This window comes from Ursus americanus, chromosome 12 (assembly GCF_024610735.1).
Source record: "Ursus americanus isolate L20-20 chromosome 12, mUrsAme1.1.p, whole genome shotgun sequence".
Lineage (NCBI taxonomy): Eukaryota > Metazoa > Chordata > Mammalia > Carnivora > Ursidae > Ursus > Ursus americanus.
The window spans coordinates 5,221,431-5,278,870 of NC_142138.1; the positions used below are offsets into that span (position 1 = coordinate 5,221,431).

Sequence of the window (57,440 nt, forward strand, 5' to 3'; positions counted from 1 at the left end):
GAACATGGAGGGAAATCTGAGCTGAGGAGTGCCCCGAGTCCCATGCCAAGAGACTATAAAGAGGGAGGTAATTAAATGGCGCCCATAGCTGCGCCAGGCCCAGGCGCGCAACGTCAGGGAGGCGGACTTGGGCTTCATTAGGGAGGGGCTTTCTAACTGAGCCGCCCCAGGAGGTGTGGCAAGTCTCCGACTCAGGTGAGTCCTGTGGCACAGGCTGCTGGGTAGGGGACATCTACCTCCAGGGCTCCAGCCTCTGACAGGAGCTGGACTACACAATTCTCTAAGTCCCTTCAAACTGGAGATGATGGGATTCGGGGAAGCCAACAGAAACAACTGTCACAGAGCCGGGGGACTGAGCTGGGCCTTGAAGGATAAGTAGGTGTTCGGTCCGGTCCGGGGGAAGTGGGAAGGGGACTTGTAGGTAGGGGAGCAGTGGGAGTGAAACTCCAGAGAAGTGACTGGGCTGGGTCTGTTCAAGAGTCTGGTCTGGTCAGAGGGCAAGGTGCGTGAAGGATAGGGAGGACCGTGAGGCTGGAAAGAGATGCTGGGCTGCATGTTGGGGAGCTCCTACAGGGCCTGATGCCCAGGAAACACTTACTAACACATGTTGAAGGAAGGTAACTAAACAAAAGAGAGCTTGTAAGAGCCAAGGATGGAGGCGCTGATCACTTAGTTCCCTTGAGCAGGTTTTCTCTGGCAACTTGGTTAGAGGAGTCTTGAAGGCGGGGTGCCTGGGTAGCTCAGTTGGTTAAGTGTCTGCTTTGGCTCAGGTCATGATCTCCCCACTGAGCAGGGAGCCTACTTCTCCCTCTGCCTACCACTCCCCCCCTCCTTGTGCTCCTTCTCTCTCTCTTTCTCAAATAAATAAAAATCTTAAAAAAAAAAAAAAAAAAAAAGGTCTTGAAGGCAAGGCTGCCCAAAACTGTGTGCTCCCTGCCCTACTTCTTGCTGGAGACAGGTATCCCATTAACTGTTTCTTGAAGCCCAGAAACACGTATGGACCCCAGAGACACCTGGGGGCCTTTCCTGGGGGCTTCTGTGCGGGTTCACCATAAGAGGTGGATGGCAGACAATTCAGTGGGTGGGTCAGTCCCTGGCAGTAGAGACACATTAGGCCTATGACACACCATTGGATAGAGTCCCTTCCTTCCATTAACCCAAGACTTCACAAGCATAACCTCTAGAATGTTTAATGTTCAGAACCCAGTGACCTCACCTTTAGGGAACAATGGGACTAAGCATTCCAGTGCCTTCTATTGGCTGGGCAGATGGGTAGGTGAGCTCCCTCTCCCCAAGAGCCATCGGCTGGGTACCAAGGCTCGACCTTATGGATTCCCAGCAGGAGGACCTGAGCCTCCCTGGTGGTAAATGCCCTTCCAGTCCCTGCCTCTTGCCTTGTGCCATTAGTGTGGGGCAGACACCCCGGGAAGACCTTTTACATGGATGGGGTGGTGGCTGCCTGCACGGAGGAGTGCTAAGCAGTTAGGATATACTGTCCTCTAGAAAACTAGGGATTGAGGGCCCAGATCATGTTTCTTTGCTGAACCAGAGGGGGGTACAATGAATACCCAAGGACCATCACAGCTGAATGGGTACGGGGTATGGTGGGGTGGGATGGGACACTGGTGTCCCCGTCACCTCTAAACTTATTCCTTGCTGGGCTTTGCCTTTAGCAAGGCTTCTCAATCAGATGGATTGGATGGGTCCAGGGCTGGGAACAACAGGTTTGACCAAGTCTGGGCAGGTCATGCCCCCTCTAGACCTAGCTTCCTGATGTGTAAAGGGCTAATGGTGGTCCTCTTAAGCTCCCTGGAAATCTAGCATTGACTGAATAAGAGAATGATGAGGCAAGTCAATGAGGAAGGAAGGGAGAATGGAAAGATGGGATAATTGATGAATGGGTTAGGGAGAGGAATGCAAAATAGCTCAGGCCCCAAGACAGAGCTATCAGCCAGCTTGCCTCTTTTTCTTTCTTGCCTTAGTGTGGGTCTCTCTGTACTTCGGATTCCTGGGGCTGTGTTCTGTGGTAACTGGCGGCTGCATTCTCTTTCTGCACTGGAGGAAGAACTTGCGGCGGGAAGAGCGTGCCCAGGAGTGGGTGGAGGTGATGAGAGCCGCCACATTCACCTACAGCCCGCTGTTGTACTGGATTAACAAGCGTCGGCATTATGGCATGAACACAGCCATCAACACGGGCCCTCCCCCTACTGTCACCAACACCGAGACTGAGGTCCAGAATGCAGATCCCCTGTGGGAGTTGGACATCTCCGAGGGCAGGAGCTCTGCTGCCCAAGACAGCAGCCCCAAGGCGGATGCCCCTGCCGCGCTACGACCTCTGCCACAGCCCCTACCTTCCCCAATGCTGCGGGCCCACACCAGCTCCCCAGTCCCGGTTCCCGTCTTTCAGGAGGTGCCCTTTGCCCCTTCCCTGTGCAACCTGCCCCCAATGCTGAACCACTCAGTCTCCTACCCTTTGGACACCTGTCCTGAAAGGAACGTCCACTTCCATTCCCTCCCCACTATGGCCCATGGAGACCACTGCTTCAGTGCTAAGCCTTTTGCTTCAGAATTATAGCCTCCTCTCACGGAGGGTAGGAGCTGGAGGTATCAGGGGCAGAGCAGGAAAATAGAGCTAATCCCTGGGAGGTGGTATTGACACAAAGGCCAGGGCCCACCTGGATGTCACATTATGAAAGACTGAAAAAAAAGCCCAAGGCTCCCTTGTGTCTCATTTGTCATTAGGAGGGCAATGTCCTTCCCGTTTGATGGGGGCACTTTGCAAAAAAGAGTTGAAGGTCATAAATGGGAACCAGAGGGTGTGGGGAGACACCGAATCAGTAAACATGAACTCAACATCTCTCTATTCGGTATTTAAGACCAAAAAGGCATGCCAGACTGTGGGCCAGGTATCCAGTGGCACTGCTGTTCTGTGGGACATTAAGCACAGCTGCCACAAGAGTGAGAGCCACTGGGGGTGCATGAGCCATGGCAATTCACAGTGGCCGTGTCACACGCAAAACAAGTCATCATGAGATCCACGAGCCACACTGCATCGCATTCTTCCTTAACATTGATGATGTGCTGAGTTCTTTTATGGTTGTCTCTACGTTGTGTCCAATACAAGGAAACTGCCAAATGGACCTCACAATCCTCCACTTATAAATGAAGAGACGGGTTCCAAGGGCATATCGTTTTTACGTTGCAGAGCTAGGTCTTAAATTTACATCTGCCTGGCATCAAAGTTCTTGGTCTTCTCAGCATACGCCATGGTGTTGTCCCTTCCCTAATGATAAGTCTTGTTAGAAAACACTTGGCAAATGATTGTGTGTGTGTGTGTGTGTGTGTGTGCCCGTGCGTGAATGTCTGCAAGGCGTAACTGGTCCATGGATTGGCTTAGGAGGAATGCTGGTCATTGAACCCTCTAAAATTACACACAAAATGTATTTAAAAAAAAAATCTTTATCAAAGGGATCCATGGACCTTCAAAAAATTAATATCCACTATATGAGGATATTTTTGTGCATTTTGGAAACGATCCTAAAAGAAGAGACAAAGAGAATACTGGCTATTTGGTCCCACTTTAAAGATAAGAAAGCCCAGGGGCACCTGGGTGGCACAGTTTGTTAAGTGTCTGCCTTCAGCTCAGGTCATGATCCCGGAGTCCTGGGATTGAGCCCTGAGTCCCTGCTGGGCAGGGAGCCTGCTTCTCCCTCTCCCTCTGCTTGTGCTCTCCTCTCTCAAATAAATCTTAAAAAAAAAAAAAAAAAAAAGATAAAGCCCAGGTGCACCCCAGGATATAAAATTTCCCCTTCACTCTGGGAATGAGGAAATCATCTGACCATATTTGTAAATGAGCTAAGCTTTATGTAGTCTTCCCTGAAGGGAAAGGCCACACAGCTCATGTATGTTTGCTTATGTGTGTGTAATGTATGTGTAATCCCAGAACCCTAGCATACATACAGCGTTAATTTTTCTCTTTTTTGTGTGTGTGAAAAAGCCCCAGCCCCTATACAACCTTTCTCTTGGAATGGGTTTCACCCCCCCCCAACCCCCTGTACAAAAAGGCAGTGGAACATTCCTTGTCAAAATGCTCTTCCACTGAATCTTAAAAAAAACTCCAAGAGCCAAAAAAACCCCCAACCAACCAACCAACCAAACCAAAAAAAAAAAAACAAAAAAAAAACAAAAAACAAACCCAAAACACCAGTGGAGACCCAAGGGGAGCTTGGCTAATACAGAAAGGGACTCCCTCTCCCCCTCCCCCACCCCCTCCAACCCTGCAGATGCCCAAGCAGCAGCCTTCACTTCTTCAGGCTCCATGCTGCAGTTCTTAAGGCAGATTCGTCACCATCTGTTAGTTCTTGCTTTCAAAAGGAGAAAGGAGTCTATAAAAATAGGGATCAAAGCAGATTTTTGTTTTCTTAGTAATTGAAGGTATGGTGGGGGAGAGGGGGACCTTTAGTCACAGACACAGTGGGAGAAAAAGGAAATGTTTTATTTAGATAAATTAAAATAGCCGTATTACTGATATGAAATAAGCAAAGCTCAAGTCATAAAGACCTTGAATTCACTCTCCAAACAGAACCAAAACTGCTCATACGTTACCAAAATAGCTCCACTAAAGCAAAGTAGATTTACATTTCTTAATATGAGAAAACAACAAGGTAGGTTAGGTTCGTATAACAAACAATACACACTATAAAGTCTCAGGAATACCCAAATGTGTTCTGGTTTGGATATGTAAGAAGGGACCACATGTAGCTGGTGTGGGTAAGTAAGCCAATGAGGTGTGTAGCAAACAAAAGCTATCACTAAAAACAACTCAACAGCAGGCCATTATGAGTATGAGCCCATTACAGTCAAAGTCTTCAACTGTGACCGGCAAGACCAGCAGTGGGAGGTGGGGGCAACAGAGTTACGTCCAGCAAAGCCACGTAAAGTGAGGAAACACCACTGGCCGGAGTAGCAGCCAGCAGCAGGTGAAGGGTGTCCTGTCCTAAGTGCCAGGTCCCTCTCTGCCCTTAAGAGGACCCTACCCTTTTCCCTAAGCCAGGTTCTCTATTCCTTTGACTCATCTCTTCCTAGGACACCTTTTTGGTCCTCTGATTTCTAGGGAGGCTCTCGAAGTAAACATTACCCCAGATAGTATAGGCAAAAGAAAAAAAGGGCCGAGAAGCATTGCTTTGGGTCACTTAGGAAAGCAGCAGTAGGAGCTGCCAGGGTGAAAAGGTAAAAGTATTTGAAACAAACACCAAAACCCAATCTTCCTCTCTGAGCTGAGCTATGAGGCAAGGGAGGCTTGAGTACAGCTCAGAAGTCACAGGTTGGGGAAGTTAAGACAACATCCAAATAAAAGCCCCAAATTAACACTGAAGAATAAGCTCATCAAACTCTTAAGCCAATGAATCTCCTCAACCTGGAACCAGAGTTCCAGATGCCCTCGTTCAGGAGCTAGGGCAGCGACATGGAGAGGGTATACACAGTCTGAGAGCGTGGCCGGAACACGTCTGCCAAATGGGACAGGAAGTGGTACAATGCAGCTGGCTTCGGGATGATGCAAGCCAGACGAGCTCGAGGTGGGACGAACAGGTGAGAAACTGAAAAACAAAACTGACTTCTCTAGGTGTAGCTATCCGATACAAAAGAAAAGTACAGACAAAAAAGAGTTAAGGGGTCCTCAGAGTATCTGCCCATGAATAAGAATTTGAAACTAAAATGGACAAGCTACATTACCCTCAAGTGTATTTCATATAAATCAGTTCTCAAAAAAATACCTTCCAAGTACAGACATACTATTTATGGTACAATATATACAAATATAGCAGTATAATTCAATTTATTGCTAGAATTTTATTTGGTTGTTACAAAATCTGTAAGGGTATATATATTTAAAAAGGGGGGGGGGAATGCATGGAAGGCAGCCAGAAGAAAAAGAGTTGTCTTCGAGTTACCTAAAGTGCCAGGCTAATTTTATGCTATATTTTAACCTTTTCAAGAAGGAGAAAATAGCTCAGATAGGCAAAAAAATGTTTTTGTTTTTGTTTTTTTTTAAGAGAGAGAGAGAAGCACAAGCCCTAATGAGGTAAGCAGACGCATTCATGGGAAAAGACTTCATCTTGCTTTAACTAAATGTTAATACTTTCAGAAAAAAAAATCAAAGTTAGCCAACACTAATCTGAACACCACATAAAGAAAAAAACAGCCCTTAAATGTTTAAAGGTGCTCGATGGCATCCCTGGGTAACAGGGTAACTTGGACGAAGTTAAAATGGAAGCGAGCTCTACTAAAGAAGTCTGTGCCATGAAAGTTCTAGTTTCTCCCTGACTTGGCCTACAGAACAGTTAAGTTTCACAGAGTGCTTCCTTTTGTGGTGCCCAAAGCCTGCCTCTAAGACCAGCACAGCACACACACAGGTGACACAGAGATGTGATTCCTTCCAGTCTGGGGACCTTTCGGACCAGGCCTACGAAGTATTTGAAGGGAAGAGTATCGCACTTGCTTGTTCCAAGATTTGAAACAACTTGCTACCATCACGTGATCCCCCTGCTCCAGGCTTGCTCGATTGTTCGGCCTCCTCTGGACAGGATGCCTCTAGCTACTCCTGAGCTGGAGCTACTCCTGAGCTAGACAACCATTAAGGCGATCTGATGACTTCACGCGCTGCATTTTACAACCCCTTTGGCTTCAGCCCACAGAGGGACATACTAGGTTCTTCTTGGTAAGCCTCCAGGTAAAATCTCAAGGAGTTTCCTGGGTCACAATGAGGGGCAAAGCTACCCCCTACAGCCCCTCCTGGGTAGCCAGGCAGAGACAGTGAGCTGAGGACCACAGGCCTGCCATTCAGAATGGAGCCTGCCCAGAAGTGGCAGCCAGCTACAGTTCTAAGAGAGGCTTGAGTTGCGGGGGTGGGGGGAGATAATCTAGCTCACTCAGCAGGGAAAATGTAGCTCCCCACTGCATAACTGTTTATGCTCATAAACCCTTCAAGTAGGATAAAAAGTGAGAAAAACCCCCAAGACTTTTCTGGTTCACAGGTTGGGATCGGCTGAGGGGACAGGAACAAAGAACCAGCATCTTACTTTCCTGAGTCTGGAGGCAGCACTGTGCTTACAGGGTCCCCGGAGGCAGCACTGTCCTTACAGGGTCACCTCCTCAAATCTATTCCTCTAGCCTCCAGGCCAAACCCCACAGCAGCACCTGAAGGAGGCGCCTTAAGGAGACATGGACGTAGTTCCAGCTGTTACCACATTAGCGATTTTTAATAACAAGCCATTTGTTCACAGCCCCTTTCAAACCATTCTTCTGACTTCGCGCAAAATATGCACAATTCTTTCATTTTAAATATTTACAAACAGAAAAGGTCTAGCTTTTAAAAGAAAGACATTTTCTGAGTCTGTATAAAGTGCAGCTAATTTAAGGCAAATTTATGTGAAATATAAAAGGTGGCTTATTCTCTCTATATACACATTTTCCAGTTTTAAAAGATAAGGTCTCCTTCCCTGAAAAAAAAAAAAAAAAAAGGAAAGAGAAAAAAAAGGGCTTGGCTTTTTTTCTGGCAATTTTGAAATTAAGATCTTATTGGTTTTAGGAAATCATAGATTTCTGAATAGCATATAGGTAAAATGGCCTTCTTTTTTAAAAAAATAACTTTTCTTTATAGCTTTTTCAAACAAGTTAAAAGGTGGCAATGTGTCTGCTACAGTAGTTTGGAGGACTGGAGGATCGATGGGTAAGTAAAAGGGTTGTTTGTGTTAGGTGAGTAGATATTAGGTAGTCCTGGGCATATACCCATTTCTAAAATATGCCCGATGAGCTAGACACCTAAAGCTACCCTTAGCTCCAGGAAAGAATATCTTCCATCGCCATCAGAATCAAATGCTCTCAGAGTCTCTAATTCTGGCACAGCAGAACCTAAGGAGTTCCAGATTTCCTGGTAGGTCAGCTTCCCATCCATGTCCTGGCCAGTCTTGTGGAATAAATCCTGAAGATCTGTTAGAAAGGAATTACAAAAAAAAAATGTGTATGTCTATACATGTAGCTAACTTTACTTAAGAGTTTAAAAAGTAGCCTCAGCTGAATGCAAAGCACTAAAAGCTAGTTTGCAGACTTTGTTTCCAAAAGGTAAGGCTTAGTATCTCAATAAATCAGAAAGATGAACTCTTAGGAAAAAAAAAAAAAAAGACGAATTCTTTAAGAATGAGAGGAACATTGGCACTATCCTTCCAAAATAGAAGCAGTGACAGATAATCACAGGAAAAATGAATGGGCTGGCATTCTCTCTGTCCAAGGCTCTTTCCTTTTAGATTTGCCAGATTCTGTTCTTATGCTGAACAGGTAAAAAGGACTGCAGATGCCTTAAGAGCTAATGATAGGAGCTGAGCCCATAAAACAGACAATGGCATACTGTTAGCCAAACAGAGTTACCATACGACCCGGCAATTCCCTTGTACTCAAAAGAAATGAAAACATATCCCCACACCAACACTTGTACATGAATGTTCACAACTGCATTATTCCTAAAACAATCCGAATGTCCATCAACTGATGAATAGATAAAATGTAGTATACCCATATAATGGAATGAAATACCGCTCCATGCTACAACACGGATGGACCCCGAAAACATTATGCTAAATGAAAGCAGCATGGATATTGAGGCCATGGATCCTATGATTCCATTCATATGAAATACCCAGAATAGGCAAATCTAAAGATTTTGGCTGAAAGATTAGTGGTTGCCAGGGGCTAGGGGGTGGGGGAATAGGGAGTGACTATTTCATGGGTACAGGATTTCTTTCCGGGATGATAAAAAAATGTTCAGGAATTTGATGGTGGTGATGGTTGTACAAGGTGTGAATATACCAAAAACCAGTGAATTATACATTTTAAAAGGTGAATATTATGGTATGTGAATTATAGCTCAATTAAAAAAAAAAGAAGCAGAGGACTACAGATCTCTTCAAAGTGACAGATACAGTATATATAAGGCACCCGGCACCTGTGCTCTCTTTCTCTCTCCCAGCTGAGACAGAGAGAGTAGTATCATCAGTCTATCTGTAGCTTCTTCTCTATTTCTAAGATATTGTTTGAGCCAACAGAATTGGACAGTTTCTATCAACAGTCTCTTCTGTATTTTCTCAAAGGCCCCATAATAAACACTTAGGAGGGCCAATTACTTACATAATATTTTAAAAGGACTCGACTGTGTCCCCAAAGAATGACTTAATAGGTTTAGTCTCTAATACCAGAAGACAGTCATGAAGCTTCTGTTTCTTTAGAAGTCTTCCTAAATCCTTTCCTTCCCTTCATTTAGTCAACCCCACACCTAGATTCCATAGGCCTTCTGCTGTCTGGTACTTAGGAAGAATGGAAATGGCCTGAAGGAAGGGGAAGTGGTTGCAGTACAAGGTCACTCAAGGAGTTTTGAGCTTTTGAAGAAAGTCCTACTTTCAGTCCTGAGACCCATCCAGCGAAGCCGCTAGAGAATCTCAAAAGCCAGAAAAAAGCAAGTGGGGCGCTTGTTCTCAATGCCTGCCACCAAGTGGCTAGCTGGGAAATGTCTTGTGTGTGTATATGGGGCATGAGCATATAAAATTGGTAGTAGCATTCAAATAAAAATCTTATTGCTGCTTCGGGTCATTTCAAAAGTGTAGTCATCCAAAGTATGTAAGGCCTATGTTAGAGGCTGAAGTACAAATGTTAAGTTGGCTATTTCTTAATCTGCTTTAGAACAGTCTTTCCTCCATTCATTCTCATCAATTCTTGATGTAATAAATGACAAGTGGGAGAAAGCACTTGTATTGCCAATAACCAATTTAACACTCTCCTGTCTCCCTAGAAAACAGAAAGAAAAAAACCTGGGGATAAGGGGAAAAAGTAATTGCATTTATATGGCAATATAAATGTAAGTCTTCTATGCTTTAAGCATTAATTATAGGCTGTAGATAACTCACTCACTTAACAAATACTCACCTGTACCAGGCACTATGCTCGGGGCTGTGAGTAAAGTTAATTTTCTATCCTCCCAGGAAATTACAACAGAGTGACATGTGCGAAACAGGGGCAAACATAAAATATTTTAAGAGCGCATACACAGGAAAGCACCTAATCCAGTCCTAGGAGGCGAGATAATGTTCCCTGGTGGAATGATATCGAAGTTAAGGTGGAGAGCCAGGCGAAGGTAAGTGGGTGGGAATAGGAGAGTTTACAGGCAGTTAGCGAATGCAAGATCAGGGGACTCTAAACATCACAATGAAGGATAGCATGTACTAGGAAGCAAGGCAAACATGTTTCACTGTGAATCGTATCCATCCTACTGTTTATCTTGCTGATTTTCAGCCAAAGGACCCCTCACTTTTGGAAGGCCTTAGCAAATAGGGTCAACTTCCATTTTGTTAATCTCACAGTATTGTGGTTGCTTGTTCGCCTTCTCCACTGAACTGTCACATCCTTGAGGAAAGTGAGCTGGTATCTTACACTGTACTTTTACTGCTTAGCACTGGGTCTAATCAGGCACTGACTGAATGAATGAAGGCTCTGTGGTGCATTGGGTAAGAGTGCAAACTTTGGTGTCAGACTGCCTCGGTGTAGATTCTGCCTCAGTCCATTCATTATTTGCTGTGTGGACTTAGGCAGTTTCCTTATCGAGAAAATGGGTATAACACATGAATATTTGTTCCCAGGGTTGCTAACAGGATTATATGATGTAATGCATAGCATATCAAGTATCTGGCTCACAGGAAATGCTCAATGTTAGATAGGATCCTTTTTCTTGTAAGTTAAAAAAATCATAAAGTTTTAGCTTTGAACATTTTCCCTACTGCTCCATGGTATAAAAATTTACCTTTGATGCTAGAAATTCCTGGTAGGACAATAGGTCTTAGCTGCGCAGCTTTCTCAATATGATCTCCAAGAGACTGTGGAAATTTTGGTAATGCTGACGGCTTTGATGTGAAACTCTGTACTTGCTCTGTAACAAACACATGCGGTTGTAGTATTATCAAATCTGATACCAAATTAAACCAGTACTGAAGGTCGGTTTTTAGGGCAACTGCTTATGTACTTAAGAGAAACAGTTGAGAATTAAGTAGCACAGTGACTTCATGAAGTTAAAGGCATGGACTGAGATTTGTGGTGTGGGCAAGTGAAGATCAATCAGTATCACGTAACATTAAGGTTTAAGAGGTGGGAAGCCCCTGAGAAGCTCTTACAGTGCAAGTTAGCATAATACAGGTTTAGATGCTGAGAGTTTAAGCTGCATTGGCTATCTGCTATCCTAGGAGCCATACTATAAGCCTGATCTGGGGTATGTGCCACCAGATCAGCCGGTGCCGGAAGAGGGCTTTCCTATGTTTATGCAGCATGATGTTAGGACAAGGCCTCCCATTGTAGTCTGTCCTCCATCCAAAAGAGAGTAAGAGAGGTTGTAATGCTTTCCCCCAAATGAAAAAATATTTGCAGGGAGTAGGGGTCAAAGCCAACCCAGTCCAGTGCTTTGGTTACATCCTTGAGGCATCTGCTAATATTGATTAGTATGTCCCTACCTAGAGCCAAGGGCCTTTCTAACTCAATGATCCTATCATTATTTGTTAATGGTTTTTCAGAAGGACTAATATTTATTTTTAAGTAAATTTTACGCACTTAATGAAAAGACTCCGTGAACAACATTTAGGGCTGGTTTAATATACACTATGACAGCTACATTTTTGCCTATAATTGGATGCAGACAGCATGGAGAAGTCTATTTCAAGCTAAACATTACCCATTCTTTCCTTAATAGACTGGAATACAAATCATGTACAAAATGGGCTTTTTCTAAATGAAACCAAAGTGTATCAGTTCATCTCGATGCACTCAGGCATCATTCCCTCAGTTTGATTGGTCCTGCTGGAGCACCTTTCCCCACTCCCTGTGTGGGAGGCAAGCTGCCCAAGCCTGCGTGAAATATTCAGAACCCAGCCCTGAGTATCTCACCGTTGTTAGCGGTGTCTGGCGGCCTGTTGCTCTCAGGTTGGTTTGTGAGAGCGCTGATCAGCTGCAGTTTCTCTCTTAGCTTGGATACTTGAGAATCCGAACTCTCTTCTTTCTGCTCAAAACAAAGATCACAGAAGGCTTAAGGTGGAATAAGACCTTATCTGATTCTTCATTATATTTCCAGAGCCTATTGAGCACGTAGTGCTTGACTTCTAGTAGGTTCCCTATTAAAAGTAATGAAAGAATGAATCAACAAATACTAGAGATACCTTTGTGCTCAGAGTTGATAAGGGCCTAGCAGGATTTGAGGCTAGACCATTAAGGGAACATTATGCGACAGATGACCTGATTCACTGTGAACGTTTGGCTGATGGGGGAAGGCATGCATGTGTCAGCAGTAAAGGAAATGTACCCTTGCTCAGGTGCCCATGCAACACCCATTTCCTAAATGAGTAGATATTATTTTCTAGGAACTATTTCACACCGAATAATTTTCCTGATATCTTACTTCACCTTGTGACTAGACAAATTTAGGGAGAGTGTTACGCTCTTAGCACCTTTAAAAAAAAAAAAAAAAAGAAAAAAAAAGCAACCAACTCTCGTTTTTCCTTCTCTCCCCCCCATGGTGAGGATTCAACTGGTGGTGGGAACTGTTGGGAACACACAGAAGGAACTGCAAAATACCTAATTCATTTACTTATATCGTTTTAAAAAGTTTCTTCTTTATGTCCTTTCTCATTCCCAGGATGATCCAAGTGGCATATAAAAAATACATTTAATTGCTTAAAAAAAAAAGAGAGAGAGAGAGAAGTCTGGTTTCTATGAGGCTTAGGCTTTTCTAACTGCTTAGCCTAGTGTGAAAGGTCCTGAACCTATGTTCAGTTAGAGCACCAACTTCTTACATGTTTCTTTTATTCAATTACTTCTCTCTGATCTTTATTTCTACTCTCATAGTTACCATATAGAAGATCACTCTTGGTTTATTAAGGAGCTAATATATGGACACAGGTGACTAAAGCTCAGTACTAAATACTTGAATTTATGAAGAAATCAGGGAAAATTATACCTGGTTAGGATGCTTAGATGAGGGCTTAGGATAAAGGGACCAACACACTGGGATGACAGTTTAAAACACAAAGGGTCTGAAAACAAAACCAGGAGATTTAGGCAAAAAATGTGCACGAGCTGCATTTGATTCTGAGGTTTACTGTTAAAATCTGGACTGCTGCTGAAACCACTGTGACTCTCCAGCAGTAACCACCTGTTACTTTTTGTGTCAGCATTTACATCTGGATCTTCGGTTTCTCTTGTCATTCCCCAGGTGGGCTATTTTTATTTTTATTTTTGCAGAAGCAGTTAGAAAAGTCAACAAAAGCCTAGCTCAAAAGCATTAAAATCTTAATATATCTAGGGGCGCCTGGGTGGCGCAGTCGTTAAGCATCTGCTTTCGGCTCAGGGCGTGATCCCGGCATTCTGGGATGAGCCCTGCGTCAGGCTCCTCCACTGAGAGCCTGCTTCTTCCTCTCCCACTCCCCCTGCTTGTGTTCCCTCTCTCGCTGGCTGTCTCTCTGTCAAATAAATAAAATCTTAAAAAAAAAATATTAATATATCTAGACTATATGAAACAGTTAAGGAAGAACGAATATAGATAGAGAGTATTACATTGAAAACTGCCTGTACTATGGTTCATTTCCAAGTGCAATTCCTCTGAACCCCATATCCCTGAGCTCCTCATACACAATGGACATCTCAGATGGTATTTTAGCCACTCAGCCACAATCTTCCTGGCTTTTACTTTATCTTAGCCCAGATCTTATAATATTAATACTGTAATCACAGAGAATGTTGCAAATAAACTTTCTTTCCTGGGATATCAAAGCATATCACAGATTGTCTTACTGTGAAATATGTCAGGGAAGAACTTAAAAAAACAGGGGAAGGGACAAGGTTAAAGGAACGGGCTGGGGCTTAAATGGACTATGTATGTACTGAGACTGAAATCTAAAAATAAATGCTGATTAGACACCAGTTTTCGATGATCTCTGCCTCTGTTCTCTGTCATGAGCACAGATAACTTACTGTCGTAGCTTAAAAGTCGCTTCCTGGGACGCCTGGGTGGCTCAGTCGGTTAAGCGTCTGCCTTTGGCTCAGGCCATGATCCCAGGGTCCTGGGATACAGTCCCACATCAGGTTCCTTGCTCAGCAGGGAGTCTGTTTCTCCCTCCCCCTACTTGTGCGAACACGCGCATGCTCTCTCTCAGACAACAAAAAATCTTGAAAGAAATTCATTTCCTTAGGGAAGCTTTCCTGATCTCTGCTAACATCCTCATCACACCCTATATTTTTCCTTTGCAGCACTTATCACACTCGTGCTTAATGATCTATTCAATTATGTATTAATGATTTTCTGACTTTCAGCTCTACCAGAATAAGGGTCACATGTCTGTCCTGCTCACTGTGGTCACCCCAACTCCTCGCAAAGGGCCCGGCACAGGGTAGATGCCTGATAAAGTACTCCCTTGTTCACTAACACACTAATTTACTAATCACTTTGTCTTGAAGTTGCAGCAAATGGAGACCAAAGTGCTCCATTTAAGAAAGAAATAGTAGCTCAAAAGCACAAAGATGCTGTTGTGTTTTGTTTGTTTTTAAGTAATCTCTACCCTCAACGTGGGGCATGGACTCACAACCCTGAGATCGAGCACTGCACGCTCTACCGACTGAGCCACCAAGGTGCCCTTCAAAAGCACAAAGACGCTGATGGTTTATTTTTACCTCAAAATAAGCCCCCCTTATTTACCTTTATGCTTTGGGTCTTTAATGTATCTGTTCTGTTGGTCACTTGATGCAAGGACTCTCTTTTCAGAGTGGCGGCTCTATCATTCATCTTAAAGTGTAAATACAAGATTAAAGGCAAACATTAAAACTTAAATGACATCTAACACTTTTAAAACAAATTGGTCAAACTTCTTTAAAGGTTCTCAGAGCACTTTCAACAGAAATACCATTAGGAGAACGAGAGGAGAGGGAGAAAGGTTGCTGAGATACAAAGCTGAAACTGGTGCCTCACAAACCTTAAAACTTCTGAAGTATAAACCGCAAGAGGACTTACACCCAGAAGCATGCTAGGTAGGATGGTGCTGGAAGACACAGCAGGATAGACAGTACTACTAACACTTTCCTCTTCTGGAGGAAAAGAAAGTGGAGAGGAGAGGGACAGTACGCGGAGTTTGCGGCAGAAAGTTTTCACTATTAGCCTTGAAAACCTTCAAGGCCTGCTACTCATCAAATCACCACAAATTCCTAACCCCTACTTAGCTGAGTTCAAAAGGGCTTTTTAAAATAAGGCTCCTTTAATCTTCAAAGCTTTGTAGTAAATTACACGCCCTTGTGAAGCAGGAGGGGGAACAGGTCTTCTGATTCGTCACCCTCCACGCCACGTCAAGCAAGCTGCCACGGCCCCACTGTGGCAGAGCTGGTTCACACCCCCATGTCCAGGCGCCCGAGTTCAACTTCATTTGTGGGCTTGCTTTGCGCTCTGCTGCTTACTTCAATTTACGGTACAATTTCCTGTTTTAGGTTTCCATTTCCTTACATAAGCCTGTGTCTTCACTGCATGAAATTTTTAAGGGTGGGGCTTGCAGCCATTAAAAAATAATCCCCATGGATTCCAGCACAATAGCTATACGAAGGGGATTAGAAAACACCCGTCTTATTGACAATAACATGAAAACCAGTAAACACACGGTCTGCCAGCATCAATGACTTAGGTCATCCAGTCTCCTCATGTAAAATGGGAGGATGGACTCAGTGATCTCTCAAGTTGGGGAGCTGGTCTGTTCTGGTATGTTTTAAACGGCTTTCCTGCGTTATATGCAAAAGGTTCACTCTAACATGCAGACCAAGCAGGATAAATCTGAAAGTCAAGTTCAGGCTTAAAGAAACGGGAAAAGATTCTTCAGTCGTTGTCACTGTCATTGCTCCCATCCTTACCAACTTAAAAAAAAGCAAGAAGACCTCCGTTGGAAATATGTGCCAGAGCTTCCCTACCAGAGGGGTCACTGGTAACATGACAGGAGGCTTGTCACTTCTGCCAAGGCCTTGTGTTGAGGCCCTGGCAAAAAACTGAACTCCTCTACACCTCCCCTTCTAGATCGGGGCTAACTCTGCCTGTGCCACTCACATCACAAAGCTAGTGTGAAGCATGGTACGAATGTGTAGCCTCTCAAATATGCCAGGGGACTGGATCTGAAAAGTCTGTGGAGTGTCATCCATGTACAGACAAAACACACTGCAACACAGAACATACCACAAAAGATCCAAAACGGCTTACCAGGCTGAGGGACAGGTTCGCTTGCTTTTCTACCTTGCTCACAGCAACCAGATCTGTTTCTATCAAGTTGACTCTCTGGGTGAGGTTACTGACTGTCTCATTCATCCCCTCGAGTTTAAGATCATTCTGTCTCTGGTACCCCACTAGGGCACTGTTCACCTCCTCTAAAGAGTTGCGAAGGTACAGGATATCCTGGAGTGGAAATAAATCAAATTGTGGAATCCAGCTAAAGACACACACTAGACGAGCAGGCCAGCAGCACTGAACAACCATTACTATGTCACGTTACTGAAGTAAACTCCTTCTCCTGGTTTAGACCATTGATTGTCTGTCTTGGCTTTGTCCCTCCACTCTAAATTGCTCCGAGTTCACTCCCTCTGGAATTGTTTGACCTCAGCTAGACAAGAGGGGAAAGGGGACTACCTACATGATTCACTCTCTGGTCCCAGAAAGCTGAGAGCTTGGGAATTGATTTCCCAATGTTTACCTCACCTGCTGGCGGGAAAGCTTGCTGGGTTATTAACTGAAACGCCTATTAACCTAATTTGTCAGAACAAAACTACCTTAGGAACAATACCAATTACTGAATTGGCTCATGTAGCAAAACCATAACAAGTAGTGCATTATTTAGTACAAGATTCAATTATTTTTATTGACATCTTCTAGTACTGATCGCTACTTAAAAAGGAATGATGACTATAGGTTTTAGAGGGCATTAAACTCAGGATAGGAATTCTTCTTAGTGAAGATTTCCTTTATTCTCTTTAATGTGATTCTGAACTCAATAGCCTTTCCCCTCCTCTTATCTCTAGAAAATCTGACTTCCAGGGATATGCTTTCCAACATTTTAGAAATGTTAACTTGCCCAGACTGCTATTTTTTCATGAACAGTTTCAGGATAATTTGGCTATTCTATGTCTTCCAAGATATGAAAAGGAATTTACTCCACTGATTGACATGCAGGGAAAAAAAGCAGAGTGCTAAAGAAGAGCCAGGATGGCATCTTGGATTCCTAAGATAGCAACACACATCGCTGTCTGCTCAGCTCTCAGGCAGGCAAATTTATGCATGGGATGAGGCACCACGACAAAGAGCCCAACTATTCAGGCGGCCCCCAGAGTCCACTGTGGGCATCGGGAGTTAAGCCAGAGACACAAAGTACCTGTTTCAAATTCTCACTGTGGGTTTTATTGTCAAATTCTGATGTAGCTGAAGGTGATGGAACGATCTGGTTGCTTCCGTTGGTCTCTTTCAAGAAGTGCCGATTCTGTTAAAAGAAATGGAGGTTAGAAGAGGCAACAACTAATTACCAGGTCTACTTAACCATCTGGATGGTTCTAGAACATTCTAGCTTCCCAGAGGGGGCATTCACAGATTAATCAACAATTATTTCCTAGGAGCCTACAGTGTGACCAGTCTTGTGCTAGGCCCGGAGGGCACCAGGTACTTTTGGGGATGCCAGTCTGAAGCCTGGACTGGACCTGCAGCACTCAGACACATCAGGAAACGGAGATCCTCCCAGTCTGTTTCTCGTCTCTGAATGGAATGAACTCCCAGAAACCAGTCCTCCTCTCCTCCATTACCTGTACTCCCAGAGAAACTACAGAATCACTATAACCTCCCAGGGGCCAACTCAGTCTGGACCCGGCTAGCGTCATCACCTCCCCAGGACTAAAGAGGTTTGTACACTCAAAGAGTAGCCAGTCATGTAACCACTAGCCTCAGGCATTGAATACAACAACCAGTTATGCACATTATTCATTTTTCAGTTTTAACAGCACATGCCAAGATTTATGTCTGAAGATTACCCTTCCCTTCCCATCCCCTCCCCACCGCTCAAGTCTCTCTTTGCAGAGACTGAAGTAGAACACGTTTATATACACTTTATCCCTCTAGTAGAAAAACTTTGCTTAATGGCTTAATCTTTCAGAGCTCATATCTATGACTTACTCAGTATAAAATGTGCCAGTGGGGAGGATTACCACTGGCAACCATGGAAGTTTAAAAGAAGCAGATTTAATTATAATAGAATGCAATTAGGGAAAATAAACAGTTTTCCCTGAAATTTGAAATCCTAGACATTTATCAACCCTACTTTTATAAGAAACAAAAGGCAACAATAAAGAAAAAAGAGAGGTAGGAGAAAAAAACCCCATGGTTCTCTAAAGCATGAATTTTTGACTTAGGAAACATGTACTTTGGAAAATATTTATTACTTTGAGAAAATGCTCATGATATTAACATAAGAGTAATGAAAGAACTGTTGAGTTTATTATTATGGATCCCACAGTTACGCAGCAGCATGGGTGGAACTGGAACCCAGAGTGTCTGAGCACTAGCTCAATGTCTGTTCCTCTGGGTCAGCCCCATTAAAGACCAGTGAGGAGTACTTGTTTTGGAGAATGAAAAATCCTTCCCTTCTAGAGCTCTAATATAGCCCTGGTCTCCTTGGTACAAACTGCCCAGCTTAAACTCAAAACTCCAAAGATGGAAAAGGGCATGTGTCTAGAAATTAGTGGAAAAGCTGGGGAACTTTTGTGTGCCTTGAACAGTCCTGATTTCATGTACATATAATTCATCTCCCCACCAAGACGGTGGAGGCTATGCCATCCTTTTCTTCTTTTGTAAATCCGGCATGGAGAAGACTACTCACTAGGTGATTGAGTAAGGCCTCTCAGTGACTGTAGACCACTTACACCCACACAACATGAAGAGACATTCGAAGACAATTCCTGAGCACTGCAGGGGTTTGCTCCTATCTCACTTATCTGCTGCTGCATAACAAATCATCCCCAAACTTTGTGGCTTAAAACAATTTATTATTTCCCATGATTCTGTGGGTTGACTGGGCTCAGTGGCGGTGGGGGTATTCTTCTGTTTCACATGGTGCAGGCTTAAGTCTTTCTCTCTCTCTCTCTCTCTCTCTCACACACACACACACACACACACACACGGCTGCATTCAAGTGGGAGTCTGGCTGGAGCCGGAACATCCCAGCTGGCCTTTCATTTCTAGAGTCTCTTTCACTTGGCCTCTCATCATTTCCTAGTCTAAGAGCTCTGTCCAAATTCCGGACCCACAGAACGTGAGAAGTAATAACGTGTTGTCTTAAGCCACTACGTTTACGGTGATTTGTTATGTAGCAATCAATACCTGTGACACTTCCCTTTCCTCCTTCTCCATTTTCCTTCCTACCCATTCCACCCCAGAATTGTATCTTACTGTTATTTCCTCCAGCATGTTTGCAAAAGACTCAGCTTTTACTTTTATCCTCCTTAACTGCGTGATTTATAGATTATATCTTTTAAAAAGGTACACAGTAAGTTCTGTTCAGATGAATGGGAAGATGGCATCACTCCTATTACAGAGAAGAGGGTAGGCAGAATGCTGACTTCCTGCAGGATTTGTAGGTTTCCTTACCATGTCACTCTGCAGTGACTCCATGGTCTTCTTGTGTTCATCCACAGTCTTCTGTATTGCCTCCACAGCAAGATGGACGCTGTTTAAAGTGTTGCCAATGGTAGCTACACTCTGAACAGAAACATGTTCTCAAGTCAGTGTCTTTTCCTTTTTAAAATTTCTAATAGTGTTACTGAGATGTAACTAATACACAATGAACCTCACATATTCAAAATGTATAGCTTGGTAAGTTTTGACATATACACCTGGGAAACCATTAGCATGATCGAGATAATGAACATCCATCACCCCAAGTTTCCTGAGACCCCTTTGTGATTCTTCCGCCCCCACCCCCGGCAGCCACTGATCCACTATATATCAGTCTGCATCTTTTAGAATTTTGTATAAATAGGACCAGTGACTATGTGGGGTTTTTTGGTTTTGTTTTTTTGGTATGGCTTCTTTCACTTGGCTTCACCTCTTAAGGTTTATCCATGCTGTAGTCACTTAGCTTATTGCTGAGAAGCATTCCATCGTATGGACACAACAGTGTAACTACTAACCTGTTGATGGACATTTAGGCTGTTTTCAGTATTTGACTGGTACAAAGAAAGCTGCTATCAACATTCACGTGCAAGTCTTTATGTGGGCGTACGTTTTCATTTCCTTTGCTGTATGCCTTTTCATCATAATGCCTAGGAGCTGAATGGCTGATCATATGGTAGATATATGCTTCACTTTTTAAAAAGCTGCCAAGATGTGCTCTAAAACGGTTTTACCATTTTACATGTCTACTGGCAGTGTAGGAGAATTTCAGTTCCTTCACGTCCTCATCAATGCTGCTACTCTCAGTCTTTTTCATTTTAGCCATTCTTTTGGGAGTGCAGTGGTCTATCACTGTGATTTTATTTTACATTAAACACTGACCTAATGAAGCTCAGTGTTTTAATTGTTTCAAGTCTCTGCAAACTGAATTTCATGTAGCTTATGCAGACACAATTAACAGGAAACTATACATGTTGATGTTCAAATACAGTTGACCCTCAACAACGCAGTTGTTCAATTTTGCAATCGAAAATCTACATGTAACTTCTGGGGCGCCTGGGTGGCGCAGTCGTTAAGCGTCTGCCTTCGGCTCAGGGCGTGATCCCGGCGTTATGGGATCGAGCCCCACATCAGGCTCTTCCGCTATGAGCCTGCTTCTTCCTCTCCCACTCCCCCCGCTTGTGTTCCCTCTCTCGCTGGCTGTCTCTATCTGTCAAATAAATAAATAAAATCTTTAAAAAAAAAAGGAAAAAAAAAAAAGAAAATCTACATGTAACTTCTAATTCCCCAAAAACTTAACTACTAATAGCCTGTTGACCAGAAGCCTATTGATAGCATAAACATTTAACACATATTTTGTATATTATAGGTATTATACACTATATTTTTACCATAAAGTAAGCTAATGTTAAGAAAATCATAAGAGAAAATACATTTACGGTATTGTACTGTATTTACAAAAAAAAAAAAAATCCACATAAGTGGACTACATAGTTCAAATCTATCATGTTCAAGGGTCACCCGTGTATATAATACAACAAATAATTTTCCCAATTTAAAGGACTTTTCCTAGAGAAAAACCAAATCATTTTCTTAAAAAACAAACAAGCAAACAAAAACTAGTTCATAAATCTGGGACTCACAGATAAGGGTCTCCCACAAACTGCCCTTACCAAGCCCTGTGGCAGGCAGCAGAAGGCCACAGTTAACACTGTAGACTGACACTGTGTCAGGAGCAAATGATGACTTTTGAATGAATGACAATGGGTATAACCATTTTTGGCTTTGGGAAACCCAGTGCTGGAGAGATGAAGACAAAATTCCATTTGGCAGCATTGTTCCTAAAGCATTTGCTTTAGAATCCCATCAGCAACTGCTAAGCTGAATGAGATGTGAGTCTTCATTATGCTTAAGGAGCCCAAGTGGACTGCAGACTTGGGAAATATGATTCAGAAACCATCATTTTAAAAAGGCCTGTCTTAAGGGAATATCCAAAAGAGTGTTACTATTTGGTGGGTGTTGGCCTCTTATTAAGATTACTGACAGTTTTAGGGGCGCCTGGGTGGCACAGCGGTTAGGCGTCTGCCTTTGGCTCAGGGCGTGATCCCAGCATTATGGGATCGAGCCCCACATCAGGCTCCTCCGCTATGAGCCTGCTTCTTCCTCTCCCACTCCCCCTGCTTGTGTTCCCTCTCTCGCTGGCTGTCTCTCTCTGTCGAATAAATAAAATCTTAAACAAAAAAAAAAGATTACTGACAGTTTTATAGTTTTATGTTCTTTGAGATTTTAATTTTTTTATTTGAGAGAGAGAGAGCAGGAGCAGGGGGAAGGGCAGAGGGAGAAGCAGGCTCCTCGCTAAGCAGGGAAGCCATGCAGGGCTCAATCCCGGGACCCTGGGATCATGATCTGAACTGAAGGCAGAAGCTTAACTGACTAAGCCACCCAGCTGCTCCAATTTTATAGCTTTATGGTAAATACATTAGTATTTTTTTTTTAAGATTTTATTTATTTGACAGAGAGAGACACAGCAAGAGAGGGAATACAAGCAGGGGGAGTGGGAGAAGGAGAAGCAGGACCCCCACCAAGCAGGGAGCCCGATGCGGGGCTCGATCCCAGGACCCTGGGATCATGACCTGAGCCAAAGGCAGATGTCTAATGACTGAGCCACCCAGGCGCCCCAATACATTAGTATTTTTAACCAAGGTTGTTTTTATTATATTGACAGCCAAGAACCCAAAAGACCAAGAGATGACATTTTCAAAATTTAAAAAAATCATGAGATACATTGAAGTCAAGTATTTGAGATGACCTTCCACTTCAAAATGGAGCCACTTGTATTAAAAGTACTATGTGACATTATAAGTGCATAGATTTCCAAAGAGAAAACACACTGGGTAGAAGTCTCTATGCGGGGGTGTTATCTTTGCAAGCTCTGTTATTACAGAAGCTACAGGCATTCAAAGACATCTACTGTTAGACAATCCTCCCTTGATGGATATGAGAGCCCATTAGGATGCAAGATAGTAAGCTCTTGTTTAAGATTTTTTTTTTTGTTGTTTTTTGTTTTTTAAGGAAGCAGCTGACAGAGCCATGTGAACTCTAGAGCAAAACCCTGAAACTAGCATTCTTACCAACAGCAAAGTGCCTGGCACAAACTGGAGGAAGCTCCACAAATGTTTACTGAATTAATTACTGCAATAAACCAACGTCATTTTCTAATGCAAGACTGCCAGAGTTGCTTCTGTATTAAAGACCACAGATGTATTGCATGGTGCACTGGGTGTTATACGCAAGTAATGAATCATGGAACTTTACATCAAAAACTAGGGATGTACTGTATGGTGACTAACATAATATAATAAAAAAATATTATTAAAAAAAAATAAAGACCACAGAGGCCTACCTTTTTTCCATTTGACCCTTGGGAAAAATGCCAAGAATCTCCCTCATCACAGTTCTCTCCCCACCTCCCCACCACCCTCCCCTTTTCAGTTGTAAGCAGATGACCACCTTGTTAAATAGCAAACTATGGAGACTGAGCACACACAGGTGGTATGGCTACAATATAGCAAGTTCTGTTTCTGCAAGTGGCATTCGACTTTTTCACTCCTTTGTGGAAACAATTTATATGTTTATAGAGCCTGGCATACAGTCAAATCAAACTTTCTGTACACTAACTTTGAAAAGTCAAAGATCTTAGATTTGACACCCATTTTTTAGGGTTCCCTGAAGCTCCAGAATCCCTCCTTCCACTTCCTGCTGCAGGGGCTGATGTTGCTTGTGTCCCAATTAGGTACCCTTTTCTCCTTCCTACCCCTATCCACTCTCCCCATCCAGCTTTACAGATTGCTGTATATTATTCATTGCTGCCTCCTGCTCTGGGCCCGAATCCTACGGATCAAGTAAACGGAAATTCCAAATTATTTTTTGCCTAGGCCCTAGAGTTTAGGGTATATAAGAGTGAATTGCTTAGAGGATATGCACCTTTACCTTTATAAAATAATAAATAATGTTTTCCAAAATGCTTTTTACCAATTTATACTCCCAGAAGGCCTTTGAAAGTTACCTTTGCTCCACATCCTTGCCAACACTTATCATATCCTAAACTTTGAAATTTTGCATTTTCCCCAATTATTATTATTATGTTTTTTAAAAACCTCCTTCTCAACCATGAAAAAAAAATAGCAATTCATAGCAACTCTCTTCTATAGTTGGTCTGCTTTCATGAAGACATTGTGAACGATGAATTGAGAATGCAAGCGATAAACAAACCCACGTATGTTAACCTCTAAGAATCCCGGAAGAGCAATCTCAGGATTCAGAGAGCCAAATAAAAAGGTGGAAATATATAAAAACCACAACTAAGCTCATCTGCTGCAAATTAAAGGCCCAACTAACCAAACCAAAACAGAGAGGTTCTGAACTGTTTAGAACACAGTGATACACTCTATTACTGCCCTCTTGGAGTAGCTGATTTCAAATGTCATGCTTTCAAAGAAAACTTGTTAGAAGCTACAGCAATAGGTTAATCTCAGTACCCACATGCAGCACTTACCTTCTGAAGTCCCTCTACGGTGGCAGGCAAACTAATTAAGTCTGCAGCTGACTTAACGTTGGCTTTGAGGTGGTTTACTGCAGAAGTCAACAGAGAAATCTGAAAGGAAGAGAGAACAATGAAAAGAGAATTTGGAGAAGTGAATGCTTCCTGCACAGACTCTACAGCTGATAATAATATCAAGGCACCCTTGGCTTTTATGTGTTTCTGTGATCCAGACATTATACTGTCAGCTCACAAGAGTAGAGGAACTACAATACCTGGGATAGAACTGAGCTCTGGAAGGCAACAGTAATACCTCTTCCTTCCCTGCCCCCATTTTTTAAAAATAAAGATTTATTTATTTGAGAGAGAGGGCGAGAGAGAGAAAGAGAGAGAGGGGGAGGGAGAGAGGGAGAGAGAAATCCAAGCAGATTCCATGCTGAGTGCGGAATCTGACGCAGGGCTTGATCTCAGGACCCTGAGATCACAATCTGAGCCGAAACCAAGAGTTGGATGCTTAACCAACTGTGCTACCCAGGCGCCCCTTTCCCTGCCCAATTTAAACACCAGTGCCAAAGAGCGAAAGGCAAGTATTATTCTTTACTCTACTCCTGGCAGCTACAAGATCCAAAACCTTAAGTTACCAAAAAGTTGCAATGATTACAACACAATCCCTCAACAATTGGACAGGGAGAAAGCTAATGATCAAGGACCCCTGAAAGATTTCATTTTGGTAAAAAATAACACCTTGGTTATTTACTGAACTTTTTGTTCCTGACCAAGTGGGAACATACATTATAAAGTAAAAGCCCATCATCACAAAATACAGTCTACAGGAACTTGTACAACACTTTAAACTACTTGGGGATTCAGTTTTGGTTTAACAACGTGATTAATATTTCAAACTCAATAGCTCAACCAAAGTACTACTCTGCACCTGAAGGGGCTCAATAAATACCCACTGACACGCTGACTGATGCAGTACATGTATTAAAATAGGAATTGAATAAAAATAAAATGTGTCTTCCCTTCTGCTATGTAGGGGTAGGATTCTAAATGGCTGGACTTCTCTCTTGAATGAGGACTGGGGGAACCTGTATAATACATAATTTCAGGCAGCAGAGATCATATTCTAACACCTTTGTAGTGTGGCTCAAAACATTCTTGAGAGATTCTTAGTTCCAAACTGCTTTCCTGCCCCAAATTCTAGGATGAGGACACAGATCTAACAATAGCAATTATATTCAGGATGGAGTCAGAGTAACCACTGAAGTTTCTGGGCATCTGTTATGTGCCTCACACTGTGGTAGGCAGCAGATGGATGGCAGACAAAGTAAACCTGATCCCTCCTTTCCTTCAGCCAATGCTGGGCGTCTCTGTGCTGGGCACTGCCGCAGGCACTATGGAGACAGTGGCAAACAAGACCACGAGGTGTTGCTCTCAAGGAGCTTACATCCTAGTACAAGGTGAAAGAAAAACAAAGAGGAAAAGTATCAGATAAAGTACTAGCAAAGAATTTCAACAGATTTCCTGGAGCAAGCCACAGCATGATCTGAACCAGGAAGTCTAGTAAGGAGTTCAGGAACTCAGGCCTTTTTCCCTCTTTCCTTTTAGGAGGGGTACGTTCAGGGGCTTCAGGCTGTTTTTCATTCATTCATTACTACAACGAGTGAGCCCTATTTCATACCAGTGGTGAACAATACGGATATCAGTGATCTGTGGTATTTACATTTTAGTGCAAGGAGACAGACAATTTTATATAAGAAAAACACTGGATGGTGAGGTGCACTATGAGAAAAGTAAAACAGGATGACCTGATGAGTGACCAGGTAGTTACTTTAGATTAGATGATCAGAGAAGGTGTCTATAAGGAGATCAAATTTGAACTGAGATCTTAATAACAAGAAGGACTTACTCAAAGACTGAATGAAGTACATTTCAGGGCAGAGGGAATTGCTAGGGCAAATGCTCCAGTGCAGGGAAGTGCAAATATGCCTGGCATATTTGAAGACTAGAAAGGCTTGGTGGCAGGAACACATAATGCAAGTGAGAAAGGGGGAGGAGGAGGGAGAGACGGAGAGAGGGAGGTAGTGGGGTAGAGGCAGGTAGGTAACATTAAAGAAATAATTAAGTACTAGATGTGATACCGAATAAAGTCAAAGAAAAGAACGTTTGTGTAGGCTGAAAGGGACAGGCTTCACTGAAGTGGGACTCAAATTAGACTCTGATGGAGAAGCTATATATAAAAATAAAGCAGGTTTTCTTTCTAGGTTAAATATGTGAGCGTGGCATTAGGAAACAGGTAGGGAACAACAGCACGAATAGGCCCAGGAATACTTTTTCTTCACGGCCTTTCTCAAAGTGACAAGATTTGTGTGATGACTTAAGGATTCTCTCTTTCACTAGACTGTAAGATCCATGACACCACAGACCATGTCTATTTCAGAATTTTCCATAATATGCCTGGCACACAGACAAGCATCAGTAAGTATTCACTGAACGAATGTGTGGCTGAGAAAGAACACTCTGTCCAGGAGGGACAGTGAGAAGACTAGTCCAAGCAGAGTAAAGGGTAGAGGCCAGGAAGGAGGAGAAAAGCCTTTCTCACCAGTAAAATGGCTGAAACAATAAAAACTATTTAACAACAATCATCTCATAAAGATGTATGAATGTTTTAAAATATGTCTACAAATTCTTTGATAGTCTTCCCTTCAACAGGTGGGACCTAATCCCCTTCCCTTGAATGTGGCCTGTCCCCAGTGGCTCACTTTCAGCCAATAAAGTGGAAATGACAATGAGCTTTGGAAACTAGGTTGTTAAAAGCACCAGGGCTGCTTCTTTGCTCCCTATTGGATCACTCACTCATGGAAGCCAGCTGCCGTGTTGTGAGAACACGCAAGCAGCCCTGTGGAGAAGCCCACGTTGAGAGAAACTAAGACCTGCGGCCAACAGCCATGTGAGTGAAGATCCTCCAGTCCCAGTGAATCCTTCAGATGATGCAGCCTTGGCCTAGATCTTAAAGGGAACCCGAGAAAGATCCTAGCCAGAACCACTCAGCTAAGCAGCTCCCAAATTTCTGACCCACAGAAACTGTGAGGCAATAAATGCTTGTTGTGTGAAGTCATTAAGTTTCGGGATGAATATAACACTAGTGACAGATGACTAATACAGGCCATGAGGATTAAATGAGATACACAACTAAAGCTCTTAGCACAGTACGTGGTACAAACAAAATACTAAATTAGTGTTAGCTCTTTAACAGTGAAATTTAATAAGCACTTAAACATGTCATTCTCCATAAATGCTCCAAAATATTCAGACTAATCTTCAACATTCCAACTTTATCCATTTAAAAACAAAAGGTGAGAAACCTCAGCCCACAGAGATATTCTCCGCAAACTATAAACCTCGTAAGAGTAGCAGTTACACCACAGAGATTGTTTTAATCCATACCTTTAAAAAAACAAGAATAATACTGAGGTTTGAAAAGGACTTACAGGAAACAGGCATTCTTATGAATTGTTAATTGGACTGTAAATTGGAGAAGACCTGTAAGAAGGTTCTCTAGGAGTATTTGTCAAAATTTGAGTGTTTAGGGTGCCTGGGTGGCTTCGGCGGTTAAGCGTCTGCCCTTGGCTCAGGTCAGGATCCCAGAGTCCTGGGATTGAGTCCTGCACTGGGCTCCTTGCTCAGCAGGGTCTGCTGCTCCCCCTGCCCTCTGCTTGTGCTCGCTTGCTCTCTCTCTCTTTTGCAAATAAAAATAATAAATAAAAACTTGAATGTTTATATCCTTTAATATAGCAATTTCATTTCTAGAAAACTATCTACACATTACTAGCTCAGGTACACAAAGATTATGCACAAGAGTATTTACTGCTTCCCTATTCGTAAGAGCAAAACACTAGAAACCATCCAAATGCCGATAGCTAAGGATGAGGAGATCTAGTCAGTGGGCAAAGCAAGTTGTGGAACAATATACACTGAATGACTCCATCCATTTGGTCTCTCTCTCTCTCACACACACACGCACACACACTAACGCATAAGCGAATTCTTATTAAAAACCATTAAGATTTTCATAGAAAGGGGGCTAGAAATGTGTGTGTGATGGGGGAACATACAGAGATGGGGGTTGAAGGGGAATTTTCGTAAGAGTTCCTTATGTATTTTATTGTTTGAACCTTATGTAAGAACACATGCACTTATTACTCATAAAATTTTAAAAAAAAAGATGGGAAGGAAATACACATGTAGGAAAAAGACATCACGACTCTGGAAGCATTTAACAGATTTCCTAGGCTGGCCCTTTCTTCCATGCCCTTCACTGGGCCTTCCAAGACTATCTCAATGTGCTCAGTCATAAAGTGCGAGGAAGGAGGTCCTCCCCCGGGTATGTTTTACTGAGTGCCCCACAGTATGTACACAATTGACTCAATACCAACTTGATGGACAAGATTCCAGTTATTCCAAATGTCCTATCAATTGTGTGGTTACCTTTTGGCCACCTAAGGGAACAAACTGCTTCCAGTGACATCTGGCCAGATCCTAAAATACATAAGCTGTATTCTGGGTGGAGTGATCTAGGTAGAAACTGTTTTCCCAGGTACTACAATATCCTGAGGCTAATCAGAAGCACCTCAAGAATGGCAATGGCCTCCCAAATGGCCAGTGTGGCTGGAGGCAGCTACCACTTCACCCAAAACCAGAGGAGCAGGTGCAAGTCAATGCAAGTAGGGTAAGGTGAAGTACTATTCGGCTTCTCCCCATCCCCCAAACACCCCAGGCCTAGGGTATCAGCTGCTTCCCTGAAAGAGTATGCCCTGGAGAGCTGACCATTAACTCTCTAAATACCAAACATCACTTAGGACTTCTTACTCATTTACAAGACCCGAGCCCCACACTGGTCACTAGGACTCAGCTACATTCCCATAAACTGCAAAGCCAGATTCCATCTTTCAGCATTCCTCTTCTAAGAGTGAAGAAATGTCAGTATCTGTGGAAAAGTACAGCAAAGCTACATGTGTAACTAGAATGGAGAGACAAGGGGCACTCTCCTTTTACTATCTCTGGGACTGCTCTAGTCTCTGATGGACATTCTAGAATGTCAGATCAGATTCAAGCATTACAGAATTTATCTCTAAAAGTCATACGATATAGTTCAAAGAGTCTAAAAAGTTGAATCAAGTAGAAACCATTAAGAAAAAAACCCACATTCCAGCCAAAAGATGAATCATGACTCGTATGCATATTATATGACTTTTCATCAGCAGAATTAAAAATAACTACTGTAGACCATTTGCTTATTAGACCATTTTACACCATAAAGTCTGAAATGCTGTTTTTACCTTGGGGTTAAAATTAAGGATTCTTTAAATAGTAAGTAAAAGAGTTACTAAAAGAGATAATCATCAATGATGAATGATTACAAGCCCTTGTAGGGACCTGATATCACAGCCTTTTAACTTGATCTACTGAGCACCTACTGCACCCTTAATATAAAGACGTAAGGCAGAATGGAAAACTGGAAAGGAAACAGGCTCCTAGGCCTTAAATATTTTAATATTAGCACTGCTACACAGCCGTGCAACCTTGAGCCAACTACTCAACTTCTTTGAGCCTCAGTTTTCTTATCTGTAAAACGGAGATACCGCCTCCTACTTCATAGGGCTGTTGAAGCAAAAAAGGATCTCACAAGTAGTGCATCTAACTGTGGCTGGCACAGAGAAAACATTTAATGATGGCGCTATCATCTTAATTGCTCTCATCATTGCCATCAACATGCATAAAGCTCACAAGCACAGTGTACAACCTTCTAGTGTAATTAGATGCATACACAAATAACTATCATATAAGGTATCCGGACCGAGTGCCAAGAGATAAGGAGCACATAGAAGGGCACGCAAGGTCCTTCTTGATATGGCTCTTGCTGACATATCCTTACTTCTGGCCTCTGCACCAAACTACAGCTATAATGAACTACTAAAATTCCCTGAATGCACTGTGGTTTTCATCTGCCTACTCTTCTAGACATACAGTAACTTCTCGTATTCACAACAGTTATGCTCTAGAAAGTTGCAGCAAACACTGAATTAGTGAATACTGAACTACTGCTCCTAAGGGACGTACAGGGTTAGGTTCTGGAGAGCTGTCTGGTCACATTTTTGTCAACTAGTCAATATAAGACATAATCTTGTTTTATAGCTGTTTCTGTTTAAAGACATCTTATTAAATATATATTGCTGAACTCATGCCTGAAGCTTATCTAACACATGTATTTTCTCTGTAGGACACATCACAGCCTTGGGACGCCTGGGTAGCTCAGTTGATTAAGCGTATACGTTACAGCATAAGAGCTGAAACAAGGCAGTGTGTCACCTCGTTTGACATCAACTGGAAACGTTTGTGTTGGGTGACTCAAATATTCTGCCACTGTACACCTGTTGGCGAATGACTACAAAAGCACCACAAGTAGAGATTTTTGGGGTTACAAATTTTAGCAAGCAGGCGAATTCACAAATAAAGAATCTGCAAATGAGGATCAACTCTACTAATGTTTTACCTATGACGCCCTTCTCTCTTTCTGCAGGATTCACCTGGTGAACTTTTATGTGCCCTTCAGGACTCAGCTCAAGATATGTGAGAAGCCTTGCCTGACCCCAGCCATTCTGGTTAGATACATCCTTAAAAATGACCCCCTAGCACTCATCTGGACCTGCTTCTTACTGCTCATCAGACTGCTTTACAACTGTTAACTTTTTTGTCTCCTCCATTTAGCTATGAGAGCCCTGGGGGCAGGAATCATCATTTTGGTTCTGAATCCAAGGCCTACCTCTATAAAAGCAGCTCATTAAACATTTGTTGAATTAACAGTCTTCAAAAGAAGAGGGAGGACACTCCCTATAGTGGTTGAGAATGGCTATGGGTATGAAATCAGAAATTTCATGAATAAATCAGAAAAGTGAGTGAGATTTTTAACCATTAGTTTAAACATTTTCAATGCAAAATTTGATTTTAACTTATTTCAAACTAATGGCTTTTTGTTTTTTTCAGGTGGCATTAACTTCAACTCACATTGGGATAAGGACAGTTCTTGTTAAGTGATATAATTCATTTTCTTATTAAGCCACTTTAAATTGCTTTTTAAAAAATAATTTGCCAATAAAAGCATCTTAACTGACAGTTACCTGTAAACATAGAAACATAGAAATTAAATACCAATTTTATTTTTACACCTATTCTGATTTAGGACAAATGCCTTTTACTTGAACAGACCATAAGATATGCGTAACGTTAATTATAGAAAATCTCTCAGAGACCAATGAGCTCCCCTTGGACCAACATAAAGCTCACTCCACTACCACCACCCTCCTGCACCCATGCCAGCTTCTGGCTGGTCTCAGCAGTCACTCCCCTCATCTCTGAAGGTCAATGAAGACTAAAATGGAAAACGTTCCCCATTTTATATATGAAGCCCTGGGACTAGAGTAAACTTTTCCTGCATACCTGCCTTCCCAGGTATTCTTGCATTAAAAATAAGAGCCAACCCAAGAACAAAATGATTCTTTTGTTGCTAGATTCCTGGTTAAAGAGAATTCAAAAGCCAAAATATGTAGCAAAGATTTGAAAACCTGTATGTCCTCTCACACCGAGTACCAATTCCCCTTTTGATTCTTCCCACAATGCTGATTTACATGAACGAGATGAGAAAGAGCTGACAGTGACTCTTCATCTTGAAAGATTTCACCCCTGCCTCAGAACAGTGATCTCCATGACAGACTGTCTCAGTGGAATCCATGGTTCGCCCCAGTGAAAGATGCTAATGAACTATTTCTCGGTGCTTCACTGTGGTCTATTTTCACTTGATATAATCTCTGACCAAACTGCTAATTTGCTCTGTCAATAAAAGCAAGGCCACAATTTATCCTATTCTTTTTACAAAAGGGAGTGAATACTGGCTTTTCCCTAATTACTCAGAGTCCAAAGATAAATGATAATGAGCAAATACTGGGTGCTATAACCCGTCAGTTATTTCATCAGTAATTTAAAAAAGTGAAATAGAACTGAATAGAAAATAAAATAAAAGGCATATTAAGGGGGGCGCCTGGGTGGCACAGCGGTTAAGCATCTGCCTTCGGCTCAGGGCGTGATCCCGGTGTTATGGGATCGAGCCCCACATCAGGCTCCTCCGCTAGGAGCCTGCTTCTTCCTCTCCCACTCCCCCTGCTTGTGTTCCCTCTCTCGCTGGCTGTCTCTATCTCTGTCAAATAAATAAATAAAAAATCTTAAAAAAAAAAAAAGGCATATTAAGGGTAAGTTATTGTTTTCAGAAACTTTTATTGTAGTTAGACATATATGTATGTAAGTATGTGCTTACAGGGTAATGACATGAAACATTTCTTTTTGTGGGTTCCAGGCAAAATCTGAAAGCCGCTGTTGCAGACCACTGATCCCTGATCTTAAGTGCTGACCTGCCCCACTCCCACACTGCTGCTGAGAGCTGGCGGTAGCTTCGGAAATGTGTGGAAGCAATTTATTCAAGCACAATGCTCCCTGCCAATGGCTGATTCTGAACTTTGGGACTCCATTTTGAAGAAGAGAATATCTGCTTAGCCCCAATGAAGAAGGTATATCTATTTTTTTTTAAAAGATTGATTGATTGATTGATTGATTTGCCAGAGAGAGATTGAGAGGGCACAAGCAGGGGGAGCAGCAGAGGGAGAGGGAGGAGCAGGCCCCCCACAGAGCAGGGAGCCGGATGCCGGATGCCTATGCGGGGCTCCATCCCAGGACCCTGGGATCATGACCTGAGCCAAAGGCAGACACTTAACTGACTGAGCCACCCAGGCGCCCTGAGGTATATCTATTTTTAAGCACTTTGCAGGTGTACCATTCATTTGGTACTTGAGTCTTCTTGCCAGTGCACACCTTTTCTAGCTAAACTGCAAAAACTGGGGACAGAGGCTACAGCAACTAGTGACAACTCTAGCACCTTATACACAGGAGATGCTCAATTAACATCCTTTGCATTAGCCCTTTCCCTCTGGCAGAATCCCTCTTTTAGAATCGATGCCTTTTGAGATCTGGCCAACTTGGGACTGAAAAAGTTTTTGCTCTAGGCTTGCTTGCCTGGCCAAGGTATTTAACCAACTCTGCTACCTCCTCCTGTGCTAGTCTGGAATGACTACCATTAGCTACAGATGGCTTACAGATTTGTTTTGCTACAGTGTACAGCACTGCACCCAAGGCTGCATCTGTAAGTTTGGGAACTCTATTAAACAAAGGAAACTCTCATTATCTAATACAAAATAGACTATCCATTTTTCTTCAAGGTTAGAATGACACTCTGATACCTACACTCAAGAATTTCCAACTCCCTCCAAACTATTCCACTTGATAAAACTGTTCTTTTGCAGAAAGGGCTAACATCTTATGTATCTGGTAATGCATACTATTACCCATTTTACCTGACCTTAATGTGCTAGGATCACAGTATGTGAAACATCATCTCAAAAAGTAAAACAATCAGAAATGAGTGCCCTATACCTACAAAGTCATACTAAACAAATAAAACTAAAAATTCACAGCTTACACAGAAATAAAATCACACACTTGCTACCTGCTTATTCATTTCTGTGATGTTTATCCAGACTTTGTTCAAGCCCAGCTCCCCAGATTCAATCTTCTCGAGTTGTTTTTGTTCGCTGAGTAGTTCTTCATTAAGTTTGGGAATTTCTTGGAATGAGCTTTTCTGATTAGATTCCACTAAAAGCAAAAATAAGAATAATAATAACCACAGAGTACTCTCTTGACTCCAAGATGAAAAAATGATCTTACAGTAGGAAGGAAGACAGATTAATAGAAGTCAATCCTGGTAAAACGATTGAATTCCTATCCACCAGCTGCACTGTTTTTTAAATTTATGTAAATGTATATTTTTAATACTAAAGCACCATTTTAACTGGGCCTATTTCACAATTGGGGGTACAACTTTTAAAAGTCAGATGGCTAAAAACGATAATGAAGTATCAGCAGAAAGAGTCGGACTCTGTAACTTACTGTGATCCTGAGTAAATTACTCAAATTCTTTAAGCTCAGTTTCCTCATCTGTAATACAGAGATAAAATATACTTCACAGGATTTTTAGAATTAAGTGAAAGAAGTGTTGTAAAGTACTAAACAGGGCTGAGCAGGCATACAACAAGTGATAAATAAATACTAAGTATTAACCAGAGCAATTAAGGAGCTTTGTGGTCAGTCAGTGAAGATTTACAAACGTTACTCCATTAATGCTCAAGGTGATGTCAAAAGTTATATCCCTAAATGCTTAAATCTAATTTTTTTTCTCTCTCAAACTGGTCAAATGCAAGATGGGTTCTTAACCACCTTTCAAGTGCTGTTATGAGGATTATGATTTAAAATTTTTTTCATAAACAGCAAACAGTGTTTTCTTAGATCTTAAATCAAAGTGAAATAGAAGATAAAGGAACACGTTAGGTGAAGTGTAGGGTGATATTTGGCTTTTCCTTTGGGAAACAGTATCTCCTGACTGGTTTAGAGATTTGCCAGCCTGAAGGAGTGCTTTCTCTTCTGTCTTTTAAGGAGTATTTTTCCTTTTCATGAAAAATAGAATATTGATCATGGCTGGTCCTCCAGAATAAAACCCACATCATTTTTTTAAAAGCCACAGATGGCCTGATATACTTTCTTTAGAACCAAAAAGAAAAAACCTGGCATACAGGACAGATAAAAAGCAATTCACTAAAATTTAAGTGCCATGATTTTTTTTTGTTCCTCTCTGTGGGGTCAGCATTGGAATAAACCTGACGCATTTTAGGCACTCAGTTTCACTGACTGCATAAATCTGGCCTTTGCTTATATCCCAACCACATTTCTCATCACTTTACCTTCCTCTTCAAACTATTTTTTGGTAAAGTGGATTTTCCAGACACACCAACCTCTTTAAGTCCTGGCATCTCCCGAATATAGTGTTTCCAGGTATTGGTATTGACAAGTGTTCAACAAATATTTGTTGACTGATTGACTGCCAGGTCTATTACCTGTACACACTTCAAATACACATTTCTAAAAAAAGAAATTCCCTGAAAAGCTCAGCTAAGGTATAAATTACATGGGTGTCCTGTAATCACAGGCACAGAGCAGTCCGGGAAAGGAGTCCCTGGAGGGTAGAAGTGAGCAATGTTTTGAAATGTATAAATAAAGAATTGTTATATGTGATCAAAACAAGCTATAGCACAAACCTAAGAGGCCCAATTAATTACAGAGAGATGAGGGCACAGGCAGGTGTCTTTAGTGGTTATTTATAGTTAAACATTGCTCCTGAGAACTTCATTTCCAAGTATGGTTACCACTTACAAAGAAAACACTGGCCTTAAAAACAATTTGCAATACTGGTATGGACAACCATTAAGGAGTGAAATTAACTAAAATACAAAATCTCATTCTTTCTTATACTGTACTCTGATTCCACCAGTTGATTAAACATATTGTTCAAGATGATTCTGGCAGAGAATTGTGGTTTACCCAATTCCTTTCCTTGAATCAGAAGAAAACCAAAATCAGTATTTCAACATTTTTTTCAAGCAACATCACTAAGAACATCATTAACACAGTAACTAAGGAGTAGCTGTCCCTAGGTCAGGTTCAGACCTTGAATAACTGCAGGCAGCAAAGAGAAGCTGGGGTGAAGGAAAGCATGGAAGTTGTGATCTCCTAAGGCTTAAGATGGGAAGTGAGGACACAACTCTAATTCCAGTTCTGGAGCCAGATTTTGTTAAGACCTTGAGAAAGCCTAGTGGTCAGTTTCCCCATGAGCTAATGCTGCTAAGCTTAAGGCGTTTGTGATTAACTTGAAACTGGTTCTTTAGCTTAGAAAATTAACCCTTAAAACCTAGAACCAAAGATCTGTGTTGCTAAAGAAAGACAGGTCAAATGTGGTTGAAGCTACTACGCAAACACACCTTTCAGATAAAGTTCCTTGGATGTGGCAAAACACAACTCTGTAATTTAGAATATATAAAACTCTTCACCTTAAAAAAGTCTCTTAAGCTTTAAAACTCATGAGACAAATATTTATTTGTGATTTGGTACACAGTAAGCACTCCATAAACGCTAGCTATTATTATTGCCCATTCCATACAGTTTTTCTTAAGGAGGAAATTGTTTGACAGACACTCCCACATTCTTTCTCAAATGGCCCTGTGAGGAGGAAGGAAACAGCCCAGTGTCGCTACTGCCACTTTATACTTGGGGAAGTATAAAGTGGCAACAGGTGGAGGTTAACTATGGTTCTAGACTGCTGGACCTTAGCACTTCCTTTCTGCACCTCAGGTGTTGACTGCAATGCCCTTATTTCAGATGCCATTTGTCCTGATGGTGCATAAGCACTACTTTTCGTTTGTAGGTTTAAAAACAAGCAAACAAACAACTGTTCCCACGTTCAAGCTGACAGCAAAGAAAGAGTATAAGAAGGCTGGAATGAATATGTAATTGCTTCATCAGAGTGGGCAAAACTCTTAATTCAGCATGGTTCACTTTGTGGACCTAGAACCTGTAAACAAGATAACACTCTGAAAAGGGCAACCACTTACTTGTTCTAAATTTTTCCTTGAGGGCATCCAGATCTTCCTTCAGGGCAACTTGCATCCACACCAAGCCAACGCAGGCCACAACACAGGCGGCAAGGATGACAAAAGCACAGAGGGGATAACAGATCTTGCAGCATCGTAAATAGTCTCCCCTGATCATAAGAACAAATTCAACCAGGAGTACAAGAGTGATTATGAGTACAGCTGTATTAGAAATAGCATACATGTGTCACCATATAGCTATTCACCAGGGAGCACTGGCTACCACATACTTTTTTTTTTTTTAAGATTTTATTTATTTATTTGTCAGAGAGACAGACAGCCAGCGAGAGAGGGAACACAAGCAGGGGGAGTGGGAGAGGAAGAAGCAGGCTCCCAGAGGAGGAGCCCGATGTGGGGCTTGATCCCAGGAACATTCTTAAATCTCAACAGCAGGTTGAAAGTGACTAAATAATATGACCTATGAAGAGCTCATCTTTTGGATACAAAGGTTTCAAACTTCATATGAGACAGAAAGAGATCCTGTGGGCATTGCAGCCCACAACCATCATCACGGATTCGCCCACGGATTTGGGGACAAGTTCAGGGTAGGAACTTGTCAGGACCAGTGCTTCTCTGCAATTCCATTACAGCACTATAATTTACCTCTCTATCTATTTCTTGCTTTCCAACATGTATCCCTTCCAGGGGAGCCTGATTCAGATTACTGAAACTTCACAAACTTTTGAGCAAGTTTTACTTCAAATGAATGAAAGAAATAGGAACTGTAGGTTTAAGTGGACACCTGGTGCACTCTAGCTTATTGGCTTAGAAGGCAGGAAACATGGAAAGGGGTTCGATTTCACACCAAACTTCAACCAGCACTCAAGGTCTAAACTAACTCAACAGGGCCACTCACTCCAGTGGAACTGCTCCATTTCATCAGACCTTCAGATCCCAAATCTAAGATTGCCCTTAACTACTTAATCTGACAAAGCTCATTAGAAACCAAACTCTTCCTTTAACAAAATAAAAGGACAAACACACTCTAAACAAACAAAAAAACCCTTGAAGTCTTTAATCTCTTTCAGCACCCCAACCTTCTGCCTGCCCTTGCTTCCACATCCTCAGCACAATATTCTTTTCTTTCAGTGTGCTCCCTGACAGAGTCCAAGGACACCTTCAAGGTTCCCTTCAGCCTTTTTCCACCCTGAGCCCCAATTCCCAATGTCCTCAAAGCTCACTACTGGATTTGCCTAGTGGCTGCACCATCTAAAAGTGGTTTGGAAAGAAGTTGCCTCTTCTTTTAAAGGTTTCCTACCCTCCAGGTACTCTTGAGGCTCATGCTTTGTAAACTCCTCACCATATCCCCTCACCTTCAAGATTTGGACTCATCAAGAGTGCAAAGAATAATCTGAAGTCTTAAAGTCCCTGTCTCTACTACACTTTTTAAAAAGGTCTAGTCCTAAAAGCTTCTTTGCTCCCGGGTACCTATTCTTAGCTTTTCTGCCACTCCCAACTTGGCCCCTCCGGGCTCTTGGCACATTCCCCAAGTCAATATCTCCACCCTGGATTCCGAGTTCTTCATACACTTAGAGACAGATCTCTACCTTATCCTTCATTCAGGACCTGAGCTCATTACACTAACATCTTTTCTTCCTGTTTGCCGTTCAAGGTCTACACCCTTTTTCCTTTCTAAGAACATCCTTCTCCTTCCTTCCAATTTTCCCTGTTGGTATTATAAGGAAATGCCTTTTCCCTATCCCACCCTCACCACTGCATCACTCACTTGACAAAACGAGAGCGATTTCCAACTAAACCGAACTCCTCTTCCTCCTCGGAGCTGGATTCAGAGTCTGAGTCAGGAGGCTCAGTGCGAAGGAGGCGGTGGCCTGAGCCTTTCTTGGGCTTCTTTCTCCGACTGTCCCCAGCCAAGCCGATCAATGCATTGAGCTCTTTGCGCTTCTTCATCTTTTTGTGTGGGGTGAGGGGTGCACCCACTCCTGAGCTGCCAGGTTCGTACCCGACGCCCAATTCTCTCGCTGCCTTGGAGCTGCCTTCCAGGGTGGGGAATCTGGGCCAGAGCCCTGGGTCACTCCCACCCAGGGGTGGGACTGACCAGATCCGCTGGGGGCTAGAGATTGGAGCCCAGAGGGAAAGTGGAACTCAGATGGGTGGGGGAAGTCACATAGAGATGGCCAGGGAGCTGGTGATAAAAATGGGTAAGGCTCTGGGCATGGAGTCTCAGATAAGAGGGTGGCAAGGGGAACAACCTTTATCTCCCAATAGGCTGGTAATACTTCTAAGTGTGCTCCAGCAGCTGGGGAAGGACACACAGATGGGTGTTCTGGCCTTCCGGGGCAGGACTTCCAGTAGAGAGCGAAAAGAAACTTGTTCTTGAATGGGAGAAGAGGGGGAGGTGCAGAGCTAGACAGAACGCGCTAGTCGCTTCCTAACTGGAGAGGTGGCAGCAGAAGGGGGGACTCGCAGCCAATACAACCCCGACACAGCTTGGGCGCCAAGACAACGACCGGGTCTTGGCGTGATCACCGTTCTCCGGCTTCCGCCTTGAGTTTGAAGGGGGCCCGAGACTGCGGAAGGCCTAGAGCACGGCTCGGAGGGTTCAGCCTGCCAAGTGCCAGTCCCGCACCTGGGAGACCCCAGCCCTGCTGTCTGGGCCGGAGGGATAGGGCGATGCGGAGGGGCGACGGCGGCTCAGCCCACCTGAAGCGCTCCCGCCCAGAGTTTGAAGTGTTCTGGCGACTCTCGGCAACTCACACCCGCCGCTTCCACTCCAGCCGCGACTCCGGCCCTCGCTCCGGCTGCAGCCGCAGCTGCTCCCAACGTGCTGGTGGTGGTGGCGGCGGCGGCGGCCGCGGGCTCCAAACCCGGGCCATCGCTCCAGCCCCAGCTCACTTCCCCTTTGGCAGCAGCCGCCGGCGCCGCCTGCCAGTAAGCCCCGCTTTCATTGGCCTTCCTCCGGGTGACGTCACACGGGGGCGCGAGTGGTGGAAGGCGGGGCGTTAAAGGGGCCGTGGCTCCGGCGAGGGCTGGGTCCCGCCTACCGGTTGAGGAGGTCCCGCCCCCAGGGAGGCCACCTGGGCCCCGCCGCTCACCTGTCTTGGGGCGGAGTTTTCTTTCGCCTGGACCAGGGGTACCCGCAGGCTTAAACACCCAGCTGTTCGACATGCTAGGAAAGTTCATCAGCCGCCAGACCCGGAGTTGTGATCTGGACTGACACAGTCTACAGGCTCCGCCCCTCTGACTCGCTTGCTGTTTACGAAAAGTTTAGGCGTGTTACAGATTAATGACCCAGTTGAACACATTCATTCATTCCATAAATATTTATTGAGAGTTTACTACTTGTCAGGAGCAGCTCTGGCACTGGGGACACAGCGATGAACTAAATAACCACCTGCCTTTCTGGGTAGAGCTGCCAGATAAAATTAAAAAACAAAAACAAAAACCAGGACACCAGGAAAACTTGAATTTCAGATCAAGAACGATTTTTCACCCAAAGTGTAAGTATATCCCATGCAACATCTGGGACATCTTCATAATGAAAAGTTAATTCTTTTTTTTAATCTAAAATTCAAATTTAACTGGGTGTCCTGTATATTATCTGTCAACCCCATTTCTGTGGCTTATACTTTAGTGGGAGGAGAACAACAATAGGCAAATAGATTAAATGTCAGGAGGTGATGAATGTTATGAGGAAAATTGAAATACGATAAGGGGATAGGGAATGACTCATGATAAGGGGATGTTTGGTCGGATACCGGGAGGATGGGAGGGAGGGAGTTGTGCAATGGCCTTGAGGAAGAAGTGACCTGGAAGATCTGGTGTGGCCGGACCTGAAGAACAGAGAGTGGTAGGAAATGAGGGCAGACAAGCATCAGGGTCCAGATCTTGGAGGGCTTTATGGATCATAGACCATAGGCCAAGACTTTGGGAAACCACTGGTGCTTAAAGCAATGTCAAAATTTCAGAAATAACAAGTAAAACCAATGGATCATAGAGGTAGTAATTAGTAAAAGTGTATTGTGCACACACCAAAAAGACAGTTTGCAAACTAGGAGCACTCAAACCAAAACTTGGAATTAGGCTCAGGGGCATAGAGTTACAGAGAAGCTTGTATAGTGACAAAGTAGTGACTTTATTCTTCACAGTGATTAATTATAAATATTAGAATTTTCTTAAGTGATAGGGAATTGGCCAGTGGTTACCTCATATCAACTTTGGGAAACAGTTTTAGTTTTGCTTATGATTTCCAGAAGCACAAGCAAGAAATAACCCGGATCAAATTAGCCTTGCTAACTTAAAGCTAAATGAAGCTTTGTTTGTATGATTCAAGTGTTTTTGTCTGCTCAGGGAATTTTCAAGGCTGGTCTCCATTTGTTTTTTATTTTAATAATCCGCCCCCCTTGGTCATTGTCTCAGCACACTGAGAGTATGACCAATCAGTGTAGCATTATTCTTGGTTACCACCATTGATGTAGTCAGGCCGAAGAATCACACATTCTGTGTTTCCACTAGTTATCAGGCTGGAGGGCCATGTAGTTCCCATCTTCATCATTTATGTGATTATTACCCATTTCATCCAGTTGTCTGATCCTGATGGCTGCCATTTGGCATGTGAGTGGCTGCTGACAGGCGTTTAAAACCCTCTAGAATATACAACACACTAGGGAGGTTAATATGATGACTGAAAGGAAAACAACAACCAAGGACTGAGAAATTTCCCGGAGCAGAGATTCCCAGGAGCGAAGATTTAACCAACTAAATAACTCAAACGGCTTATAATCAGATTCCTGTTTTACTCAAGCCAATCTACATTTTTTTGAATAATGTGCATTTGGGTTTCAGTTTTTTCTGAGTTACTTATTTACATAGGCACAGCAGGACGTATTAGCAAACACATACCCTCAGGATTAGTTAGGACGGTCGAATTTGAGGATGTTGTATTTCAGAAGGTGATGTTGCAGGAGAGCTTCCCCCTAAATTCGGCTTCTATTGATGTGAGCGATCAGGTAATTTCACGAGAGAGAGATTTCTATGGAAACAAAAGAAAAACAAAAGGTAATAGCTCAAGCAAAATTTCAGTACTGTTTCTGAGTTTGGAGAGAGACAGCTGAAGACAATTTCTAGATGTCAGGTTTGAAACATCTTTAGGTAGAGTGAGGGCAAGCATGGGAATCAGACAGATTTTCTTGGTTTGCAGTATGAATGTCTCTGGTGATTTTTCTGAGTGGCCACATAGGAACGGGCACAGAATTTGTCCACACATAAGCTGTTGTGGTGATTTGCCTGAAGTTTATATCAAGTCAAGCTGGCATGGCTTCCAGAAAAGGGCAGTTTTAGTTTCACAGTGATTCCTAGTCAAAAGAGTAGGAGAAAATTGAAAAGTTTGGAGACTTCTGGCCAAATGTTGAAGGAAAATGGAAGAATTCAGGATCCAGTTTACAGGTAGAAAACAAAACTTCAAAGACAACAGCACTAGAATCTGATATCCCCAAAGATGTATTACTGAAACATAATCTTTCTCTCTGGAGTCATCCCCATTTCTATCAAAGATAACTACAGGAAGACTAGTTTATTTACAATTAAGTAGTTTCTATAAACGGGGCCTGATTATTTACATAAATGTCCCTGGGTGACTGGGTCGGTTAAGTGTCTGCCTTCAGCTCAGGTCATGATCTCAGGGTCCAGAAATGGAGCCTTGCATCGAGCTCCCGGTTCAGCGGGGAGTCTGCTTCTTCCTCTCCCTCTGCCTCTGCCGCTCCCCTCCGCTCGTGTTCTCTCTCTCTCTTTCTCTCAGATAAATAAATAAAGTCTTAAAAAAAAAAAAAGCGCAACAAGAATAGTGATTGACCATATAGGCTCTTTAAAAAAAATTTTTTTTTAAGATTTTATTTATTTATTTGACAGAGAGACAGCCAGTGAGAGAGGGAACACAGCAGGGGGAGTGGGAGAGGAAGAAGCAGGCTCCCAGCGGAGGAGCCGATGTGGGGCTCGATCCCATAATGCCGGGATCACACCCCCAGCCGAAGGCAGGCGCCCCCCATATAGGCATTTTTTAATCTGCTTTGCTAGAACTTGTCACAAGGAATATCAGAGTGGACTTTCCAAAGCCTCTGGAAGCTAGAAAGCCAAGCTGAGGACTTGTCCAGTTGTGTCCTGTTACAAGGAGAGCCCATTCTTATCGAACTCATGCAAATATATATTTTATCATAAAAATAAGAATATCTAGGGGCGCCTGGGTGGCTCAGTAGTTAAGCGTCTGCCTTCGGCTCAGGGCGTGATCCCGGCATTGTGGGATCGAGCCCCGCATCAGGCTCCTCCACTGTGAGCCTGCTTCTTCCTCTCCCACTCCCCCTGCTTGTGTTCCCTCTCTCTCTGGCTGTCTCTCTCTCTGTCAAATAAATAAATAAAAGCTTTTTAAAAAAAAAAAGAATATCTAATAAGAGTTTCTGAATACTGGAGGGATGAGGTAGGAAGAAAACTATCTTAACCTTTGTCACAACGACATTTTACCAAATTGCTGTAAGCTATAGATAACATAAAAGAGAGGACAAAAAGGGGCCCTTTAATCTGGAAAATAAAACATTAAAGAACTAGCAATGTTTTAAATGAAATCATAAAAATTACAACCATCTCATCGGTTCATTCTGTATTATGTAAGTAATCCTTATTCTGCTTCATCTTGAGTTAACATCTTCATGAATCAATCAGTTTTCCATTGGAGCTTTAGAAATTCTTACCTTACATTGTGTTTTGATCTTAAAGATGTCAGAAACCTGAATTTTAGAGTACCTGTCAGGGTTTTTTCCATAAATCTCTTTGAAGATGAAGCATTTGTGCAGGAAAACTTTTGCAAAAGCATCAGAGTAAAGTAATAACTGTAAGTGACAAAAGACCTTGGAAGATCTGGTGAGAGTTCACGTACCCATAGAAAGAGAGTGATGAAATTGACAACTAAATTTGGTTATTTTTGTGACATACATTTTAAAATCATGACTGATAACATTATATCAGAACACACTAGATTTTTAGGAATTTCATATCATCTCTGGAACACTCGGGTTACCATATGTAAGCAGAAGCTAAAGAAAGTTTAGCATTACTTCTTATTTGACAATACTTCTTATTTACATGCTTCCCATGTAATTTAACATCTCAAATGACCCTAAATAATTTAACCTTTCTCTTATTACTTTATTCAGAATTTCACTGGGGGAAGTTTGTTAAAATTGTCAAAGACTTAAAACATTTGATAAAATACAATCATAGGTCACTGTGAAACAATAGTTATCCATTAAACCAAAGTGACAGTTAAAAGATTTAAAGGCAAATACAGAAAGTTACACGGTTGTAAAAAAAACCCTTAGCTCTTCTAATAAAGAAGACTTGGGTCTTTTTTTTTTTTTAATAATCGAAGAGTTGATAAAGACAAAGCACAGAATCTTTTCTAGGCGGATTACATTAAAGGTAAAGAAAAACCTTTGTTTATAATTTTTTATTAAGAGCAGACTAATAATCTAAGGAACCTTTATCCTTTTAACAGAGAGAAAACTAAGTTCTAATGTTGCATTGGTGTACTTTTGATATTAAAACTCTCCTTTTTTTTGAACATAAATATCCATACAGGTTTTGTTTTATCTTTTTCCTATCTTAATCATGAATAATGGTTTTACTTTGGGACAAAATTACTTTCTTTTTTTTTTCTCTTAACAAAACAACCAAAACCCAAACCAAAAAACCCCCCATGTCCTTCGTATCTTTCCTTCTTCAAAAAACATCTTCCACTTTCCTTACCTGCTTTCCATAGACAGTTGTTTTTTTTAACCCTTGTTATTTCTAGCAGTTTTCATTACATATATTAATTAAAATTCTTAGCCCTTAGAATCTTTAATTCCTAGTGAAAACTAAGAAGTAATTGTTGGACTAGCAAATTTATAAACACATTTCATAAATTTCTAGAAGTATATTCTTCCTCATGGTAAATTTTTAAATGTGGCACAAGACATGGGTAATAAATACCTTTTGCCTCTCTGTGAAAAATCAAAAAGTCAAAAGTAGATAAACTTCTGTTTAGCATTTAATGCTTATTTGGAGATGATTTATATATTTAATTGATTATCCCATTATTTAGCTTAATTTTGTATAAACTTTTTTTAAATTTATTTGAATTACTTGCTTTTAATAATTATGCTTGGATTAGACATTAAACAACTAATCATTCTAAGTTATTTTTCTTGTTGACAAATTTTGAGGACAGGCCTGCTTTTATTAAACCAACAAATTTAAACTAGCTTTTATTTATCAAAGACTATCTCAAATCTCATGAACTTGAAAAACATTTGGATTTGTTTCTATATTTCTGAGAGTGTACTTGATTTGTATAAATGCTTAATTTTCTTAAATCTTGCTCAATATGTGCTCTTCAGCTTTTTTTTATTTTTTAAAGATTTTATTTATTTATTTGACACAGGGAGAGAGAGCAAGAGAGCACAAGCAGGGGGAGCTGCAGAGGGAGAGGGAGAAGCAGACTCCCTGCGGGTTCGATCCCAGGACCCTGGGATCACGACCTGAGCCGAAGGTCAGACACTTAACTGACAGAGCCACTCGGGTGCCCCTAAACGCTTAATTTTCTTTAAGCCAATTAAATAGAGCTCTCTACAAATTAATTTTGGTAGTATCATCTGGAGTTAGAAAAGTATCACATACATACATGGACATACATGAACATACAGACAGACAGACACAGAGTTCTTATCACTTTTGTTTTAAATATTTTAGCCATGTCTCAGGTACAGAACTCAAAAAAATAGTTAGATCCAAAATGTGTTTCTGGCAGATGGACTAAGTTGAGGCTATCCGCTCAGATGGCCAAAGAGTGTTTACTTAGGATTTTTTTATTTGCATGCTGTAAGAATCCTTTTAGAGCTGTTTTTGGAGTCTTTGTCTTTTAGAAGCTTCTACATATCAATTAAAGAATGCATCCTACTGTCTCTGAGAGTATGCATCTTTTTTGAAGGTACCCCCATTAGGTGGACTTTTATCTAAGTCAAAGTTTTCACAACGATTCCTGAAGTTCACTCATTTTGCGAAATGGCACAAGATTGTGGAGCATAGATCAGGTGGAAGTCATCTTTGCTTTATTTAGATTCTCTAAGGTGTCCTATCCACCAGGTGCCATATTTTCCAACGGCTGTTCCAAAACACAGGGAATCATGCATTTCCGCGCCCCCCCCAAATTTGGAACACAATAGGGTAACTTACCAAGAAGCTTCAACAAAATGCAAGTATGTACCATCAAGTTGGAGAGCTCAAAACACAGAAAATGGAGCTTGGATCCAAGACAGACTCACCCACAAGCTCCAGGCGGGGTAAGAAAGCATTGAGCTCAGTGGGCTCTGTGGGTACCAGCGCCCATTGCTTCACCAGCTTTGAAATTGTTGGAGGTCTTCTTTGGGACCCACTTCTGATGACCCGAAATGTCAAAAGTTCAGAAACAACAGAATCACCAATGGATCACCATGGTAGCAATTAGTAAAAATGTATGGTGCACACACCAAAAAGACAGTTTGCAAAATGGGGGCACCCAGACCAAAACTTGGAATCAGGCTCAGGGTTATGTGATCATAAAGCAGCTTCTATAGTCAGAAAGCCCTGACTGTTTATTCTTCACAGTGATTGGTTAGAATATTAGAGTTTCCTTAAATGATTGGAATTGGCCAGCGGTTACCTCATATCAACCTTGGGAAACAGTTTAAGTTTTGCTTCTGATTTCCAGAGGCACAAGCAAGAAATAACCCAGGTCAAGTTAACCTTGCTAACTTAAAGCTAAATGAAGCTTGGTTTGTATGATTCAACTGGTTTTGTCCGCTCAGGGAATTTTTAAGGCTGGTTTCTATTTGTTTTTTATTCTAAAAACTAAGAGGAGTCATGCTCTGGCTTAGATTTTGCAAAGAGCACTCTGGCTTTTTGAAGACAGAGTTAACAATGTTTGCTGATGGATTACATAAAAGGTATGAAAAAGGAAGGAATACTAGATGACTCTAGAGGCTTAGCATGGAACAAATGGAAGAGGGAAATTGCTGTTTACTGAGATGGGGAAGGGCAGTTTGGGGTAAACTTGAGAAGCCAATTCAACATTCAAATGAGCCGTGGTATATAGGCATACCTGGCAGATATTGTGGGCTCGGTTCCAGACCACCACAATAAAGTGAATTTCTCAATAAAGGGACTCAAATGAATTTTTTGGTTTCCCAGTGCATATAAAAGTTCTGTTTACACTATACTGTCATCTCCTAAGTGTGCAATAGCATGTCTAAAATACAGTCTACATACTTTAAATAAAAATACTTTATTGCTAAAAACTGCTGACCATCATCTGAGCTTTCGGTGATTGTAATCAAATGGTGTTGGTAGACTTGCTTGACTCGGGGTTGCCACAAAAAACCCCAGTTTGTAAAAAATGTACTACCTGTGAAGTCAGTAAAAAGAAGCATAACAGAATGAGGTATGCCTGTGTCCATTTGGAGTTCTGGGCAGAGGCTGGGGCCTGAAATATAAATCCAAGATCTGTCAAATGTAGGTGATTTAATGCAAAGGGCTGGGGCCCCTGGGTGGCTCAGTCGGTTTAAGCATCTGCCTTTGGCTCAGGTCATGATCTCAGGTCATGATCTCAGGGTCCCCGCTCAGCAGGGAGCCTGCTTCTCCCTCTGCCCCACCCCCTGCTCATGCTCTTTCTCTCTCTCTCAAATAAATAAGTGAAATCTTTTTAAAAAACAAAGCAGGGGCGCCTGGGTGGCACAGTGGTTAAGCGTCTGCCTTCTGCTCAGGGCGTGATCCTGGCGTTCTGGGATCGAGCCCCACATCAGGCTCCTCTGCTATGAGCCTGCTTCTTCCTCTCCCACTCCCCCCTGCTTGTGTTCCCTCTCTCGCTGGCTGTCTCTCTCTGTCAAATAAATAAATAAAATCTTAAAAAAAAACAAACAAAGCAAAGTGCTTTAAACTACTTGGAAAAAAGTCACTTGAACTAATTTTTATACCCCATAATTTTTTTATTGAAGTAATTTTTATATGTATACATTTTATACCCGCACAATAAAATCTATCTTCATCTAGGATACCCACCCAAAGCCTGGGCCCGTCTCTTATTTGTCTGTGTCTAGCCCAGGGCTGGGCACCTGACAACGATGACCCGATAAATATGCGATGGGCACTTCCGTGGACAGTGCTGAGTAGAGGTACTAGTAGAGTTTGGGAATCAAGAGATGTGGGATGAAAGCATGCTTCCAGTACTAGCTCTGTCAGCACGAAAGCTATTTACATTCTCTGAGCTTTCGTTTTCTCCTCTGCAAAATGAGGGTTAACATCTGTTTCACAGGACACACAATGAGAAGATGCTTGTGAAAGTGCTGTGGGAGCTCCAGTTAAGGTGCAGTTATCCTGTTCTTGGTTGTCTCCTTTTGTTTCTAGACCGTGCTGCCCGATATGGTAGCCACTAGCCACACATGGCAATTTAAACCAACATTTAACTTAACTAAGATTAAATAACAAGTTGTAATTAGTTCCTTAGTCTCACTGGCCGCTGTGTTCTGTAGCCGTATGTGGCTAGTGGCTATCAGGAAACACAGAACATTTGCATCACTATAGAACGTTTTATTGGACAATTCCACTCTAGCGCCTCCTGGAAGGTCTGGGGGTGGACAGAAAGGGTCCTGACTGGGGCACCTGGGTGGCTCAGCCGTTAAGCGTCTGCCTTTGGCTCAGATCATAATCCCAGCATTCTGCGGGATCAAGCCCCGCATCGGCTCCCTGTTCAGCGGGAAGTCTGCTTCTCCCTCTCCCACTCCCCCTGCTTGTGTTCCCTCTCTCACCGCCTCTCTCTCTGTCCAAATAAATAAATAAAATCTTAACCAAAAAAAAAAAAGGAAGGGTCCTGACTTCAAGAACCACTTCACAAACATATTCTGGGGCCATGTAAAGCCCCAGGCAGGAGAGGTGGCTAGCCCAGGCTAGCCCAGGACAGCCCTTCCCGTGGCCTTCCTGCCTTGGAGATGTCACATCCTCATCCTGGGAACCAGGGGCTGAGGAACCCAGGGGACAGAGGCAGGGCCAAGGATGCATGACCTAGCTGCAATGACTTCCAGACGCTGCCGTCTCTGTAGATGGGCACTCCCCCAGGACTGGCCAGTGGGCTAGTCGTGGGTGGGGAGGCTTGAGGAGTGGTGTTGAGAGCTAAGGGGTTGCTTCTCCTCCTTCTGCCATTTGGTCCCTCTGTCCATCTGTTTGTCTATTGATCTGTGGATAACAGCCCTCCCGTGTTGGGTAAACAACACAAAGGATTCTGAGGACCTTTGAAAGTTGCTGTGCAGGGGTGCCTGGGTGGCTCAGTAGGTTAGGCATCTGCCTTCGGCTCAGGTCATGGTCCCAGTGTCCTGGGATCGAGCCCTGCATCAGGCTCCCTGCTCAGCTAGGAGTCTGCTTCTCCCTTTGGCCCCCTGCTCCTGCTCTCAAATCTTGAGACCCTTCTTGTGTTGTGGCTCGTTAAGGTCTCAGAATCCTCTCCTCTGGGATCTAAGTCCATGCCTGAACGTTGTCACTTGGTAGCTGTGTGATCTTGGGGAAATTACTGAGCCTCTCCAAGCCTCCACTTTTGTGAAATGGTGATAGTAATAGTAACTAGGACCAGCTACGTAATTTATGGAGCCCAGTGCAAATGAAAATGCAGGGGTCCTTGTTCAAAAAGCAGGAAAAGGAGTTTTTCCCCTTTCTTCTATGATTTCTCACTCAATCTGTTCATTATTCACTATTTAATGTTGCATTCCTTTGGGCATGGGGATACTCACAGGGCCATGGGGCCCTGCCTCATGACTTGGCAGGCATCCTCAACCCAATTTTCCTTATGTCTGTATCCAAGCCCCTGCCTGGGCCAGAGGCCAGGGAACAGGCAGCCAAGAACCCATTCTGGGGAGGGAGAAGGGGGGAGACAATGAGAGGCAGAACTATGTGTCAGCTGCGTTTCCAAGTCCCTGGTGCATGCTCCATTATTTCATTTGGATTTCACTTACAAAACCCAAATTTAAAGATAAAATTGTTGAGAATTTCAAGATGGTGCCCAGAGAGCATTAAACCCGTTATGGAGCACTTGTCTGCGTGGAGGGCTCTGTGCACCTGCACTGCCCCCACATGCATGAAGCTGGCCCTGATAACACCCAGCCCACAGGGTAGCTGTGAAGAATATGCCTGTCCCCTAGGAAGTGTCGATACGTGTCTCAATAAACGTCAGCTGTCCCATTAAGGTCACTATTAATTATTAAATGTGATTTATTACAGATTTTTAAAATTTGATTTCGATGATGACTCAGTGGGTAATACGTCTTCTTTTACTTAATACAAAGTGCTGCTTCCATCTGCTATAAGAAACCTCTCTGTCATCATCATATTTCTAGGTGGTTTGCTATGGTTAAAGTGGGAGGAAGGAAGATACATGAACATTTAAAAATACTTAAAGGGGGGCGCCTGGGTTGCTCAGTCGGTTACGCTTCTGATTCTTCATTTTGGCTCAGGTCATGATCTCAGGGTTGTGAGATTGAGCCCTGCATTGGGCGTGAAGCCTGCTTGAGTTGTTTCTCTCTTTCCTTCTCCCTCTGCGCCTCCCCCCCTCACACACTCTCTCTCTCTCAAATAAACAAATAAATACTTAGGTATCAGGCACTTCTGTGTTAAGCCTCACCACAAGAAGCCAATCCTCAGTAGGCAAGCCTCTTACCCTGCTCCGAGAAAGAAATCGACGCTCGGAGCACGAGTCTTGCCTAGAGACACACAGCACATCGTGGCAGATGCTGGGGCCTGAATCTGGATCTGTCTGCCCCCGAAGCCTGAGTTCTGCACCCAAGGAGCCTGTTGTCTGAGGCCTTTGTCTGCAGCACATCTGAGAAGGGACCACCAGTAAGTGTCTTTCCTCTCCTGGGATGGCCTCATCTGCTTCCCCCAACCCTTTCCACCATTCTTTTTGCTGCTTTGCCAGCAGCTGCATCCTGTATCCTGAGGAGAAGCCTAAGGACAATGGGAAGGGGAAGGATTGGGTGGTAGGAAAGGGGCCAAGCTCCAAGCTAAACAATGGTTTCTTCTTCTGGTGGGTCCCGGGCAGCCGGAAACAGCAACTGGTTCCCAGCATTATTGTGGGCAGGGGTGAGAGCTGCCCCCCACTCGGATTCTCCTTCTATTCTGGGCACAGCCTCCTCTGAGTTGCTGCAAGCTTTTGTGCCTTGGCTGTGTAGTAGCCTCAGTTTCCCCACTATCGACTGTTGTCTTTAATCCCCAAAACAGGACCCAGTGCTGGGAGGACCTCAGGGACTATTTGCTGAATTACACTATTGGAGGAGTAGATGAAACCCTAAAGAGTTTCCGGGCGTTGTCCTTTCTTGGTTACTTTGCCCATCTAGCCATCCCTCCAGCAACTGTGCTCTGAGGGAGCCCCTGCAGCGTGCCTGTGAAGCTCAGGAGGACACCGATAATATCCCCGCCCTGCTAGTTCCTAGGAAGCCGGCCAGGCCCCGGGGCAAATGCCGCAGAAGAGGTTTATGCTAGAAGGAAAAAAAGTAAGTCTGGAGTGACTGGGCTTATATTAGGATAGGAACAATAATTCCGAGAGGAAAGAATCTGCACTGGGGTCTCCAGCCCACCTGCCCTCTTCCCCTGGGGCTTGAGCTGCAGAAGGGACTGCAAGTGGCCACCCGAGCCCTGGACTAGCACATCTGGGCTCAGGTCTCACCCCTTCCACCCATCAGCTGTGTGACCTTAGGCAAGTTCCTTTTCCTCTCTGAGCCTGTTTCCTCATCCGTAAATTGGAATTAACAAAACTTACCTCCTGACGGTGCCTGTGGTAAGGACTGAATTCAAATGGTGAGCCTTAACAGGCTTCATGGGAATTGCTGAGTGCACTGAGTGAACCAGGAGGCCAGGAAACAGACCTCCGAGAAATCCCGTTTGAACCATGAAACTTAAATAGCACAGGCTGGGAGAGAAGGCGATGGGATCGTGAAAGGAGGGCTGCTCTATGAAGAGGAACTCTGTGTGTGTGTGTGTGTGTGTGTGTGTGTGTGTGTGTGTGTGTGTGAGTGTGTGTGTGTGTTTCGGCTTCCTCAGTCAAGACTGGATGTTTATGGATGGAGTAAATGATGGGAGATGCTGAGTCAGCAAAGCCAGGAGACACGACAACCTAAGGGAGGCTTCCTGGGCCCTCCTGAACCCTTTTCCGGGGGAGAATAGCACTAATTTTGTGTCTAAGCCTAAAACTGAAGGTCCAGCTCCATCTGAGACCAACCCCTACTTAAAGAAGATGCCCTGGGAGACAGTACAGGCATGCATGGCCTTGTGCTGCCCTCTGCTGGTTTTCTTGAGAACTGCACTTTTGAGATGGTAATTTCCGTTCATACAAACGGTAACTCTCCTGTGACCAGCCCAGTGTTGGGAGCTGGGAACTCACAGGTAGACAAAAATCACATTCCTGCTATTCAAGAACTCCTGATGTATATGCGTGTGTGTGTGTGTGTGTGTGAGAGAGAGCGAGAGAGAGCGAGAGAGAGCGAGAGAGCGAGGGAGAGAGACACACACAGTGAGAGAGAGAAGAGAGAGAGAGAGAGAGAAACAGGCACATAAACAGGAAAGGTATATCAGCACCATGACACAAGATGCAGAAAGGGTAGAGATGCATTAAGGAAAGTTTTTGGAAGGAGGTGATTTTTCATCTATCCATCCAGCCACCCATTATATATTTAGCGAGTACTTACTGTATTATAAAAACTAAGCTTTGTGCTTGAGCTATAATTGGTAACAAAATATACAAAAATCCCTGCCTTCATGGAGCTTATATTCTTTTTTTTTTTTTAAGATTTTATTTATTTATTCGACAGAGATAGAGACAGCCAGCGAGAGAGGAAACACAAGCAGGGGGAGTGGGAGAGGAAGAAGCAGGCTCATAGCGGAGGAGCCTGATGTGGGGCTCGATCCCATAACGCTGGGATCACGCCCTGAGCTGAAGGCAGACGCTTAACCGCTGTGCCACCCAGGCGCCCCAATGGAGCTTATATTCTAATGAAGGGAAATAATGCAAAAATAAGACAGGTAAATATATATAGTGTTGGATGATGAGTACTAAAGGGAAAAATAAAGCAGGAAAGGGGGACAGGGAGTATTGTTGGAGTGACTGCAACTTTTGAAGTAACATCTGAATAAAGACCGAAGGGAGAGAAATTTTCACTTCTGAACATGACCGAGTAAGTTGTAATGGACTTTCTCTCCTGCATAAATAAACCGGAGACTGGACAAATATTATGAAACAATTGTTCAGATATTGGACAATGCTAGCACAGGACCACGATCCCTGAGAGAAGGAAAGCAAACAAGGTGAGTCTAATGATCACCTTAGCTTTATGCCTGAAGACACTTTCTGGCAGAGCAGGGCGAAGAAACTCAAGTAGAGTACAGGGGTAGAGTCCCTGAGAGGAAGAAAAGAGCTCCAAAAATCTGTGTAGGGGTCTTCCTTGAGTCTTTGTCAAAATCCTAGGTTGTACATGCAAAAGTTGAAACTCCATGAATGTGGGCAGATAATAACGACTGGGGAGTTATAATGTGGGGAGGTATAAGCTGAACCAGACTGGGAGACATTCACATTCCAGCTGGCTACAGGGGAGAGAACTTGTGAACACCTGGCCATTCAGTAGAGGCCTCAAAAGGGTCATAGTAGTAGGACTAACATAGCCTCCGAGTAAAGGCTACTCTATAACTACTTTAATAAAGCTTTAAAAAGTATAAAACTGACCTACAAGTAACTTAATTGCCTGCCCAAACAAAACAAACTTCAACATTCTTTAAAGAAAGGAAACAAAATTCAGACCCTCAACAACAGAACATTTGCAGTATCTAGCAGTCAATAAAAATGACTAGACATGGAAGGAAGCAGGAAAATATGACCTATAGAAATAGACCCAGAAATAACAAAGATGCTGGAATTAGCAGACATAGACTTTGAAGTAGTTAATGTAAATATATATATTGAGATTTAAGGGAAAACATGGACATATGAGGAAAGAAGTGGAGGTTACCAAATGGAACTTAAAGAGTCTACAAGTATAAGATCTGAACAAAATTACACGGTATAACTTAAAAACCAGATTAGATACTGAAGAAGAAAACATCAGTGATCTTTAAGACATAGCAATAACAAATATCCAAACTGTAGCAGAGAAAGAAAAAAAAAAAAGCCTTGACTTAAAAAAAAATGCATGAGCCTCATTACTGGTGGCAAACTGCAAGTGATATAGTATTTGTGTAACTGGGGTCTCAGAGAGTGTAGAGGCAGAAAAATATTTGAAGAAATAGTAGCCAAAATTTTTTAAAACATGAAGGCTATAAACAATAGACCCAAGAAACTCAACAAACACCATAACCATACATCGTAAAAAATTTACTAAAAACCTAGTTAAAGAGAAAATATTTGAGGCGGACAGAAAAGAAGATATATTTACAAGAGAATAAAGATAAGAATTATCATTAATTCCTCACTAGGAACAATGCAATCTAAAAGACCAGGGGGATAATCTCTTTTAAAAACAGAAAGAGGAAAAGAAAAAAAAGATGTCAATCTAGCATTATACATCAGTGAAAATACTCTTCAAAAATGAAGGAAAGACGCTTGGGTGGTTCAGTCAGTTAAGCGTCTGCCTTTGGCTCAGGTCATGATCCCAGGGTCCTGGGATCAACTGCCACATTGGGCTCCTTGCTCAGCAGGGACCCTGCTTCTCCCTCTGCCTGCAGCTCCCCCACTTGTGCTCACTCTCCCTATCTCTCTCTGACAAGTAAATAAATAAAATCTTTTAAAAACCCCACAAAAATGGAGGAAAGTAAAGACATTTTCAGACAAACAAAAGCTGAAAGAATTTATAGTTTTTCACTGTAAAAAAGGCTAAAGAAAATTCTTTAAGCTGAAGTAAAATAATACCAGCTGAAAATCTGGACCTATACAAAGGAGTGAAGAGCACCAGGAATGTTAAATATAGATTTTTTTCTAAGTTAAACAATTTTTAAATTAACTGCTTAATGCAAAAAGCAACAATGATGTATTATGGTGTTTATAACATGTAGGAGTGAAATGTATGACAACAAAGGATAAGAAGAAGACAGAAGCATATTATTATATTTCTTTCAATATGTATGATGCAGTATAATATTGTGTGAAGGTAGACTGTGGTAAGTTACAGATGAATATTGTAAAGCATAGGGAAACCACTAAAATGAAGACATGCGTGGCTAACAGGCTAATGGTGGAAATAAGATGAAATAATAACAAACAGAAACTCTACCCAAAGGAAGGCAGGAAAAGAGAACAAAGAACATCAAAATTTGAGGGTTGTGGCTAATATTACATAGAAGAGAATTTGTTATTAAAATTTCTTCCCTCTCTCCCCCAAAAAAATAATAAAGGAGAAGAAAATCCAGGCCTAAACCATCTCACTGGTGAATTTTATTAAACATTAAAGGAAGAAATAATACTAATCCAACACAAACTCATTCAAAAAATAGGGAGGAAGGAATTTCCCTCAACTTATCTTTGGAGATTAATATTATCCTGATATTTAAAAAAAGACAAAGACATTACAAAGAAAGAAAATTACTATTTTTTCTTATGAAAATAGATGCAAAATTCTCTTTTTTTAAAAGATTTTTTAAATTTGTTTATTTGACAGAGAGAGCCAGCGAGAGAGGGAGCACAAGCAGGGGAAGTGGGAGAGGAAGAAGCAGGCTCCTAGCGGAGGAGCCTGATGTGGGGCTCGATCCCAGGACTCTGGCATCACGCCCTGAGCTGAAGGGGGACGCTTAACGACTGCACCACCCAGGCGCCCCATAAATTCTTTAACAAATATAAGCAAATTGTAGCTAACTACATATGAAAGGATATATCACGACCAAGTAGGGATTCATCTTAGAAATTAAAGTTGGTTTAATGTTTGAAAACCAGTGTAATTCACCATATTATAGAGTAAGGGGAGAAAAACAATACAATTGTCACAATACATGCAAAAAAACCATTGACAATATTCACTATCTACTGTTAAGAAAAACTCTAAGAGATAAATAAGAAGAACAGCAGATAATCTGAAAAAAAAACACTAAGAGAAAATTAAGAGTAGAAGAGGAGATCCTCAATGTGATAAAGGGCACCTATGAAAAACCTACAGCTAATGTAGTTAATGATGAAAGATGGAATACTTTTACTAATAGATTAGGGACAAGTCAAGGATGCCTGCTCTCACTGCTTCTACTCAACATTGTACTAAGGTCCTAGTCAGTGCTATATGAAAAAAAAAGACACATAATTAGATAGAAAAAAGTAAAACTTTTTTATTTACAGGTGATATGATCATATCCTATAAATAAGAAGTCCTAGGGGATCTATAAAAGAAGTATTAGAACTAATATATTGATTTAGCAAAGTCACAAGTTAAAAGGTCACAACTGTATTTTTTTTTTAAAGATTGTATTTATTTCAGAGAGAGAGAGCAAGAAAGCACGAGCAGGGGGAGCTGCAGAGGGAGAGGGAGAAGCAGACTCTCTGCTGAGCAGGGAGCCGGACGTGGGGCTTGATCCCAGGACCCCAAGATCATGATCTGAGCCGAAGGCAGATGCCCAACTGACTGAGCCATGCAGGCGCCCCCACAATTGTATTTTTATATACTTGAAATGAACAATTAGAAAATAAAACTAAAAAATCCAACAACATTTATAATAACAAAAATATGGAATATTTATGAATCAGTTTAACAAATTATGTGTAAACTCTGTTCAATAAAACTACAAATTATTGCTAAAACCAAAATAAGACCTAAATAAATGAAGACATATACCATGTTGGATGACTGAGAGACAATATTGTTACTATGTCCATTATTCTCAAGTTGATTATAGACTCAGCACAGACTTAAGCAAAATGTCAGCAGGCTTTTTTTCTTTTTCTTTTCTTTTGGTAGAAATTGATGAGCTGATTCTAAAATCCATAAGAAATGCAAAGGACCTAGAATAGCCAAAAACTTTTTGAAGAACAAAGTTGAAAGATTTACACTATTTGATTCTAAGCCAATAGAAGGCAGCAGTAGTGGAGATCTGGGGGAAGTGAGAGAATAAGCCATGTGAAAATCTGGGGATAAAGTATTTTAAGCAGAGAGATGAGAACATGCAAAAGCCCCAAGGTGGGAGCATGTTTGGCACACTTGAAGAACAGTGAAAGATACTGCTGTGGTTGCAGCAGAATTATCCATGCAAGAGTCGCAGGAGATGAGGTCAGGCAGGTAACAGGAGGCCAGGTAACTTAGGGTTGTGTAGACTATTGCAAAGATTACAGATTTTACTTTAAGTGAATTAGGGAGCCATTAGAGGATTTTGAGAAAAGAAATCATATGTTCCCACTTAATGTTTTAACTGGATCACTCTGGTTGACATGATCAGGATAGAATGAAAGGGGCAAGGGCAGAAACAGGGAATCAGGTTAGAGGCTACT

General features: G+C 42.4%; 2 protein-coding genes across 3 annotated transcripts; one reads left to right on the forward strand and one right to left on the reverse strand.

Annotated features, from left to right (window-relative positions):
• Positions 1 to 1,327: 1,327 nt before the first annotated feature.
• TEX38 (testis expressed 38) lies at positions 1,328 to 2,575 on the forward strand. Its single transcript, XM_045799459.2, has 2 exons — positions 1,328 to 1,364; positions 1,983 to 2,575. Exons 1-2 carry the CDS (start codon positions 1,328 to 1,330, stop codon positions 2,573 to 2,575), a joined length of 630 nt encoding a protein of 209 aa, XP_045655415.2.
• A 1,904-nt stretch (positions 2,576 to 4,479) lies between these two features.
• Positions 4,480 to 39,816, reverse strand: EFCAB14 (EF-hand calcium binding domain 14). Of its 2 annotated transcripts, XM_045799631.2 has the most exons (11): positions 38,661 to 39,816; positions 36,896 to 37,044; positions 33,904 to 34,049; positions 24,306 to 24,404; positions 19,727 to 19,837; positions 17,469 to 17,573; positions 16,307 to 16,498; positions 14,774 to 14,860; positions 11,974 to 12,085; positions 10,844 to 10,969; positions 4,480 to 7,989 (listed from the first exon to the last, which is right to left on the reverse strand). In XM_045799631.2, the coding sequence occupies exons 1-11, from the start codon at positions 38,840 to 38,842 to the stop codon at positions 7,814 to 7,816; spliced, it is 1,485 nt and encodes a 494-aa protein (XP_045655587.2). In that variant the 5' UTR covers positions 38,843 to 39,816; the 3' UTR covers positions 4,480 to 7,813. The 2 variants fall into 2 exon arrangements, with proteins under 2 accessions (XP_045655587.2, XP_045655588.1); XM_045799632.2 differs by lacking the exon at positions 16,307 to 16,498.
• Positions 39,817 to 57,440: the final 17,624 nt, after the last annotated feature.

Coding starts and splice junctions, on each gene's coding strand:
- TEX38 (XM_045799459.2), top strand. CDS start 1,328: ATGGATTCCCAGCAGGAGGACCTGAGCCTCCCTGGTG. Junction 1,365..1,982: donor GGACCTGAGCCTCCCTGGTG/GTAAATGCCCTT, acceptor TTCTTGCCTTAG/TGTGGGTCTCTCTGTACTTC.
- EFCAB14 (XM_045799631.2), bottom strand. CDS start 38,842: ATGAAGAAGCGCAAAGAGCTCAATGCATTGATCGGCTTGGCTGGGGAC. Junction 24,405..33,903: donor TCACAGAAATGAATAAGCAG/GTAGCAAGTGTG, acceptor TCTTCCTTTCAG/ATTTCTCTGTTGACTTCTGC. Junction 16,499..17,468: donor ACAGTGAGAATTTGAAACAG/GTACTTTGTGTC, acceptor TTTCCACTCCAG/GATATCCTGTACCTTCGCAA.